This window comes from Notolepis coatsorum (assembly GCF_963971535.1).
Source record: "Notolepis coatsorum genome assembly, chromosome: 13".
Taxonomy (NCBI): Eukaryota; Metazoa; Chordata; class Actinopteri; order Aulopiformes; family Paralepididae; genus Notolepis; species Notolepis coatsorum.
In genome coordinates, this window is record NC_140177.1 from 47824670 (window position 1) to 47896758 (window position 72089).

Genomic DNA, 72089 nt, shown 5'->3' on the forward strand with positions numbered 1-72089 from the left:
AAAATTTTCGGTTATCCTCACACAACCCAGATCACCAACAGATTCACCTACATTTTATTCACAGGACTTATTTAACCCCTAGACGATTGAATTCAATGGGTCTCAGACCTGACTCTTTATGTACCTTGTGTCCAAACGGCACCACAGGTACATTTATGCATATGTACTGGGAATGCCCTCCTGTTGTGAGTTTTTGGGAAAATGTTACATATCAGCTCTCAGACATTTTCTCTTTAACCATACCTGTATCTCCTTCTGTATTATTATTGAATGATCTCTCTCAATTACCGACCTCTATACAGGTGAAAAGACTCATTTTGGCCGGCCTCACAGCCACAAAAAAATGTATTGCCTCACGTTGGTTTCACCCAGACAAACTCTGCCTGAAGGTATGGTTTCTCACCTACCTTGATGTGATCTATTTGGAGATATCCACGGCACGTGTTGTAGGGGTTAAGGAATCTAATATCGCAATGTGGTTGGCTGCAGTGGCAAAGTTAAAAGAACGCATATAAGTTTGGGAATTGTTTTGATTTAAAAAACAATTTACTGAATAATGTATTGTGAGTGTGACTCATGTTGAGGTCCTTGGGTGAGCGGGGGGGAAGAGAACGAGCGAGTGTCCATGTAGGATGATCACTGTACAGTCTGTATCAGTTATTGTCTTGTCATGTGGTGTTAAGTTATTGTCTTGGGAAGTCTTTTTATGTATTATTATTATTGTATTGTGATATATGTTTTGTTTCATGTTGGAAAAAAAAGAAAGAAAAAGAAAAATATTTGATAAAAAAAAAAAAACATATATGAAAGTGCTTGACTTAAACTTAAAAGTCTATTGTAACATACAAAATAACTCAAGTCAGAATCGTCAGAATTTAAAAAAGTTTACTTAACTTTTTTTTTATCTTTTTTAATACAAAATATCTTCATAATTTAGAAATGAGATTGCATAGGTATATGAATCGAGATCGCGATTTTATTTCAATTAATTGCCCAGCCCTAGTGAATGGCGTGACACTTTTATGCCACACGCTTAATAGTGATTTAAAAAAAAAATTAAATATGGATTATTGTAACGTGAGTCAAAGATGTGATACTGAGATACTTTCCTGACATATACATAAAATATAGCCATCGCTATCCACAAACACACATGAAAAAAAGGCTATTTGCAGAGAATTGCGACAAGGGTGACTGGAGGGTTAAGTTTTAGGGCGTTTTCACACCTGTAGTTCGTTTGCTTTGTTCCGATTCAGGGAGACACAGGGACTATAATGATACAATGTTGCACTTGTCCCTTAGTTCGTTTGTGTTCACACGGCTGTGTTAACAACGGACCAAAACAAACGCATGCGCGAGCAAACTGTCACTCATTGGTCAGATTTTGGGGTGCCCCCCCCCCCCCCCTAACCCTGAATCTCCGCGTTATATTGAAATCGGGGAGGGGAGAGCGGGGGGAGCAAATTAATGAATGTGGATGAGAGCCGTGATGTAAGTGGTTGCAGATACGGCTGTGGGGGTGCTAGAGACATGATCGAATAGACTTGTATGCGCCAGAATCTCCTGAACACGGCACGAGCCATTCCTAATCAATCAGAACTAATTCGGCAGCGAAAAAGCCCGTTTTTAAGCAGAGCATCCCCCATGCACATGCACAGATTGCCCACGGATTGTGATGCAACGCACACCCACCCTGGACTGTTCCATCAGGGGGGGGGGGGGCTTCGGTGGCCAGTGTCCTTTCAGCCGAACAGGATAATGAAACAATGATCCCACTAAATGACCAGACGCATCATATGGCGACAACTACAATTACCTCATTGAGTCTCCAGGTAGACTAATGTTTATATTTAAGTGCAGTGGTCTGTAGCCACTCACACTGGCCACCGAAGCTCCCCCTCTGATGGAACAGTCCAGGGCGCGTATGCGTTGCGTCATCATGCAGCGCGTATACAGTACGGCAAGTGAGTTGTGTCGGTTTGTTAAATCGATTGCATTCTCACAGCGTACGAGTCGCGTCGGGTTCGTTTGGAAGTGCGCCGAGACCACCCTCTCTAGGTGGTCTTGGCCCGCTTGTTTTGTTCCGCAACAGAATGTGATTGCTGTGTTCATATATGCCCAACTGAACCGAAATAGGGGGTAAACGCTCCAGGTTTCGGAACAACAGCTCCAAACGAGCTAGGTGTGAAAACGCCCTTAGACACACCCCCTCTTAAATGTTCAGAGTTTCAAGTTCAAGTTCAAGTTTCTTTAATAGTTGTCATACAGAAGTACTGAATACTTTTATACAAAATGCTTCTTACTGTTACGCTCCAGAGACTGTGCAAGACAAGATAAGTATGAAATAAAATAACATGGCATGTGAATTAGAAGTAAAAAAAAATGAGGTCACAGTGTTCAGTATAGACATATGTACAATGTTCGATGCAGAATAGACGTAACTGAGTTACCATATAATATACAATACTATGCAGTGTATTAATATACAATACTATATAGTGCAAGGCAGAAATGGGATGAGGTGCAATTTAGGTACAATTTACAGTAGGTGTACGAGTTGTAGTGCAAATCCTTTATCAATAAATATAAAGTGTGTTTGTGTGATCTAAAGTGTGGAGAGTGGGTGCTGCAGTGTGTTGTTTGTTTAAGTGAGTGTGTGCGTGTGGGTGTGTGTGCTGTGTGCATTTGATGGTTGCAGGGTGTCCGCGGATCCTTAAAAAGTCTTAAAAAGTCTTAAATTGGTTTATCAATAATTAAGGCCTTAGTTTGTCTTAAAATGTCTTAAATCCATTTTCAGAGGTCTTAAAAATGCCATAGAAAGGAAAGATAAAATGCCATGTCATGTTTTATTATGAAATCTGGGGAAGTACGGTTAACGGGAGATAAAGTCGGGAGTTTTTATTGACCGCGTTGTAGCATCACGCAGACCGGAATGGGGCGGAACCAACACGGGTCCTTATGTTGGCCGGGAACAATTTCAGTGGAGTCTAGCTAACGTTAGCAAGGCGAAGCGGAAGCGATAACGTTACGTTTAGTTTAGCATTTGCACTCGTTAATATGGGAAAGTGCCAATTTAACGAGAACTGGCTCGACAATCCACTGTTTGCGCGATGGTTGGTCCCAGTCAAAGTCAAAGACCATTACGAGGCCCGCTGCAACAACAAAAAAAGAGCAGTCGAGTCGCACATGCTGAGCAGCGCTAAGCGTACCTCTGCAAAAACGGCGCCTGCAAACTACTATTTCGAATTTCTTTTCGGCCCCGCCATCTCAGGTAGGACTATAACATCTGCACCAACAGAAGTCTGGATAACATGCGGCTCCACGCCAACACTTGAAGCTGAGGTCTTAACTTGAAAATAATCTATTCACGGATGTAAACAAGGACACGTTTGTGTTTATGTTCGATGAGAGTCACCCACTATGTATTTTTTCCTCCCACCCACCCCCTCCTAATGTACAGTATCCTCCCATCATATGTATGTTAGGATCTATGGGTAACAGTACTGTATATTTGCATATCTTATATGTCACAAATGTAACAGTACTATATACCTGTATGTCCCTATGCCATAAATGTCATGTATGTTGAGTGTCATAAATGTCACTATGAATTGAAAATGGGGGACCCTGATGGAAACAAGACAAACGTCTTTCTCTGGTCTGCATCCCCTTAACAATTGTGTGTATTGAGCCGTACTGTATTGTACCCATTCTGCAATCTGTTAAACAAAGTTTTCATTCATTCAACCAAACCACAAAAACAAAACGACTGGATGAATAAATGAAAAACTGTATTAACAGATAACAGATCAATACACACAATTGTTAAGGGGATGCAGACCAGAGAGACTTTCGTCTTGTTTACATCAGGGTCCCCCATTTTCAATTCATAGTAACTGTACTGTTACATTTGTGACATATGCAAATATACAGTACTGTTACCCAGAGATCCTAACAGAAAATATATACATATGATGGGGAGGAGACTGTACATTAGGAGGGGGGGGGGGGGGGGCGTTGGACATTTACGGTGCCCAGTTTCTAATTGCAGCCTCCCGTAGGTGCTCTTTAAGAGCGGTTTTGAATGTGGGCAGGGGTAAAATGGGTTTTAGGAGTGAGGTTAAGCAGTAGTCTGACCAGTTTGTTTTGTGATGTTTGTAATCTTGTTTTTTGTGCCTTTGAGGTGCTTTGGTACCATGAGGTGCAAGCATAGTCGTAGTACCCCTGAATGAGTGCTCCTGCCAGAGTCTTCAGGGTATTCTTGTTTACCAGAGAGCAGATCCGGTACAAGAATCTAGTTTGTTGGTTGACTTTTTTGATACCCTGGGGAGGGTGGTAATAGTTATGTGTTCTGACAGGTATCAGTCCTATGGTGATAATCATGTGTTCTTACAGGTATCAGTCCTATGGTAGTATGTGTTCTGACGGAAATGTGGCTGTTGCACTTGCTGCTTGGCCCCTGGTATATTTTGTATAGCTATATTTGCTATTTATGTTTGGTCACCCCTTTGTTGAAATTCATCCAATCCAGTTACTCCTTTAAGTTCAAGATTTTTAAGTTTCCAAGTTATTTTTTAATAAACATCTTTGGACCAACGTGTCCCTAAACTTAAACTAATTGGTGTCGTTGCATGATTTTTGCCATTTTGTTATTGTGAAATTGGTATTAAATTTAATTCTGAGTGGCATTAAAAAGTCTTAAAAAGCCTTAAATCTGACTGGGCTAAACCTGCAGATACCCTGGGTTGTTGCATAGTGTTTATTGTTCGTTTAGCAGCCTGATGGCCTGGGGATAGAAGCTTCTTCTGAGTCTTTCTGTGCTCGCCTTAAGATTCCGGTATCGCTTGCCTGACCGCAGCAGTTCAAAGAGGCAGTTGTTCGGGTGGGAAGCCCCCCTCCAATTGTGCGTTCGGCTCAACGTGTCACTCTTTGTAGTCTGCTACGGTCTTGTGCAGTGCTATTCCCAAACCAGGAGGTGATGTTGCCAGTCAGGATGCTCTCTATTGTACATAAGTAGAAGTTCCTAAGGATCTTCTGACTGACTTGGAACTTCCTTAGGCACCTGAGGAAGTAGAGGCGTTGTCGTGCCTTCTTCACAACACTGTCAATGTGTGTGGTCCATGTCAAGTCCTCGGATATGTGGGCTCCGAGGTACTTGAAACTGTTCACTCTCTCAACCGGTGCCCCGTCGATGCTGAGGGGGCTGTAGTCTTTGACCCCCGACCTCCTGAAGTCCACAATCATCTCTTTTGTGTTGTTGTTCCGCTGTGCCACGCAGTCATGTCAGATGCCAGATGGCTGTAACCCTGCATCCTACTGCTGTGTGAGGTAGGTAATACAGCAAGCTTTCTTTGAAGTTGCAAAGATTGAGTTTGTTTTACCAATTATGCATTACTAAATACTAATGTATGTACAGTGCAAGTGTTTTTATTGATGGCAGTATGTTTTAGCCTAGGCTAGTGTATGCTAGCTTTATTACTACTGTAGCTAGCTAACTAAACAGGTACCTTGCTTAGCTGATTATATGCTATAATGCTAACCTGTGTTCTCAATTTAGAAATAAAGTGTACACATTACTTTAGGATAGTTTGCACAAAATATACCCATAGCACTTTAAAGTTCAGTGTGGATTGCTTTTTAAGTTAATTTAAGAATGGTAGTAAACTTAAAAGTGGGTTTAGCATTGGCCTATATTCTATGATTACAGAATGCCAAGGAGAGAGAGAAATCGGAAGAATGTTAAAAAGCATCTGAGAAATGCTGCGAGAGGCAGCTTCTCTTTGAATAATTGGGTCCAAAGCAATAATAGTAAGGGAGGAGATAAGGATACAGGTATGTATTTGTAAGTCCTCACTACTAGCTACAATATGTACAAGCTGCTTGTCTCACAGAGCCATAGTTTGGATTATAACTGAGAATCTGGTGCTAACATGGTCAATAATGCTTATTTTGGACAGAAAAATGTGTCTTAAACATTTAAAAATTACCAACCATAGACCGTTTTTATTCCAATCAAGGCAAGAAGGCTAGTGGTAGTGCTATATGACATATTATTTTATAATACAATTATAAGATTGTGCTACAGTACAAATATTATATACAGTACAATTATATTACTATTATAAAACTAATATTATTTGCTCCACCTTAGATAAAGACAGTACAGACAATGAAGATGGAGATATTCACAAGGGAAATGGTGAAGAAGTGGAGGAAGGAGAAAATGCAGATGATTGTATGGAGAGAAACGATGAAGAAGTGGAGGAAAGAGAGAATGCAGATAATGCTATGGAGAGAAATGATGGTGACACAACAACAAATAACTTGAATGCTCTCCTGTTGCCATTAAAATATCCCACTGATCCAGCCCATGTTCAGAAGCACAGCATAGACCACCACTCTGATAGATTTGTTGAGTTTTGTTGCTCTATTCTGAAGATAGGGAGGGGGAGGGAGAGAAAGAGAGGGAGAGAAGGAGAGGACAGGAGGAGAGGACAGGATGAGAGAAGGAGAGTAAAGGACAGGAGGAGAGAAGGAGAGGAGAGGACAGGAGGAGAGAAGGAGTGGACAGGAGGAGAGAAGGGGAGTATATGAGGAGAGAAGGGGAGTATAGGAGGAGAGAAGGGGAGTACAAGAGGAGAGAAGGGGAGTATAGGAGGAGAGAAGGGGAGTACAGGAGGAGAGTAGGGGAGTATAGGAGGATAGAAGGGGAGGAGAGGACAGGAGGAGAGAATGAGAGGAGAGGGGGAGTACAGGAGGAGAGGACATGAGGAGAGAAGGGGAGGAGAGAGAAAGGAAGAAGCTTGACGGCACTCAAATTAACTTTAACTGTTAAACTGTTTTATGAAATAAAAATGTTAAAGGTGTATTGTTCCCTGTGTGTTTTTATCATAGAGGTGTGGTTATACTAGTAATCTGGATTGTCTATGTTATTCTAATGTTAATCTTAATCAAGGATGAAGACTATTTCATCATACATGACGCATCATAGCTTTTTGCTTACTGATAGGGTCCCATGTTGTGCAGTAGGTGCCCTTTTTTATTTTCGCCCCTGCCCTTCAAACAGCCGGAGTCCGCACTGCTCTGGATACCATGTAAATTATAACGAATGTCTTCAGTGTTTATGCTTGTATGTAAAAAGATTTTTGGTATCAAACTCTTGACATTTTGTGTTGTTATTTTGTAGCACAAGTTTAATCAAATGTTAGTCAGGTTCTTTATATTCATACAGTATGTCAGTCAAATAGAAAATGAATGGGTGAGACTATAATAAATCATATACAGTAGTACTACATGGTATTGCATGGTACTACATGGCAGTATAGCATACTACATGATACAACAGAATATGACCATGGTAGTACAGGGTACAACATGGTATTGCAGGTTAATACAGAGTACTGCAGTGTATTACATGGTACTGGTAGTGGTAGTTCATATTAACTTTTTACTTCTAGGTTCTCTTGATATACATTCTAGTAATTCGCATGTATATGTAAAGAGAATACAAATCCACTGCAAATATTAACAATTGTAGAAAATACATTTTAATAAATAAATGTACCCCCCCCCCCCCCAATACAGTACCCACACTATTGTTCTGGCATTTTGTCAACCATGCGTTGAAACAGGGCCAAGAAGCGATCTGTTTTCCTCCCCCTCAAATGTATACTCTCTTTTAGAAACTCTGTCTCTTAAACAGTAGGCCTACTGTAAATTTGTATATCTTGTATGTCATAAATATCTGGATGTAACAGTACTGTTTATCTGTATGTCATAAATGTTATGATTAATTGAAAATGGGGGACCCTGATGTAAACAAGACGAAAGTCTTTCTCTGGTCTGCATCCAGAGAGTGGTGCGCTCAGCCGAGCGTACCACGGGTATTGCACTACCACCCCTGCAGGTTCTATACAACAAGAGGTGCAAATCCAGAGCCTGCAGAATAATGAAAGACCCTCACCACCCCACAACAGCCTGTTCATGCTGCTGAGGTCAGGCAGACGCCTGCGAACACCAGCTACTAGGACAGAGAGACTTCGGCTCAGCTTCTTCCCCCAGGCCATCAGAGCCTTGAACACTGAACTCTCCACACACAAGCACACATGAGCACATACACGACACACACACTGTACAGTGTACACGCTCACACACTAGCAGCCACTTTAACATGAGCAAGCACACACTCATGCTGCACACGCTCACACTTATGGAGAGGCAGTTAAATCATTTTGTGTCCTGTACTGTGCAGGACAGTGATGCAACAGTAGCAGGACAGTGGATCACAGTGATGTAGCAGGACAGTGATGTAGCAGGACAGTGATGTAGCATCACAGTGATGTAGCAGGACAGTGCATCACAGTGATGTAGCATCACAGTGATGTAGCAGGACAGTGATGTAGCAGGACAGTGATGTAGCAGGACAGTACATCACAGTGATGTAGCAGGACAGTGATGTAGCAGGACAGTACATCACAGTGATGTAGCAGGACAGTGATGTAGCATCACAGTGATGTAGCAGGACAGTGATGTAGCAGGACAGTACATCACAGTGATGTAGCAGGACAGTGGTGTAGCATCACAGTGATGTAGCAGGACAGTGATGTAGCAGGACAGTGATGTAGCAGGACAGTACATCACAGTGATGTAGCAGGACAGTGATGTAGCAGGACAGTACATTACAGTGATGTAGCAGGACAGTGATGTAGCATCACAGTGATGTAGCAGGACAGTGATGTAGCAGGACAGTACATCACAGTGATGTAGCAGGACAGTGATGTAGCAGGACAGTGATGTAGCAGGACAGTGATGTAGCAGGACAGTACATCACAGTGATGTAGCAGGACAGTGATGTAGCAGGACAGTACATTACAGTGATGTAGCAGGACAGTGATGTAGCATCACAGTGATGTAGCAGGACAGTGATGTAGCAGGACAGTACATCACAGTGATGTAGCAGGACAGTGATGTAGCAGGACAGTACATTACAGTGATGTAGCAGGACAGTGATGTAGCATCACAGTGATGTAGCAGGACAGTGATGTAGCAGGACAGTACATCACAGTGATGTAGCAGGACAGTGATGTAGCAGGACAGTACATTACAGTGATGTAGCAGGACAGTACATCACAGTGATGTAGCAGGACAGTTAAAGGTGTATTCCACCCAAATGGTTAGCAGGACAGTGATGTAGCAGGACTGTACAGTACAGTAGACAGTGGTAAAATGGCAGCAGGACAGTTAAAGGTGTATTCCACCCAAATAGTGTTAAAGGTTATAACCCAAATCAAATGATTTTAAAGGTGTATTCCACCCAAATTGTTTTAAAGGTTATAATACAGTAGCAGTACAGTGGATCACAGTGATGCAACAGTAGCAGGACAGTTAAAGGTGTATTCCACCCAAATGGTTAGCAGGACAGTGATGTAGCAGGACTGTACAGTACAGTGGACAGTGGTAAAATGGCTGCAGGACAGTTAAAAGTGTATTCCACCCAAATAGTGTTAAAGGTTATAACCCAAATCGAATGATTTTAAAGGTGTATTCCACCCAAATTGTTTTAAAGGTTATAATACAGTAGCAGTACAGTGGATCACAGTGATGCAACAGTAGCAGGATAGTTAAAGGTGTATTCCACCCAAATGGTTAGCAGGACAGTGATGTAGCAGGACTGTACAGTACAGTGGACAGTGGTAAAATGGCTGCAGGACAGTTAAAAGTGTATTCCACCCAAATAGTGTTAAAGGTTATAACCCAAATCGAATGATTTTAAAGGTGTATTCCACCCAAATTGTTTTAAAGGTTATAATACAGTAGCAGTACAGTGGATCACAGTGATGCAACAGTAGCAGGACAGTTAAAGGTGTATTCCACCCAAATGGTTAGCAGGACAGCCCCATCACAATGTGCAGGAGGTGTGTACATTAGCAGTACAGTAGCAGTACAGTAGGTGTACAGTAGCAGTACAGTAGGTGTACAGTCGCAGGACAGTTAAAGGTGTATTCCACCCAAATGGTTAGCAGGACAGTACATCACAGTGATGCAACAGTAGCAGGACAGTTAAAGGTGTATTCCACCCAAATGGTTTTAAAGGTTCTAATACCCAAATGTGTCTTCCCCGAATCATTTTAAAGGTGTATTCCACCCAAATGGTCTTAAAGGTTCTAATACCGAAATGTGTCTCCCCCGAATCATTTTAAAGGTGTATTCCACCCAAATGGTTTTAAACGTTCTAATACCAAAATGTGTCTCCCCCGAATCATTTTAAAGGTGTATTCCACCCAAATGGTTTTAAAGGTTCTAATACCCAAATGTGTCTTCTCCGAATCATTTTAAAGGTGTATTCCACCCAAATGGTCTTAAAGGTTCTAATACCCAAATGTGTCTTCCCCGAATCATTTTAAAGGTGTATTCCACCCAAATGGTTTTAAAGGTTCTAATACACAAATGGGTCTTCCACAAATCATTTTAAAGGTGTATTCCACCCAAATGGTTTTAAAGGTTCGAATACCCAATTGTGTTATGGTGTCTTCCCCAAATCCTTTTAAAGCTTATAACCCCAAATAGTTTGAATGAATAAATGAATGAAATGGGACTATGAAGTCTTTATTTGTAACACATGTGAGATGGGCAGCACACACGCATTCCTTTGGGGGGGTTGCCATTGAAATGTCATCTGCGCTTGACCCATCCTGTCATCCTTCATCCTGTCGTGGGTCCGCACCAATACAATACCTTGCCAATCCAAGTGCTCCTGTTCATCTTCATCAGGGACGTGACAGCATTAGCGATCAGTTCTGCATGTTTTTCCATTCTTTCATTTTTATTTTTGTATGTGTATTCCCACAAATAGCTTTAAAGGTGTATTCATCCCAAATGTTTCTAAAACTTTATTCCACCCAAAGTTAAAATACTACTTCATGTTCAACTCCTAAAGGTATATATGCTTGAATTACATTCAAGTAATCTCATGACTTCCAGCTTGCTAGCCCATACAATTCCTTCAGGAAAATGTTTGCTGTTTTAAGGAATGCCAGGTGACAACTTAATAGTAAAAAACTTGTATTTAAGGAATGACAGGTGACAACTTAATAGTAAAAAACTTTAATTTAACATGAAACATCATAAACACCTCCCAAAAAATCCTCGGTCTCCCCCTGCCCACACTGGATGACATATTAAGAACATGCTGCCTCCGCAGAGCTAGCAGCATCCTGAAGGATGAAACGCACGAAATCGTTCTAAATGTGTATGTGTCCGGGACATCTACTACTGTTCAATACAACAGAGAATTACTTCTCCAGATCCGCGACGATGTTCGGGAAGTTTCCCACGTTAATCCCGAGCTCAGATGCAAGGACTTCGCTGCATGTCCCTCGGCAGGTGACGGGAGCCGTCAAAGACGCAGACACCGGGGCAGGCGAGGCGGGGTGCTTGTCAAACTCTGCGAGCGCCCTTTCAAGCCTCCACTGCCTTCCATCTACCTGGCGAACATGCAGTCCTGCCGCCGGGATTCGCTGTGTTTCGCTCAGACCGACTGAAGGAATGTACCGGCAAAACCAAAGGAGGAGGGATCTGTCTTCTTGTGAATGAAAAGTGGTGTACCGATACTACGGTCATGAACAAGACCTGCAATATTAATCTTGAATGCCTAGTCATTAAATGTCGCCCCTTTTATCTCCCTAAAGAATTCCCAGCCATCTTTCTTATTGCTGTTTATATACACCCTCAGTGTATTTTTAGCATTTGTCCTTTTTATACTGTGTGTTTTTACATATTTTTCCTGTACTGTTTACACAGTGTTTGCTCATGTACCCGTATTCCAATGTGGATTCGTCCATACTTTTTTTTACTTTGACTTGACCCCTCTCACCACCTCTTCTCCCTGTAGGCCGATAGGCGATAGGCCTACAGGGCCTTCAATGCCAGCACCTCGAGGATGCAGAACAGCTTCTTCCCAAGAACCATCACTGAACTGAACAATCACCCCCCCCCCCCCCCTATTGCGACCACATCTACATCTACCATGTAGCAGCTTTCTACTTCTACCTCCTGAACCACTGTCGCCCACCATCTATCTATCTATCTATCTATCTATCTATCTATCTATCTATCTATCTATCTATCTATCTATCTATCTATCTATCTATCTATCTATCTATCTATCTATCTATCTATCTATCTATATATTATCTTTTTGTATTTTCTAGCCGCTACTGGTGTTCCGATGAGTTCTTCTCCTTGGTATCGGTTCATGCCTTCATATTTATTCAATATATAAAGACATGCCTAAGGGAAGGAGGGACAGACATTAGTAATACAAAATAATATCATAACAATTCATAAATGATGGGCAAACAAACTATTATTATACAAACAAATTATTTGGGATGGGTATCAAATCTCTGCACATTCCAGTAACATAATGCTGCTTGCTAAATCACAGCAAAAATGTGGCAACTGATTTTGGTTCCAAGGAGAGCACATAATAAATTCCACAATTCCATGTGTGCCTACAAGTAATTAGTAGGTGTTTTTGTTACCAAATAATAAGGTATATTAACCTATAGCTTTTTAATTATAATTGTTAAAATTATAACAATTTTCCTCCAATTGCAATGATGATATTCAGTCTGTATATACGTCCGTTTGTGAAGCAGCACCCAAAGACAAGACAGTAATTATGCAGAATGTGACCAGAACATCCCAAAGTGACAGTTTATTTTTCACCACCGTATTAACAGGAGACAAGGTTGAGTTACAGGGGATGTTAGATAGCGGATCCATGGCTACTTCTCTGCGCGCTGATGTGGTTCCTCGGCTGAGGGAGGCAGGAGTAGTGACGGGTGATTTGATATCGACTACCAATGTTGTTCTTGTGGGGTGTGGTGGGAAACAGACTAGTCCGGTGGGAACGTGTGAGCTGAAACTTAAGCTTTACGGTTTTGAATACATAGTACCAGTCTTGATAGTGGAGGGTCAGGTTGATGAGCTCATTATAGGCACCAATGTGATGAAGCCCTTAATCAGACAGTTCAAATCCACGGGGGCCTACTGGCGCATATTGGGAAAAGCTGAGTCACCATGTCAGGACGAAAACAGTCAGTTTATCAGGTTCATGGCCAATCTTGAGAGATGGAGGGGGGAGGAAATTCCTGACAAAGTGGGAACAGTCAAGTTGAAACAGGCCGTAACACTTGAACCGATGAGTGAGCATGTAGTGTGGGGTCGTCTCCCACCCAGGACAAAACTTTCTATGGGAAGTACTGTTATTGTTGAGCCCAGCGCCTCTCGTTGTGTGCACCGTGACATACTAGTTGGCAGGGTAGTTACACCTCTCTGGGGGGATGGGTGGCTTCCTGTCAAGATTATAAATCCGACTACCAAAGCTATCACCTTGAGAAGGAATGCGAAAGTGGCTGACGTGTATCCATGCATTGCATTAGAAGATTTTGACAGTGATACGAACACGTCAGTCCACCAGAATGCCGGTAGAGTAAGTAGTGGCAGCTCTCATGGCAGTCTTACAGCTAAGAGTTGTGCTAGCAACAATGTAGCTAGGGGGAATGATAGACTGGCTAGTCTAGGGCTCAGTTGATGACTGTCAGGTCTCACCAGTCTGGAAAGATAGACTGACTGACCTAATTGAGAACTATGAGGATGTGTTTTCTAGACACCGGTTGGATTGTGGTGAGGCTAGTGGCTTCTGTCACCGTATCCGACTGACTGACGATCGGCCCTTTCGGTTACCTTACCGGAGGCTCTCCCCCGCCCATTACCAAAAGTTGAGAGAGACTCTGAACGAGATGGAGGACAGGGAGATAATTAGGAAGTCGAGTAGCGAGTATGCATCCCCCCTTGTTCTTTGTTGGAAAAAGAATGGGGACTTGAGACTGTGCACAGATTTCAGGTGGTTAAACGCTCGCACGGTGAAAGATGCACATCCATTACCTCATCAAGCAGATGTACTTGCAGCGTTGGGAGGCAATGCCTTTTTCAGTTCTATGGATTTGACATCCGGATATTACAATGTCCCACTGCATGAGGATGATAAGAAATACACTGCGTTCTCCTCTCCTCTCGGTTTACATGAATATAACCGTATGCCCCAGGGGCTTTGTAACAGTCCAGCCACGTTCATGAGAATGATGCTCACAATCTTTGGTGATCAGAACTCACTGAGTCTTCTCTGTTATTTAGATGACCTTCTGGTCTTTGGCAAGTCTGAAGAAGAGAGCTTGCAGAGGCTGGAGATGGTATTTTAGCGTTTACGAGAACACAACCTGAAGTTGTCTCCATCTAAGTGTCAGTTTCTGAGAAAGTCACTGAAGTTTTTGGGACACATTGTTTCTCGGGAAGGGATAGCCACAGACCCCGATAAGGTGCAGGCTATAGTGGGTGTGACGGAGAGCGATATTATGGAGTCGGATGGGGTCACCCCGTCTGCCAATAAGATCCGGTCATTTTTAGGAATGGTGGTGTATTATCAACATTACATTGAGAACTGCTCTGTAGTTGCAAGACCACTGTTTCAGTTGACCACGGGTGTGAAAAAGCCACGGAGAGGCAAAGTAAAAGGGAAGAGAGCTGCCCCCCTTTGTAGGCTTAGTGCAGCAGACTGGACTGTGGAGTGTAGGGAGGCCTTTGAGGCGTTAAAAGCCGCATTGGTGGGACAAGCTCTGTTGGCTCACCCTGACTTTTCTCAGCCATTTTTATTGTCTGTAGATGCATCCACTAGCGGACTGGGAGCTGTGCTTTCACAAGTGCAGGAAGGGTGTAACACAGCCAGGCCCATAGCTTTTGCTAGTAAATCTTTGAATCATGCTCAGTCTAAATATCCAGCTCATAGGCTTGAGTTTCTCGCCATGAAATGGGCTATACACGACAAGTTTAGCCATTGGCTGCGAGGACATAAATTTACAGTGTGGACAGATAATAATCCACTTAAGTACATCCTCACAAAGCCAAAACTCGATGCGTGCGAGCAGAGATGGGTGGCTAAGCTGGCACCTTTTGATTTTGACATTCAGTACATTCCTGGGCCTAAAAATACAGTAGCTGATGCACTGAGCAGGGAGCCTTTTACAAAGCCTAGGGTGATGCACCGGCTGACAAGGACCTCGTATGATGTCTTGTTGCGGGAGGCTAAGGGTTTGGAGGTGGATGACGTACAGAACATGTTCCGTCTTACCTGTGAGGAACCAGAGGTGAGAAGGGAGGGCCTAGGGTTGTCCACTCAGAGTTCCCTTAAGGCCAGTGGTGAGGTGGGTAGTGACAGTGGGAGCATATCCCGTGACGAGGTATCTGCTGTACTCCACACACATCGCTGTTGGGAGGATGGCGCATTGGCGCAGCTATGAGAGCAGTCTCTCATGTGCAGCAGTTAGAAAGGCTGGTGTCCATGGGACAGAGCCCATTGCCGGTCATCACTCATGAGGAATTGTACGACAAGCAGTGCCAGGACCCTGTTACTAGTAGAGTTAAATTCTTTGTAGATAGAGGCCGCCGCCCATCTCGAAGAGAGAGAGTTCATGAGTCAAAAGAAACAAACCGCACACTGAGACAGTGGGGAAAACTCACAACCAAATTAGGAGTGTTGTACCGTGTTTCAAAACACGTTGTGAGTAAGAAGAAGGTCTTTCAATATGTTGTACCGAGCGCTCTGAGAGGACAGGTGCTGAAAGGGGTACATGATGAGGCTGGTCACCAGGGCCAGCAGCGCACATTGTGGCTCACTAGACAACGTTTCTATTGGGACTCCATGGAAAAGGATGTCAAAGAATATGTGAGTCATTGTAAGAGATGTGTACTGAGCAAAGCACCTGAGCCTGAGGCTAGGGCTCCGCTGGTATCTATAGTCACCACTGCACCACTGGAGTTGGTGTGTATTGACTTTTGGTCGGCTGAGGATGCCAATAATAAGTCCATTGATGTGCTTGTTATAACTGACCATTTTACCAAACAAGCATGTGCTTACCCGTGTCCCAATCAATCTGCCAAGACAGTGGCTAGGGTGCTCTGGAATAATTTTTTTTCTGTTTATGGTTTTGCAGCCTGCATTCATAGCAACAGAGGGGCTAATTTTGAGAGTGCACTCATAGCAGAAATGCTTCAGATGGCAGGGGTTGAAAAATCCCATACCACGCCATACCATCCTATGGGAAATGGACAGGCAGAACGTCTAAACCGCACGTTAGGTAATATGATCCGTGCTTTGCCACCTCGTTCCAAGGTGAAATGGCCTCAGATGTTGAACACATTGACGTTTGCTTATAACTGCACGGTGCATGAGACTACAGGGCTCCCACCCTTCTTTTTGATGTTTGGTCGCACTCCAAGATTACCTGTCGATGTCATGTTTCAGAGTGTCCTTTTGGATGGAGATACGGTGGATGTGGATAAGTATGTCCAGTCACTGGGAAAGGATCTGAGGGAAGCAATGGCACTTGCTCAAAAGCATGCTGAGAAGCAACAGACCAGGCAAGCTGAGGTGTATAACAGACAGTTAAAGGGACATTCGGTGGAGAAGGGGGATCGGGTTTTACTGGCAAATAAGGGGGAGCGAGGCAAGAAAAAGCTAGCTGACCGCTGGGAGAGTGCTGTCTATACTGTTGTGTGTAAAAACAGTGTGCTGAACATATACAGTATCCGTCATCCTGTCACGGGGAGGATTAAGACTGTTCATAGGAATTTGATTATGCCCGTCAATTTCCTGCCTCTGCCGTCATGGGATGAGCCAGAGATTGAGGTGTCTATTCCTGGCACTGTTCTGAGTGAGGAAATGACAGATGATTCTGTTCAGGATGAGCTGAGAACTGCCCGGTGGGTTGCTCATCTTCCTGAGTCCAGTTTGGAGGGGGTAGTAGATACCATGACAGGGAAGGGTGTATCAGAGCCAGCAGAGGGGCAGGTGGGAAATATGGGTGGTGATCAACATCATAGAATTACACTTGGGACACATAATGGTGGGGAGCAGGAGTGTAAACTGAAGAAACCACGCCACTTTTGGATGGAGGGACCAGATGCAGATGTTGAATCAGAGGAGTCATACTCTGTAATTGTTTATCAGGACAGTGATCAGTCGTCAGACACGACGACTGCGGAATCAGGCACTGAGGACATGATGGCTTCGGGGAAGGCCCCCTGTAGTTCATCCTTACTTGTTCCAGTGTGTGAACCTGAGTCGGCCATGTCAGGCACTGAGGACATGATGGCTTCGGGGAAGGCCCCCTGTAGTTCATCCTTACTTGTTCCAGTGTGTGAACCTGAGTCGGCCATGTCAGGCACTGAGGACATGATGGCTCAGGGGAGGGCCCCCTGTAGTTCATCCTTACTTGTTCCAGTGTGTGAACCTGAGTCGGCCATGTCAGGCACTGAGGACATGATGGCTCCGGGGAAGGCCCCCTGTAGTTCATCCTTACTTGTTCCAGTGTGTGAACCTGGGTCGGCCGTTGTCACTGTCAAACCGAGTGTAGTTGGGGTACCTCTAGGGGTTTACACTAGGCTGGGGAGGTTCATCAGGCCAGTTAACAGGCTCATTCAGACGATGGCTGTACAGAGAGTCAGGACGCTGCTGTCATCTTAAAAGATGTCTCGATTTTTTTTTAGTGATTCTTTTTATTTAAAATTATTTTTTTCTTTTCTTTCTTTGATTTTGCTGTGTGATTTTCTTTGGGTCATACTGGTAGTTATGGTTGTCTATTGCATTAGACATGATTTGGTAATTTTGGTGTATTCCATGGTATAAATATGTACATGGCATGTTTTTTTTTCTATGGTTAGATGGGGGATTAGCTACCCTTTATTTTTCCTGATCCTTCACCGGATAGCTTTTGAGCTGGTCAACCTATTTTCTAGGTTTGGAATTAAGGGAATACACCGAGTTACATGTGACGCGTTGACTCATTGTAATTTTTTTTTATTTTCTATTTCTTTGGTTTATACTTACGCTGTTGAGTTGATTGAAGGGAACACTGTCCATGATCTGGCATAAAACAGTAGGGGAGAATGTAGCAGAGTGAAGTTGTTATGCTAGAATCATGGACAGAAACTGTTATCTTTCATCTTAAATAAGTAGGCCAAGACGGAAACACTCTTACTTTGAAGGAACAAAGTGGACCGAGCTCACTCTAGTGTTTTTGGAGGGGTGCCTTGGTTACTAGTTTATATTAATTTCCTCATATTGAGTTATTGATTCTCCAAACGAAATCCCTTTTGGTCTTTTATAATGGGTTTAGAGAGGATAGGTCATCTTTCTAGTTGAGTAATTGTTGTATAGTAAATACTTTCAACCAATGTACAAAATGGTTTAGCCGGTTTGTCGACGAGAGACACGCCGGCGGAAGTGATCGCTCTCTTTGAGTTTGTCATGAACGAGAGCAGAGGTACGCCCTTTCGGTTATCTAATATCTGGTTTAATTGCTATGTATAACTTGTAAAATTGATTTATGTTTTGGTTTTGGTACTGAAATACCCTGTTGTGTGATGACATTAATTCACCCTGTGTAAAACAGCCACAGTACCGTTGTGTGCTAACTAGTATTCTGTTTGGCAATCACAGGTGGACTACACGGTGATGATGGTAGCTCACGCCATGTTTTGTGTGTGCTGTGTTGGTTCAATAACAGGTATGAACCGTCATTTCATATTATTTCATATGTTTTTGCTGAAGTTGACTTGTACTGAGCTACATGTATTTAATAGTAGCTAACAATTGTTGTAACTGTGGATGGCGCGCTGTTTTGAATGTGCGCGCGCGCTCTCTCTTTGAGTTTGTCATGAACGAGAGCAGAGGTGGACTACACGGTGATGATGGTAGCTCACGCCATGTTTTGTGTGTGCTGTGTTGGTTCAATAACAGGAGATCACCAATAAAACAACCATCAATTGAGTACCGTTGTCGGAGTCTACTTCCACCTCACACCAGACACAACGCAGATTGGATCACGCTACAAACTGGTGCCGTGACCCGGATGCCTTGGGTGGTGTGAGTTTAGGGGGGGTGAGTGTAACGGGTGTAAAACTCACTCCCCAGAGGCATCCAAACTGAGCTCTTAGAAGGGAATTCCTTTCTTGGCGCAGCGGTTTGTGATGTCGCCCGCAGTGCGGACGCCTGGGGTTCGACTCCCACTCAAGGCATGGTCGAATTCGTGGCAGGGGCGAGTTGCCTCTGTTACATGTAGTTAGAGACCATTGACCGGAGGTAGGCGGGAGCGGTTCCCTTTGCTGCACGGTATGCTAGGTCGAGGGCCTTGAAGCGGATACGTGCAGCAATGGGGAGCCAGTGCAGGTCCCTAAGAAGTGGGGTGACATGGGCCGACTTCGGTATAGGTTTGAGAATTGAGATCAGGCGGGCCGCTGCGTTTTGAATGAGTTGAAGAGGCTTGGTGGCGGTGGCCGGGAGGCCAGTGAGCAGTGCGTTGCGGTTGCAGTAGTCGAGGCGGGAGATGACTGTTGGGGCTTCAACAGTCATGGGGCTTCACATCGGACCAAGCAACGCCCCTTGCCCCCTTAGCTGTGATATAATCACGATATACAACCTGTCATGACCTATAGCTTAAATATATATGGTAACTGTGTGACCAAAGCTATTTGGTGTGTCTTTTTTCAGTTTGAGCACAAGCTTCTCTCACGCTCCGAGGGGGATATAAGTGGCATCTAAATGCAAAACTCTCATATTGAGATTGAAAGGCTCCCATCAGGATGCTCAATGACTATGTAACATTAACCGATCCAGCTATATTCATTGCACACACTCCCTTTAAACAAACACTCACCCTACACTCACTTTAGACACTACACCATATTGTATCTATTACAAACCTGATTTGCACTACATCCATACCAAATTTGTGCATTTTTACCTCATTGTTTGCTATTTTATTTTATTTTTTTACTGTATGAAGCACATTCCCAGGGGGCTCATACAGTAACCACTTTATACGTGACAAATACAAAAAACATGACTTGGTTATTCTTCATTATTCAGTTAGCTAGCTAGTATCCCCCCCCCCCACACACACACCCTTAATGATATAACTCTTATAATATAATGTTGCCTAGATAAGATGGCCAACTCAAAGCCAACTACACACACTGCAAGCTGGATGTATTGATTGATTGATTGAAAAGTTTATTAACAGATTGCAGAATGGGTACAGTACAGTACAGCTCAATACATACAATTGTTAAGAGGATGCAGACCTGAGAAAGACTTTCGTCTTGTTTCCATCAGGGTCCCCCATTTTCAATTCATCATATGACACACACGACATACAGATAGACAGTACTGCTACATCTATACATTTATGACATACCAGATGAGCCAATTACTTAAACATGTTCTTCACAAACATAGCCACAACACTGGTAAACAAACTACCCTCCCACTCAGGGCATTATGGGGTAGAACACATAGTAAATGTCCTAACCCAACCCCCTCAAATGTACAGTACTGTCTATCTGTATCATGTATGTCATAATATGTCATAGTATATTATGTTATGATGAATTGAAAATGGGGGACCCTGATGTAAACAAGACGAAAGTCTTTCTCTGGTCTGCATCCCCTTAACAATTTTATGTATTGAGCTGTACTGTACCCATTCTGCAATCTGTTAATAAAGTTTTCAATCAATCAATCAAACACAACTACTGTACATTATAACGTTAGCCAATAATGCGCGACGTACCCCCCCCCCCCCCCCCCCCCCCCCCCCCACACACATATACACAAGTTAACACAACCTATAACTTTTATATCAGTATAATAAAACTCTCAAAGCCAATGTAGAGTTTGTGCACTCTACCCTCGGGTTTAGGAGAGACATTGTGAATATGATTAGATTTATTGTATAGCCTTAATAAGTAACTTACCAGTCTCGGGAGTTGTACAGTGTTCGACAGGTAACTCCGGTAGAAAAGATGGCTGCCATTCTGAAAATTGAGGAGAAAAGCCAGCCCCGCCCCCAGCCTAGTGAATGAGAAAAGCCTGCCCCTAGTGGAGCAGGACAGTCCCTACACAGTACAGTACACAACATGATCACTGTGATCCACTCTCTTGCTACATCACTGTGATCCATTGCTACATCACTGTGATCCACTCTCTTGCTACATCACTGTGATCCACTCTCTTGCTACATCACTGTGATCCACTCTCTTGCTACATCACTGTGATCCACTCTCTTGCTACATCACTGTGATCCACTCTCTTGCTACATCACTGTGATCCACTCTCTTGCTACATCACTGTGATCCACTCTCTTGCTACATCACTGTGATCCACTCTCTTGCTACATCACTGTGATCCACTCTCTTGCTACATCACTGTGATCCACTCTCTTGCTACATCACTGTGATCCACTCTCTTGCTACATCACTGTGATGATTGATTGATTGAATTGATTGATTGATTGATTGAAAACTTTATTAACAGATTTCAGAATGGGTACAATACAGTACGGCTCAATACATACAATAGTTAAGGGGATGCAGACCAGAGAAAGACTTTCGTCTTGTTTACATCAGGGTCCCCCATTTTCAATTCATCAGGACATACACGACATACAGATAGACAGTACTGCTACATCTATACATTTATGACATACCAGATTTGCAAATACAGTACTGTTTGTGATACAAAAAGAGTCCAGAAAAAAGAGTATATACATTTGACGTAGAAACTGTACATTGGATTGGGTAGGTGGGGGGGGGGGGACTGTACATTGGAGGTGGTTGGGTGGGGGGGTTGGGTAGGAGTGGGGGGAGGTTGGGTAGGAGGGGTGGGTGGGGGACACTGTACAACTGTACAAACAAAACTGTACATTGGAATATTGACAAGACCATACTTGGTAATTTACTGTACATTGGAGGGGGTTGTGTTAGGACATTTACAGTGGCCAGTTTCGAATTGCAGTCTCCCTTAGGTGTTTTTTGAGAGTGTTTTTGAAAGTGGGTAGTGAAAACTTTATTAACAGATTGCAGAATGGGTACAATACAGTACAGCTCAATACACACAATTGTTAAGGGGATGCAGACCAGAGAAAGACTTTCGTCTTGTTTACATCAGGGTCCCCCATTTTCAATTCATCAGGACATATATGACATACATGAAATACAGATAGACAGTACTGCTACATCTATGTACTGTACTGTACCCATTCTGCAATCTGTTAATACAGTTTTCAATCAATCAAACAACTCTCAAAGCCAACGTGCACTGTGGTAGAAAAGATCGCTCCTGTGAATTAGAAAAGCCAGCCCCGCCCCCAGCCTAGTGAATGAGAAAAGCCTGCCCCTAGTGGAGCAGGACAGTCCCTACACAGTACAGTACATAAAATGATCTAACTCCTACTGCACTTATGGCCACTTTACAAAAAGGAAAGGTCACTTTAAGAATAGTATAGTATAACTTGAGATTGTATAATATAGCATGTACATAAAAACCCAGTGCCTCATCCGTAGCTAACAGTGTATTGCACTACCACAGGACCTAGCATGTCCTACCATGCTCTGTAAATAATTCATGTACATATACCGACATGCCCTACTCTGTTTACTGTTTTATTGCACAATGTCGTTCTATTGGATTCTATTATATATTACTATTGTATTATGCACATCGTTGCGGGCAAGACCACCCGCATTTCATTGTATACTCGTATGCCGTGACAAATAAAACTCTTGACTTGACTTGACTTGATCCCAATTGTGTGTATTGAGCCGTACTGTATTGTACCCATTCTGCAATCTGTTAATACAATTTCCAATCAATCAATCCCATAGTAATCATATAGTAATCATATAACTAGGGTTATAGGATAATAACCACCGGTTAATTCGCGATTTTTTATTGGTTTGTCATGACAAACCAATTACATAATCCAACATATGTGTAGAAAACTAACATATTCCAGTTGACAGTATATATTTTTTAATGATTCGTTACGAAGAAATCAATACTTCCATTTGTCTAGATTACTGGTACCACTCCGCCATTTTCTTTTTCTTTAGAATTGCGAACGGTTTGCAGTGCATTCTGGGAAATACCATCTCTCCCTTGAAATCGAGCCTGCATCTTGGCAGACTCCATTTGCAGGGCCATTTGGAGGGCTGGAACGTCACTACCCCTTGATCCAAAGTGAAATGGGACACCTCTACACTTCGCGGGAACACGCAAAACGGAGCCGTAGGGCCAAGGGGAGGAATGGGATGCAGCCCAAGTGTCTCCTAATGCCAAGTGAATTAACAAGGCATTGGCCACACCTGGGGCGCCTCATCAAAGAGTAAGTGTCCCAGGTGTGCTCCATTGGCTCTGGATTATTTTAAGATTTGTTTTGTGTGATGTAATGGTTGGCAGAAGACCCGTGTTCTGTTTGTAAGTGCTTTGTGTTGGATCTAATAAAATACCACTTGGTTATTAAGCCCTTTTCTGCTTCTACCTCTCTTATTGTAACCAGTCACCAGGGTATTTTATAAAAAGGAACAGACTCTGATGCCCAGAGCAAAGACCATATGGGCCCCTCTCTCATACCCCCATGCCCCTCTCCCATACCCCCATGCCCCTCTCCCATACCCCATGCCCCTCTTCCATTCCCCTATGCCCCTCTACCATTCCCCATGCCCCTCTTCCATACCCTCATTCCCCTCTCCCATACCAACATGCACCTCCACCATACCCTCATTCCCCTCTTCCATATCCCATGCCCCTCTTCCATTCCCCTATGCCCCACTTCCATACCCTCATGCCCCTCTTCCATACCCTCATGGCCCTCTTCCATACCCCTATGCCCCTCTCCCATACCCCTATGCCCCTCTCCCATACCCCTATGCCCCTCTTCCATACCTCTATGCCCCTCTTCCATACCCTCATGCCCCTCTTCCATACCCCTATGCCCCTCTTCCATACCCTCATGCCCCTCTTCCATACCCTCATGCCCCTTTTCCATACCCTCATGCCCCACTTCCATACCCCTATGCCCCTCTTCCATACCCTCATGCCCCTTTTCCATACCCTCATGCCCCACTTCCATACCCTCATGCCCCTCTTCCATACCCTCATGACCCTCTTCCATACCTGCATGCCCCTCTTCCCCTCATGCCCCTCTTCCATACCCTCATTACCCTCTTCCATACCCTCATGCCCCACTTCCATACCCTCATGTCCCTCTTCCATACCCTCATGCCCCTCTTCCATACCCTCATGTCCCTCTTCCCCTCATGCCCCTCTTCCATACCCTCATGTCCCTCTTCCATACCCCCATGCCGCTTAGCAAGGCTGATATGAAGCAAGCAAAGCATAGCGTACATACTGTATACAGCTCTGATATGAAGCAAGCAAAGCATAGCGCACATTAGATAATTTCAACAACTTCGGGGTAAGTGTTTGACAAATAAGTGGGCCAGATTTTATGTTTAGGTAATATAACATGCTTCTACATTCAATTACATCGGAGATCAAAAGTTAGCAGTCCCGGGGGCAGTCCCGGCGCCATGGGCGGGCATTAGGGGGCCGGGCCCGCCCACTGAGTCAGCTGTGCCCACCCTGGTAATTTTTTTTTATTTTTTTTCTCAATCAAAGTCAACTATCCAAATCCTTAGTCGGGGACAGCCCTAGTGGGCACTGATGTCAACAACAACACTACTGAAGCTAGCACGGCACTCTGTGAGATTTCGTTTTCTACCCTCAAGAACGTCTTTACAGAACATCGCCTTAGTATGCTTCATCGACGCAACTAAGGCCAATTTAATTCAGTTGGCATTTGAGAAGGACTTAACAAAAAAGTTCAGGAATGAGTGGAGGGGCAGTGTTTTAAGAAGATTTCACTCTGTCCCCAAACGTCGCTTGCCTCTCTACTTATGATGGTGAGTAGCCTGTGGAGAAATGTTGTTTGCTTTTTTATGCACCTTATTTTTGTCAGTTCAGTTTAGTTTGTCAGTGAATTCAGAAGTGTTGAATAAATGGAGACTTTTCAAAGATATAGAATAGAATAGAATAGAAATGTATTATCCTGAGGGAAATTTGAAACTGCAAATCACTCAACATTAAACATTTAGACAGAACAAGTCACAAATAAGAATAACAAAACAAATGGCCTAAGAATAGAATAAAATTAAATAGAATAAAAATAGAATAAAAGATACAGTAAATAAATACAGTAAAAATATACTGAAGTCTACAGTAGGTGTAATAATGCACAGTGCTGTTTAAAAAGTAAGAGTCCAGGAAGATGGTAATTGTCACTCTGTGCTCGGTGATGCAGTGAGGCACAGTGATGCATTGTATAGTCTGATGGCTGTCGGAATGAAGGACTTCCTGTGCCGTTCAGTGCTGCATTTAGGTAGTGTGAGCCTATAACATGCTCCTCCTGTCAGCCAAGTCTGTGTATAGTGGGTGGGAGGGGTTTTCCCTGATGGCCTGGAGCTTAGCAAGGTTCCTCCTCTCCGCCACCCTCGCTAGAGTCCAGCTCCACCCCAACCTCGCTACTGGCCTTCTTGACCATCTTATCCAGCCTGTTTGTGTCCCCTGCTCTCAGTCCGCTGCCCCAGCAGGTCTGTTATATATATCCGTTCAGTCTGTTTTTGTATAAGTGAAAGTTCTTAAGATAGAGAGAAATTAGATTTTTTAATTGCCTCTCTGCTGTTTAGTTCAGCACCGTGGGCAGCGCCAAGCAAGCCACAGCGCCGCTGTCCCAGCTGAAACGTATAAAATGGAACCTGTGTTGAAAAACCATTGTGCCCCACCGAGAACATTTTATGCCCCCCCACTAATTTGTTTCTGCAGCCTGGTCTGCCCGGGGGCGGTCTCATTACAGAGTTACAATAGAATAAACTTTATTGTCCTGCCGACTATTTTCATCCAGGAAAATATAAACACAAACATGTCCACAAGATAAAAACATTACATTGATAGAAGAAAAATCTCTCAATTGTAATGCAATCGCTGCATTCCCAGTCGTGGCGTACAGCTTACACTCTCCTATTTAAGTTTGCTGTAGTTTGTTGACCACATTGATTGCATTTGGGGTCAAATAACCCTTGGAGGCAGGCACGTGCACACATAGGGGTGAAGGGGTGCCCGGGCACCTGCCTTTTTCATTTTTCATTAGAAAGTGCCCTTTTTATGCCACCCTCTTTTTTTTTTATTTTTTTTTTTTTTTTTTACTGTTGCACATATAGATATACTGCCCTGCCCTTCCAAATGAAAGATGTCACGATAGAATCTAAATATTAGGTAAAGAAAGAGAGAGAAATGCCACCCCTCCTCCTGGAAGGACCTATTATTTACGCATAGCACGTGGGTGGGTGATGATGAGATGATGTAAACCGCGCGCCGGGCCAGCAGTGCACTGAACACGAAATTGATATCCAGCTGTTGTTGAGCTCACACTCGAGTCGAGACCTCTTTTTTTACAGTTACTATTTCAACTAAAACAAAGCAAGAGTACACTTCATCAGGTAAGGTATTTGCCCAACAAAATAAAATGTCGGGTTTGCAGTGCACTGTATATTTCGGGCATGCATTGCCTTGTGAAGTTGTGATTGTCCATGCTTTTCTCTCATGCAATCAGGCGGCAGGCAGGCTAGAAGTGGCAACACTGCACTTCCCCCATATACTACATTTCTTATTATTCATACCGCGGTGGGCGGTGGCATTGCATTATCTCTTTACTTCATGCTTTAACACATTCTCATCTCACCGCCTCACTTGCAAGATGCGCGGCTCTCGTGAAACACGTCGCCAGATCACCCCTCCCCAGCCCCTCCCTGTCTGCTGCTAGTGCTAGGAAAATCACACAGCATACTCTCTCTCTCTCGCTCTCTCTCTCTCTCTCTCTCTCTCTCTCTCTCTCTCTCTCTCTCTCTCTCTCTCTCTCTCTCTCTCTCTCTCTCTCTCTCTCTCTCTCTCGCTCTCTCTCTCTCTCTCTCTCTCTCTCTCTCTCTCTCTCTCTCTCTCTCTCTCTCTCTCTCTCTCTCGCTCTCTCTCTTGCTCTCTCAACACAGCGTGTTAATTTCGGCATGCCGCCCGCAGCTGTTGGTCTGGAGCGCATATTGTGTTATTAAAGGGACACTATGTAGTTTTGGTGACATCTATTGGTGAAACTGAATGTACCATAGACTTGTATTAACCCCAAAAATCGGGCTTGCGCGCTGTGCGCGCTCGCATTGCATTTAATAATTGATGCCCCTTTCTCCTTTTGGGCACCTGCCTTTCTAAAGTCCTGTGCACGTCCCTGCTTGGAGGGGATATGTTTTGTCATTGGTGATTGACAGGGACATTTACCAACACACTTCTCTCTCTCTTTCTAACACACACACATGCACAAACACACTATCTCTTCCTCTCTCTGTCTATCCACACGCACACACACACCCATACACACACACACACATGCACAATAGTATACACATTGCCTTCACCAGACATATCCATCTACACACACTACCCGCCTCTTGCTCTCTCTCCACATACACTTCAACTTGTACACACATTATGCACACACAGCCTTCAAGTATGTCATTATCCAGATATCTCTGTAATTCATATTATGTACGTTAATGCTCCACTTGTTTTGTCTACACTGTATAAATACCTTGTTAGCGCGACATTATTCTGGGCTATAGGGCCATTGCTGTAACCTAGGTCTGTCTCTCCATGTTGCAACATGTCATTATGTCAGTAAACTCTATCCTTAAACAAAGACTCAGCCTCCATGAATAGTATCTGGTCAAATTATTCCACATCAGTGATTGACAGGGCTTTCCTGTGTCCAGCTGTGCTGTAAAGGTCACCTATTGGCTTGTATTGGCAGCCTACTATTCCCTGCTGTCTTAGCAATTGAGTTGCTTCTTTCAATTTCACAGACAATCTCGAATTGCTTTCTGCTCTCCAGGTCAGAGATACAAATATTTATTTAGTATTTCTGTAAACAGTGGGGTGGGCAAGTGTTTAAGGAAGATGATGATACTCTTGCCCTTTTCAGAGAGAGAAGTCATTATCTCCACAGCCACTCCTGTGTCTAACTTGATACTTGATAGCTTTTTTAAATTAACTTTAGGCAAGTTGTATTTCATCTGATTTTTTATCTCTACCGAGCGCCAGTGCACTAGGTTAGACTCGATGACTCACGTGCATCTCCGGGGGGAGATGACGGAGTAGATCATTACATTGGCGGAGGGGTCTCACGCCCATGAGGTGGACCGCCAGGAGCAGCGCATTCACGTTCTGTCCATCTTGGTGGCGCCCTCTGTGATGTTTTAGATCGACATGCGTACCTACCCCCCTCTTAGGACTGGGGATGGCGGTGTGACTAGGACGCGGGACTGGTTCTGGTCACACCGGACCAGATCGGTTAACCCGTTGTCCGCCGGGGCGCAGATCTGCTGTTCTGGTACCCCGAAGGACTTTGTGCTTTTCCGGGGGGAAAATGCCGGGTCGGTCCGGGCTTCGCAGGGATGGATGTCGTGGATATGTGTGTCATGTGTATGCCACTACGGCTTGCCCATAACAGTGACGTGCTTGGTCCATACTGTGTTGTACCTTGCACTGTGTTAGGGGGCCTGGTCCTTCCCCATTGTTTCACTCCTCCCGGGAGTGCTGGGCAAGGATGGGAGGGGGCTGTCGAGGTGGTTGCTGTCAACCCCTCTAGGCATCCCTGTGTAGGTTCTGGTCCGCCAGGCCCAGGTCCGGACTCGTTCCCGTCGACCTGTTGGCCTGGGTTAACTGAAACACTTTGTTTCTAGGTTTTTCTTGGTGGGTTAAGAGAACAACCGCCTCCTGTTAAACTAAACATAGGGAGGTGGTTGGTTCTCCGGTGTATTGGTAGCAGAGTCGACTCTCGGGTTGAGGCCGGGCTTGACCCCGTCTGCCCGAGAGTGTGCCCCCACATTTTTCATGACGTCTGCCAATTGTGTCGGCCTCTCCTTTGAACCTCGACCCCGCTGGAGGGGTCGGGTTTGTTGAGGTCATGACATGGTCCACAGCATACCGAACACCCCTTCCGCCGGGTACTGTTCTTACAGTAGACCCTTTAGGTGCCTGTCTAGTCCGCAGTGCTCCAGGCCTGGATTGAGGGATCAACCCCCTTGGGGATTGTCTCCCCAGTGTGCCGTCTGGCCCCACAGTATTGTGGGGGGGTGGCCTCTTGGGGCTTATGGCCATGCCAACCTGGACACGCCCGATCTCGTCAGATCTCGGAAACTAAGCAGGTTCGGCCCTGGTATTTCTTGGATGGGGGACCCCGTGGGAATACCAGGTGCAGTAAGCTAGAGTGCTTCAGGGCGGCGTGCCAAAGGGAGGAAGGGCCTACTCTTGATTTGGGCCCTGTCCGATACGCTGGCGATGTGGGGGGTGGTGTCATCAGTGACCATCTGGTGGGGTCCCGATGCTACGGCATCGTTGACCTCACCGGGCCCCCTTTTTCGGGGGGTCCTGGCCCTCAGGCTGTTCCTGGGGCTGGGTCCTCCTCCGCGCTCCGCTGCTACGGCCTTGACACGGGTTAGGTTCTTGACCTTTGACCCTGTGATGTTGGGGGCTGTAACAGGGGTTTTTCTTCCCGTTCGTTCCCTAGTGGTATGTGGGATGCGCGCCTGAGTGGTTGCGGGTCCTTCTGTGAAGGTAAGTACCACGATCTGCTCACCCTGTGCGTTGAGGTGCTAAACCCTCTTCGCACAGTCGGATCCGATTCCCTCCCGTCCCCCTCTAGGGGGGTCCGGGGACTCGGGTCCTCCCCGGTTCTGATGGTTGTGGGGGGCCTCAGCGGGTACATTTGTCGAGCTTCCGCTCTTCTCAGCTCCTGTGTTCCACTAGAGTGCAGAGCGTAAGCTATACGATAATATAACATACGGTTATCCTATAACCATAGTTACATGAGTATAACGAGCGCTCTGCACTGACTCACTGAGGAACCCGTGGTCTTCGCCTTCGGTGGTGAAAGACTTGGGAAGGAGCTGTTAGTGTGGCCACGACCCCGCTTATGTAGAGGAGCGGATGTGGGTGTGGCCAGGCGGATGGGTGTGTACATGTGGAAACAAATTATTCAGTGTTAGATTGGATAAAGGGATAGTTCCACTAGAGTGCAGAGCGCTCGCTATACTCATATAACTATGGTTATAGGATAACCGTATGTTCTGGTTATAGGATAACCGTATGTTCTGTCCTTGCCCCCCTCATTCTGGACTCCACACTCTCATTTATCCCCCATATCAAATCTGTCACTAAATCAGCCTTTTTCACCTCAAGAACATTTCAAGACTCCGGCCCTCACTTACAGACTCTGTGGCTGAGACCCTCATCCATGCCTTCATCACCTCCCGTTTGGACTATTGTAATGGAGTCCTATCTGGGGTGACCCTCAAAGCCCTGGATAGGCTCCAGTATGTTCAGAACTCTGCCACCATGGTTCTCACCCACACTAAACCCTGGCAGAACACTAAATGTTTTGTCACATTCAAGATCCTCCTGCTCACATAATATCTGACCTTCAACCACACCTACACCCCCTCCCGGAACCTCCGCTCCCCACAAGCCAGGTTGCAGACCATCGGGGACAGGGCTTTTAGTGTCGCTGCCCCCACCCTTTGGAACTCCCTCCCCATGGACATCCGAAATGCGAACACTCTCGCCCACTTTAAAAACCTACTGAAAACCCACCTCTTCACCCAGGCATATGTGGTATATTCTAAGCACATACCTAATGTTATTTACATTACAATGAGGTTTGTTATCTGGAAGGAGGAGAGATCATAAGTGATAGAATGGTCTCCTCATCTGACTTCAAATATAGCCAGCAAGGAATAAACGTGCAGTCAAGACCACAGAGTTCTAATTCAAACTCATGTATTTATTGCCGAGAGGCCCAAAGGTGAGAATGCATCAGTTACATACAGGGATTATTCATCATTTTTCATAAGACATGATTGTACAAAAGGATTGATGAGGTTTACATAATTATAGCCCATTCACGGTGGCTCTCACATCAACACAAGTCTGCACATAAAATTTGTCATGTTTATTAGGGATGCCCCGATCACATTTTTTGCCACCGATACCGATCACCGATCGTCGTGAGCCATATCTGCCGATACCGATCCGATACCGATCGTCTTTGATACATTTTTTTTTTAAATTATTTTATATACTTTTTTTTTTTTTTTTTTTTTTTTATAAAATATATATATTATATAATTAGACTTGTACTTGTATTATCTGCGAGACATCGCCACCACGCAACAAGCTCCACTGTCTGTGTGTACTCGAGTAGCCTCCAGCTACTGCCAGGATTCTCCGGAGCTGCACCTGGACCCTATACTCGAGTAGCCTCGAGCTATGGCAAGGATTCTCCTGCGCTGCAGATGGACCCTATTGATATAACGTTACTGTGCTTTGGTCATATCACATTCAACATGCCCTCAGCTCGAATACGCGTCGAATCAGTGTTATAAGACATTGATATCAGGAGCTATCTGTAGCTACTGCTAGCCGGATATATAACGTTAATATTTAGTATATTTTAGTTCAATGGGACATTTCGTTTTGAACAGTGAACTAACTTGCGCTAACGAGAGCTAACAGGTATCATACACGTCTCTACTAGACTATTGCTGGAGCATTTGTTGATATCAGGAGCTATCGGTAGCTAGCCGGCTAGATACCGTTCGGTTAGACAATGCCTCATCATGTATTAAACTAAAAGTGAATAGTTGACTGGGTCATTTTGTAACGTTAGCTCAGGGAGACGCCGTCCTCCCGTCCCACTAGACTAGACTAGACCCGTGTTTACATGCGTGCAGGAGGGGCTGGAGGGATGAGCAGACGCTGCACCACCCGGTGTCTGAGACAGAACTGAGAGCGAGTGAGATCGGTTTTGACGATCGGCGAAAATAAAGCATTATCACCGATCACCGATCGCATATTTATACTGATTATCGGCCGATAACGATCGGTGGCCGATCGATCGGGGCATCCCTAATGTTTATCAATGGAATAGACTACTACTTTTGCCACCACCTAGTTAAACCTGGTCTAAGATAGGCATCTTACTTTATGTCACAACAAACAGTGATTATTCCATACAGTTTACTTACGTCGTGGCAATAGCAGTACAGTCTGTGGAACCGGTGGAGGCCAGAAAACCCTGGGGGTGGTAATATCTGTCTGGCCTCCCTCTCTCATCAATACATTCTTATTTATACTCTGATATTTACCAATCCTAGCACATTCTAATAATACGGTTGGTCCAATTAGGTTTCTTGATTCTATATATAGAGTCTCCTCTGTTCCTTGGGTCCCAATCAGATGATCTTCTGGGGGGGGGGGGGGGGGGGGGGGGGGGTCCGCCCCTGTCCCTCCTCGGGGTATATGGGCTGGTTCCTGCAGCCCCCGTCGCTGTGGCTTCTTGATAACTTGGCATCTTCTTCCCCCCAGAGAGAATGGATTTGCAGTTCTCTTTTTCTTTGGTTTTGCCAGTTGAACACTAGAACCTTTTCTAATTTATAGCTTTAATGTAATGAGTTACATATTTATTCAGCATTAAACCAATGTGGCATTGTCTATATTTTAATACCAGATTCCCTATATAAAGTATACTGAATTAATAGTTCCTTGAATGTGTCACAAACAGTTTTAGCATGAGGGGGCTTTTATGACCTGCCCCCTGTGTCTCTAACTGTTCTTCTAAATACAGTTGAGTAATCTGTTTGTGTGGTGGTTTGCCTGAAGACTCCCCAGAATGTCACACAACACTGAAGCCTGACACCGTTTATTCCAAACTAGTTTATACATACATGGATTTGTTATGAAATACCAGTCAAAGATACCACACATATGGTCTCTGGTCCAAGCCACTATTATTATTATTATTATTATTATTATTATTATTATTATTATTATTATTATTATTATTATTATTATTATTATTATTATTATTATTATTATTATTATTATTATTATTATTATTATTATTATTATTATTATTATTATTATTATTATTATTGTTGTGAAGGGCCAGATTAAACCGAATATATATATTTATTTATATATATATTTAATTGTATTTGTATATTCTCTAATATTCCCTGATATCCCTTGTATATTCCTTGTACAATATGCATTGAATATCCATTCTAGCCTACTGAACATCCCGTAATAGTCTCCATTCTACTATTGGTCGAGACCTTGGTGCCAGGCTGCCATACCCCCCAGACCCAGTTCAAACGTACCGCTCAACATGTACGAACAAGTCCTAGTTCCGCGTAGGAATCTGGCTACCGCACCACTAACGGTACTATTTGTTCATAGTGCGTATATATACTGCGCTACTAAAGTAGGACTTCCTTTTTAGTCCAGTTTCTTACCCTCCAATAGAGTGACAGACGTAAAGCCTCTCCGCGACGCCACGTGTGGGAGTAAGGCCAAGTTCGGCCTACCATCGGTATTGAGACATCGTGTATATTAATATTTGAATAGTCATATTTGGCACTATATCGTCGAGTTGGACGTAGTCTATTAAGCTAATAATAGTCTATTCATATGTAGTGCTTCGTGCGGTGAGAATACTATCGTAGTCAGTACCCCATCGTTTCGGGCAGAGAACTGGCTGCTTATCCAGGGTGGCCGACCCCATGTGAGGCTGCACCCGAGGAGCCCCAGAGCCGACGAGCGAGTGGACCTGCATACCGGATTATTCTACCGACGACAGCCCGCCTTCCCAGGCACGGATTATGCTTTGTATACAGTGATTATTCTATGGATAAAGACCAACACTGCCGTGTGTTGGAAACCCCCCCCCCGGAGAGGACGACAGGTGAGGAGACGCTCTACACGACGAGGTCGCTTCACGTCTCTCCATCGTGGACCGAAGGAAGCCGGCCCACAGAGAGTCCAACTGCTTTCATCTGTGGATCGAGGATCGCTGAGGCACCGAGCCGCACAACCGTGGGTTCTCCCAGGATACCCTCAGCCAGACGGATACAGCCAGACTCTACCCCCCCCCCCCCTTCTCCAGTTGTCTTACAAGCGACCGGAATTCCCCCCTAGTGTATCCAGTTCTATAATCATTAAAGTATCATTGCTATTATTCCTTAACTATTCCAGGTCGTATATGTACCGCCTGCGCCATCAGAGATTGGACATTCTCTATTGATATACCGACGAATACTCTTTGCCATAAAAGTGCATACTATTTCAATTCATAAATGTAATTAAGTGATTAAGTGCTTGCTCTACACACCATTGCTGTGTAGGAATAAATACATACTTCGACTTCGTACATTTGTGTTGGATCCGTTTCATCTACGTGAGAGTGTTTATCATAATATATTTATGCCGAGTACTGGGTGGCCGAATATAAAGTACAAAGGTAGTGGTAGTAAGTATCATATCTAGTAATACAGTCAGGGAATTGTACCCCTCAGTTACAATTGGTCCTTCGAGCCGGAGGGTAATTAGTGTAATATTAATATAGTGTTATTAATATTGAAATGGCCTATGATGAACACTCCACGAAACGATCCTCCTAACCAACGCCCGCAGCGCGAACGACGGCTCCCTCAGTACTTAGAGGCTTACGCTGTCAGTCAACAACCTAGTCTTCTACTAACAGTAAACGCGGTAAAACTAGAAAGTAAAAGTATGTCTAACCCCAACGCCCAGACTACCCCGACCATAGAGGCCCCTACGGGTTCTAATGTAACTGACCAAGTTCACGGTGGGGACCAGTGGGAACCAGACATGACTTCACACCCCGCCAGTACTGAAGAAGTAGTCCCCGATGAGTCCCGGGAGGAATACAACGCTACCGAGAGAGAACTCGGCACGGAAGAAGACGGGGAGAGCACCGTGGAGATAGAGCTCCAAGGCTCCGCAAGGAGTACCCCGAGGGAAGGCTCCCCTATACAACCGCCTTCTCCCAGCGAGGCAGAGAGGACCCTACAGCAGGCCTTCCTCATCAGCCTGAACGCCGCTGCTGAACGCGACCGACTGCAGATCCAGCAGCGGAGCGAAGAAGAGCATATACGTCTAGAAATAAGACGCATTCAGAGGGAAGAGAATGTGGCCCGAGACCGAGCAGACAGCCAGCGAGCAGCTGCTGGTGCTCTACGGGACGCAGAGCGCGACAGACAGCAAGCGCAACTAATAGAACAGCTGATCAGACGGACAACACCCTCTCCCTCCGCCAGAGGCTCCAGGAACTCGTCTAGACACACCTCCAGGGCGGCATCCCCTAGCCGAGTAAACAACCCTGAACTTGACCAACAGACGAGGTCTATACCCCCCACAGACCACCTCCCCCCACCGGTCCAAGCGAGACCTAGCAACCGGGAAGGAGCAGCATATCCTGTGGAGAGGCTAAACCAGAGACTACAAGCACTGGATGACCTAACTGAAGACGAAGAGGAAGAGGAGGAGAACCACGCCCGACGACAGCACAGTACTCTACCGGACCAGGAGGTCCGGTACAGCCCAGGCTATACTCCCGCGGAGCTGCGCTACAGACCCCCGACTCTATACACGGGTGAGCACGACGCACGACCCGCACCGAGGAACAGCACCTGGACAAGCGGGCCATGGTACACTGCCGGTACCAGCCCATACCAAGGAGCGGGAGGAGACTCGCCTAGGAGGCCTCTCCCCCAACGCTCGCCGATGTATCCACAGTCAGCGTCATACATTGGCACGCCTATGGTACCCGACTTCACCCAAGAGAACCGGGCCCAGTATACAGAACTCCGCATGTGTCTGGAGACCATGTTGGTGGATGTATTGGATGAACGCCATAAATACGCCATCCTACTGAAGCACTTAAAGGTACCCCGCGCACATAATATAGCGCTCGCCTACGCGACTTCCACCACCCCATACACAGCAGCGCTGGTAGCATTGGACCAGAGGTATGGGCGCATATGGGATTACGTGATCCAGGAGATCCGACACATCGACCGCTTACCCCCAGCAATAGACAATCGAGCACTGGACGACCTGTCCATCAGAGTGCAGTCCCTGGTAGGGATGTTGGGAGCGCAGAGAGAGAAGGGGAGGCATGAACTTTACGCCAACTCAAATGTGGAAAGGATCTTGGAGAAGCTGCCGCCCGCTCGACAGGAGCGTTTTAGGCGGCAGAGAGACCACCGAGACCCGAATGGCCCCGAACCGAACCTCCTCGATCTAGCAGACTTCCTGGCGAGAGAAGTCAGCAGCCTACGGCTAGATACATTCGGACGGAGCACCCCTGGCTCCAGAGAAGGAACCAGACGACTAAATGATGGAAGAAGATCGGTGACTGTGATGCACCAATCGGAGTCAGTACCGAGCAGCAGGAGCCACAGTACCCCCTCCAGAACGGAGAAGTGGAAGATAGTGTGCCCCTACTGTGAGAAAGAACACTGGCTAGCGCAATGTGACTCCTTCCCCAAGCTGAACGCGGAGGAAGCAAGTCAATGGATAAAGTCCAACAAGCGCTGTTTTCGCTGTGCGCGCTCACACATGGCAGCCGAATGCCGCTTAAAGAAAAGGTGCACCAAGTGCGATGGAGCCCATCTGGACATACTTCACGACAGTAACAGACGGCGCCCTTCACCCGCACCATCCAGCAGCAAAGCGAGCGTCATGTACATCGATCCCGCCAGCAGCAGTGGAGCCCGAGTACTCCTAAAAGTAGTGCGTGTGACACTAAGCTACCAGAATAAAGTCCTGGACACTTACGCCGTCCTCGATGACGGGTCAGAGAAGACCCTTCTGCTCGCCTCCGCTGCGGCCCAGCTAGGGCTGCGGGGAAGCGAAACCCAAATGACAATTCGGACAATAAGACGAGATTTGAAGACGATAAAGGGCGAGAATGTCTCATTCTCTATCGCAGCAAGCGGCCAGCCTGAGCAACGGTACCAGATTACAGACGCTTTCACCAGCCAAGAAATAGGACTGTCGCGGTACACATACCCCGTCGCCAAGCTGATGGAGAAATATGCACATCTGCGCAAGTTACCGATCCCGCTCATAGACAATGCTATGCCGACCCTGTTGATAGGCTCCGACCATGCAGACCTCATTGTCCCGATAGACCGGGTTCATACCGGACCCCGAGGCTGTCCTGCAGCAGTCGAGACCCGTTTGGGATGGACTCTCCAAGGCCCGCTCGCCAAATCTCTCAACCGAAGTACAGCCACTAGATGTCTCCACTCCCGAGTCACAGAGGGAGAAACCGCACTCCTGCAACACGTAGAGCGGTTATGGACCTTGGAACAAATGCCCTTTAAGAACGGAAAGAAAGACATTCGCTCTAAAGATGACATTTACGCCATTCACCTCCTCGAGACAGGGACCAAGAGAGTCCCGGTCAACGGCGTGTTGAGATACGCCACGCCACTCCTGCGGCGAGAAGGAATGCCTACTTTCCACGCCAAGACAGACGCCACAGAACGGTACCTGCTGAACACGGAGCGGCGCTTAGCCAAGAACCCCGCCCAAGAGAGTGTATACAGCGCTGAGATTGAGAAGCTCATCACAGCGGGACACGTCACAAAGATGGACATTAAAGAGGCTGACCAGACCACTGAATCGTGGTACGTGCCTCACCACAAGGTCCATCACAACGGTAAAGACCGCATAGTATTTAACTGCAGCTACCAGATCGGATCCCAAAATCTGAATAAAGAGTTACTGCCCGGTCCCACACTCGGCCCCTCCCTACTCGGCGTTCTACTCCGCTTCCGCCAGGAAAAGGTGGCCATCAGCGGGGACATTAAAGGAATGTTCCTGCAGGTGAGATTAGTAGAGGAGGACAAGCCCCTGTTACGGTTCCTATGGAGAGAGAAGCCAGGAGATGAGCACCCAGCCATCTACCAATGGGAAGTCCTCCCCTTCGGAACGACGTGCAGCCCCTGCTGTGCTACATTTGCACTACAGAAACATGTAGCAGAGGACCCAGCAGCGGATGAAGAGGTCCGACACAGCGTAAAGAACAGCTTCTACGTAGACAACTGTCTACAAAGCCTTTCAACCCAGGAAGAAGCCGAGGCTCACCTGATTAAACTCCGCGCCTCATTGATCAAAGGCGGCTTTGATCTCAGGCAGTGGGCCAGCAGCGATCCGCAAGTACTGCGCAGCCTCTCCTCCGAGGACAAGGCAGCCAGCAGCGAGACCTGGATGGCTACAATCCCGGGAGAAGCCCAGGAGATGACCCTGGGATTGGTGTGGCGATTCAAAACAGATTCGCTTCACTACAGACACAAGCCCCTGACTACGGAGCAGGGAAGGCCGGCGGCGGCGCCGACCACCAGACGGAGTGTGTACACAACACTCGCCCGACAATATGACCCGCTAGGATGTATTCTACCGTACACCACCAGGGCAAAAATGATTGTACGAGCATTGTGGGACAAGGACCAGGGCTGGGACGACCCCATTCCCGCACACCTTGCATCCACCTGGAGAGAGTGGGAGATGGAGCTCCACTCACTCCCAGTCGTTAATATGCGCCGAAGCTACTTCCCACCCACGGTGAGGCCAGAGACATGTAAAATGGACTTACACGTCTTCAGTGACGCCTCAGAGGTCGCATACGGATCAGTAGCCTACTTGCGGGCCCAAGAAGAGGGGGGAGAGATCTACACAGCATTTGTCCTCGCCCGCTCGAGAATAGCCCCACGCAAGCAACAATCTATCCCACGCCTAGAGCTCTGCGCAGCCCTAGCCGGAGCGCACCTAGCCACGCTCATCCAACGTGAGCTCACCATACCGGTGTCTAGAACAATCCTGTGGTCAGATTCCACGACAATACTCGCCTGGATCAAATCGGACTCATGCAAGTACAAAGTCTTCGTGGGAGTCAGAGTCACCGAGATTCAAGACTTAACCGAAGAGTTAACCGGAGAAACAGAGTGGCGCTACGTTGATACAAAACAGAACCCAGCTGACGTCATCACCCGGGGAATGCCCCTAGATGACCTCACCCGTCGCAATGTCTACAGTGACGGCCCAGCATTCCTAAAGCTCCCGGAAGGAGAGTGGCCCACGCCTATCCCGAGGGAAGCCAGTCAGGAGGAGGCTGAGAATAAGAAGCCTGTGTTCTGTGGATTGAGCACTGTTATCTCCGCAGACCCCAACATAGATGATTGCACTACCATAGAGAGTGCACAACAAAGGACATTCCTACTGCACTACCTACCGTCTCTACAGACCCGCCAGAAGTGGGTAAAGGAGAGAGACAATTTGACAGAAGGAACAGTCGTCATGATTATTGATCAATCACTGCCCAGAGCTATGTGGCCGGCCGGCCGCGTAAGCAAAGTGATCACCGGTGCCGACGGCAAGGTCCGAGCAGCTGAAGTGCTTGTCCAGGGTCGCACTTACACCCGTCCCGTGGCGAGGCTCATAGAACTGCCCCGACTCCCAGACACAATCGATGATGACCATGACCCTATAACCCTATGACTTTGTGAAGTTGACTGACCCCTACAGCAAACCCTTATGTGTAAATAGACAACGCGATTAATCTGTCTCTGCTTAACTGATTAGGTCTGGGACCAATCAGGGGGTGGCTGTTGTGAAGGGCCAGATTAAACCGAATATATATATTTATTTATATATATATATTTAATTGTATTTGTATATTCTCTAATATTCCCTGATATCCCTTGTATATTCCTTGTACAATATGCATTGAATATCCATTCTAGCCTACTGAACATCCCGTAATAGTCTCCATTCTACTATTGGTCGAGACCTTGGTGCCAGGCTGCCATACCCCCCAGACCCAGTTCAAACGTACCGCTCAACATGTACGAACAAGTCCTAGTTCCGCGTAGGAATCTGGCTACCGCACCACTAACGGTACTATTTGTTCATAGTGCGTATATATACTGCGCTACTAAAGTAGGACTTCCTTTTTAGTCCAGTTTCTTACCCTCCAATAGAGTGACAGACGTAAAGCCTCCCCGCGACGCCACGTGTGGGAGTAAGGCCAAGTTCGGCCTACCATCGGTATTGAGACATCGTGTATATTAATATTTGAATAGTCATATTTGGCACTATATCGTCGAGTTGGACGTAGTCTATTAAGCTAATAATAGTCTATTCATATGTAGTGCTTCATGAGAATACTATCGTAGTCAGTACCCCATCGTTTCGGGCAGAGAACTGGCTGCTTATCCAGGGTGGCCGACCCCATGTGAGGCTGCACCCGAGGAGCCCCAGAGCCGACGAGCGAGTGGACCTGCATACCGGATTATTCTACCGACGACAGCCCGCCTTCCCAGGCACGGATTATGCTTTGTATACAGTGATTATTCTATGGATAAAGACCAACACTGCCGTGTGTTGGAAACCCCCCCCCCGGAGAGGACGACAGGTGAGGAGACGCTCTACACGACGAGGTCGCTTCACGTCTCTCCATCGTGGACCGAAGGAAGCCGGCCCACAGAGAGTCCAACTGCTTTCATCTGTGGATCGAGGATCGCTGAGGCACCGAGCCGCACAACCGTGGGTTCTCCCAGGATACCCTCGGCCAGACGGATACAGCCAGACTCTACCCCCCCCCCCCTTCTCCAGTTGTCTTACAAGCGACCGGAATTCCCCCCTAGTGTATCCAGTTCTATAATCATTAAAGTATCATTGCTATTATTCCTTAACTATTCCAGGTCGTATATGTACCGCCTGCGCCATCAGAGATTGGACATTCTCTATTGATATACCGACGAATACTCTTTGCCATAAAAGTGCATACTATTTCAATTCATAAATGTAATTAAGTGATTAAGTGCTTGCTCTACACACCATTGCTGTGTAGGAATAAATACATACTTCGACTTCGTACATTTGTGTTGGATCCGTTTCATCTACGTGAGAGTGTTTATCATAATATATTTATGCCGAGTACTGGGTGGCCGAATATAAAGTACAAAGGTAGTGGTAGTAAGTATCATATCTAGTAATACAGTCAGGGAATTGTACCCCTCAGTTACAATTATTATTATTATTATTATTATTATTATTATTATTATTATTATTATTATTATTATTATTATTATTATTATTATTATTATTATTATTATTATTATTATTATTATTATTATTATTATTATTAGTGTGGGTGACCTGGCGAAGCCAGGTTGCCACCCACACTATAGTTCTTGTCACTCTTCTTATTCTTTATTCCACCGATTTTGCAAACACCGCTCGTGCCAGAGCGTTCGCGCCCCATACACGTGAAAGATATCAAAACGAGCGGCTTGCCTATGGCAACAGCGGTCTCCGAACTCGTAAAGTTTCACCGCACCGTCTGGCTACGAATCGACTTTAAACGGTAAAATTTCAGAAATGCATTGCAATTTAGAGTGCGAGATCCACCGATATTGCAAACACCGCTCGCGCCAGAGCGTTCGCGCCCCATACACGTGAAAGGTATCAAAACGAGCGGCTTGCCTATGGCAACAGCGGTCTCCGAACTCGTAAAGTTTCACCGCACCGTCTGGCTACGAATCGACTTTAAACGGTAAAATTTCTGAAATGCATTGCAATTTAGAGTGCGAGATCCACCGAATTTTTCAAACACCGCTCGTGCCAGAGCGTTCGCACACCATACACGTGAAAGGTATCAAAACGAGCGGCTTGCCTATGGCAACAGCGGTCTCTGAACTCGTAAAGTTTCACCGCACCGTCTGGCTACGAATCGACTTTAAACGGTAAAATGTCGGTCCCATTGGAAATGCATTGCAATTTAGAGTGTAGCAGCTGAAATAATCTTTTTTCCCCTACCTTGGGTGAATTGCGAGTGTGATCTCAATTTTGGACGTAGAAATAAAACAAACACATCAAAACGATGACACGGCTGTCAGCCCGCTCACAAAAGAAAAATAAATGGAATTGGACATTTCTATCTCAACTGACGACCATTTGTTTGAAGGTTCTCCTCCCCATTGACCGCCATGCAATCGCACACTAGAAATCACATTTTTCACACTATTTTTTAGCCTTCTGTTCCGATCGCCGAAGGAGTGCCACAATATCGCACGAATGCCACAATACCGCACACAACCCTTCGCCTACTCATTGTAGTGCTTCTGTGCGCGTCACAACGCTTCATCTCTTATAGTTTTCTTTTAATCAACGTGACAATGCAGTCATGTAAAGAAAATTCAGAATATGCAAGTCATTGTGCTCATGGCTGATTGGTTCAGGCTTAACAGCTGTGAGGCTCAGGGCTCATGGCTCAGCTGACCTGCCAATGACATCATCCACTTAACCCATCATTGCCCATCACTGTGTTGCAGTACTGAATTGCTGGACAGCGCCCTCTGTCTTGCGGGTTGTGTCTTGCGGGTTGTGTCATTGTACTCAGTAGGGATATCCTCTTTCATTTTTCATTGGTTGATGTTGACCACCTTTCATTGGTCGATGTTGACCACTCCCCCGATCCTTAGACCACGCCCCCTTAGGCCACACCCCCTCAGTGTATCTCTTGAACCGTTTGTCGTAGAGACTTGCGGATTGTGCCATTGGTCGATGTTGACCACCTTTCATTGGTCGATGTTGACCACTCCCCCGATCCTTAGACCACGCCCCCTTAGGCCACACCCCCTCAGTGTATCTCTTGAACCGTTTGTCGTAGAGACTTGCGGATTGTGCCATTGTACTCGGTGTAATAGTGTAATAGTGTGTAATAGTGTAATAGTGTAATAGTGTGTAATAGTGTAATAGTGTAATAGTGTGTAATAGTGTAATAGTGTAATATTGTGTAATAGTGTAATAGTGTGTAATAGTGTAATAGTGTAATAGTGTGTAATAGTGTAATCGTTTAATAGTGTAATAGTGTAATAGTGTGTAATAGTGTAATAGTGTGTAATAGTGTAATAGTGTAATAGTGTAATAGTGTGTAATAGTGTGTAATAGTGTAATAGTGTGTAATAGTGTGTAATAGTGTAATAGTGTAATATTGTAATAGTGTAATAGTGTAATAGTGTGTAATAGTGTAATATTGTGTAATAGTGTGTAATAGTGTAATAGTGTGTAATAGTGTAATAGTGTGTAATAGTGTAATAGTGTAATAGTGTGTAATAGTGTAATAGTGTAATAGTGTAATAGTGTGTAATAGTGTAATAGTGTAATAGTGTGTAATAGTGTAATAGTGTGTAATAGTGTGTAATAGTGTGTAATAGTGTAATAGTGTGTAATAGTGTAATAGTGTAATAGTGTGTAATAGTGCAATAGTGTAATAGTGTAATAGTGTGTAATAGTGTGTAATAGTGTAATAGTGTGTAATAGTGTAATAGTGTGTAATAGTGTAATAGTGTAATAGTGTGTAATAGTGTATTAGTGTGTAATAGTGTGTAATAGTGTGTAATAGTGTAATAGTGTAATAGTGTGTAATAGTGTAATAGTGTAATAGTGTGTAATAGTGTAATAGTGTGTAATAGTGTAATAGTGTGTAATAGTGTGTAATAGTGTAATAGTGTGTAATAGTGTAATAGTGTGTAATAGTGTAATAGTGTAATAGTGTCTAATAGTGTAATAGTGTAATAGTGTGTAATAGTGTGTAATAGTGTAATAGTGTGTAATAGTGTAATAGTGTGTAATAGTGTAATAGTGTAATAGTGTGTAATTGTGTAATAGTGTGTAATAGTGTGTAATAGTGTAATAGTGTGTAATAGTGTAATAGTGTGTAATAGTGTAATAGTGTTATAGTGTGTAATAGTGTTATAGTGTGTAATAGTGTAATAGTGTAATAGTGTGTAATAGTATGTAATAGTGTAATAGTGTGTAATAGTGTAATAGTGTGTAATAGTGTAATAGTGTGTAATAGTGTAATAGTGTGTAATAGTGTGTACTAGTGTAATAGTGTGTAATAGTGTAATAGTGTAATAGTGTGTAATAGTGTATTAGTGTGTAATAGTGTGTAATAGTGTAATAGTGTGTAATAGTGTAATAGTGTGTAATAGTGTAATAGTGTAATAGTGTGTAATAGTGTAATAGTGTAATAGTGTGTAATAGTGTAATAGTGCTATGCGACTTGCGGGTTGTGTCATTGCACTCAGTAGGGATATCCTCTTTCATTGGTCTATGTTGACCACTCCCCCGATCCTTAGGCCACGCCCCCTTTTTGTATCCTTTGAACCGTTTGTCATAGAGACTCGCGAGAGACCCTCTCCCCCGTTGGCCGGCGGTGCACAGGCGTCACCCACACTTTCACAATTTCCCCCGCGCGGAATTGTCTAGTTATTATTATTATTATAGCTGTGGAGCAGCAGAACAAGACATTTGGCTGCATCCAAATTCATTGTATGTATACTGCACACCCAGGTGGAAATGGCCATTCGTAACACAAGGAGAAGTATGTACATTTTCTTTTTAATGTAAGAAATTACCTGCTGCAAGAATTGTGGGATTGAAATTATCTTAACCATCTGCTCCATACTTCAAATGTTGGTGCTTTTGGTATGCATACAAATCTTTCACATTTGTCACATGCGTTTTTTACATACTAACAGATCACATACTGAAAATGGCATACAACATACATTAGTAGATAGCATGGAGAAAAATATATTCATTTGAACATGTTGGAGTGCTATGTGCATAGATAGAACCGGAGGACCATTAAGAAACCTGATAGAAGGGAAGGGGTAGTGGGGTATTGGCATATTTTTCTGTCAACTACAGTACATGACTATAAAAAAAGGACTTGTTTGAGTCTCTCAAAACACTGGCCAATAAAAAAAAAACTGGCCATATATCATAGCATTATTGTGGCAATTAAAGGTGGTAAACACAAAAGGTGATATACTGGAGGGTAAGATAACAGTGAGCTTTCTGATTATTGCTTACCTTCATGTGCACCCAGTGGCGGCTGGCCACCGAGGGCGCTAGGGCGCCGACCCACCTGTTAAATGAGAGAAGAAGAAAAAAAAACGTTTTTGTTTTTAGTTTTATAGCCCTACAAATAATATAAACATGTTTAAAATGAATAATATTTACTCATTTTAAGTATGTTTGTGTTTCCAATGCACAATATAACGTTAATATATAAAATAAAAAAGACTCGTTTTCCTGAACAGGAAGTGACTCACTCCTGCCGCATTTCTCCTGCCGCATTTCTCCTAGCCGTATTTCTCGGCCCGGGCTAGACGCAATAGCGCTCTGAGTGCGCGTCACTGTTTGATCGCTGTATCCGTCGCAGCCAATCAGTGCGTAACTCGCTGTGCGTTGAAATATGATGTATTATGTTGGAAACCGGACGCGATTTGAAGCGGTCTAAGCAGCAGCGTCAAGAATTTCCGTAGCCGCATTTCACGGAGACGCTCTCTGATTGGCCGACGTCAGTTATTTTTTCCGTAGCAGCATTTCGCGGAGACGCTCTCCGATTGGCCGACGCCACTTTTCTATGTTCCAATTTTAGGTTTTCTAGCTTGGTAGAGATAGTTGTGTTGTTGTGAGATGCAGCTATTTGTCTTAGAGCGTGACTGCAAGTTATTTCGACGGTTAAGCTTAGGCACTCTTTCAAAGTTGGTTAAGGTTAGAGTTTGTCTTAGAGCATGGCGATAGAACGCCAGGTAGTTTGCAGTCTGTTCGACGCGGAAATGGACAAAGAAATCAAGTACTTGTTGTTGTTGTGTGGTGCTAACAGCTAACGGCTAACAAGCTATATGGCGGATGCAGTCTGGACAGTGGACAGTGGTCTGGATATACATCATCAACAGCGGATTATACACTTTATCAAGCCCACCACGTTTCAATTAAACAAAGTGAGTTTATGCTGTTGTGTTGTGATGCAGCTATTTGTTGTTAGCTCACACAGTACTTGTTAAGCTATATATGGATGCAGTGTGGAGGGACATGCATGGACAATGGACATCAACACAGTCTGGACAATGGACTAATGGAATGGATATACTTTATCAAGCCCTTCTGCCTGCTGTCAACTTAACAACAACAAGGTAGATTTGCGATATCGCTCTCTCTCTCTCTCTCTCTCTCTCTCTCTCTCTCTCTCTCTCTCTCTCTCTCTCTCTCTCTCTCTCTCTCTCTCTCTCTCTCTCTCTCTTGCTCTCTCTCTCTCTCTCTCTCTCTCTCTCTCTCCTCTCTCCCTCTCTCTCTCCCTCTCTCTCTCCCTCTCTCTCTCTCGCTCTCTCTCTCTCTCTCGCTCTCTCTCTCTCTCTCCCTCTCTCTCCCTCTCTCTCTCTCTCTCTCTCTCTCTCTCTCTCTCTCTCTCTCTCTCTCTCTCTCTCTCTCTCTCTCTCTCTCTCTCTCTCTCACAATCCTGTGTCTCCGAGAAATGCGGCTATGAAATGCTGAGATGATAATAGCACTTCAAAACGCGCTGCTGTGTTGTGAACTATAACATTAATTTTGCTGCTGCTGATGCATAATGTATGAATGAATGAATGGTGAGTTGTTTAAAATGACAACATATACATGTGTTAATTATTTATTGGATTGATCCGAGAGACAGAGAGAGATTGCTCCAGAGCATTTATTAACGTTACGTTACATTTTCAACTCGACCTAACGTCGAGTTGCGAACCACCAATGGAAGATAGTACCAGCCGCCACTGTGTGCACGTCTCAAAATATCAAGCAATAAATGCCTGTGACATAATTCTACACAACCTTCTCTTGTTGTTTTTTCCTCTCATACCCCAACCAGGCCTGGCCACCTTGCCCACACACTGCACTCAAACAATCTATGTATCAAAATGTAGTATTCGGGCCGACGTGCCTGGGCGGAACGCACAAAGTCACGGCACTTTACGAGTGTCTAGCGGCTCTGGGCTGCATTTTCCGCAGAACATATAAATTACCGTTCGAAGGGTCTATTTGTTGCCGGTCGAAGGCCACCTCACTCGGCTGAATCCGTGCCTCGCTTCTCGAGTTACATGACGATTTGTCAGGCGAGCGTCTTTTTACACACACGGGTTAGATGACCACCCCGGACTCCAGATGCTCCAGAACCGCCAATCATCTGCTGATGGCAAAAATGATTGGTCAGCGTTGTAGCCAATGAGAGTACCTTTCCAATGATACCCCACATGGGGAGGTGCAAATAAGGGATCTAGGTGAAAGTTGACGAGCGAAAACCAGAAGTGAATCACACTTGAGAATGAATGGCCGTGGATGAGGAAATGGATTTTGGAGACCTTCTTTTTTGGTGCACAGTTTACCCGGATCTCTCTCAAAGACCCATTTCTGAACGGATTTAAAAAAAAAATTGGACCTGTACTACATAAGACTTCAGGCTATGGATCCGCTGTGTTTTCCAGCTTATACCTATTTTTTTTATATATATGTTTTATATATTGCATCCACTACAGAAAAATGTGAGTACACAAGTTCAAGTTTAACTTTAAGTTCAGACCTCTGTTACTCTATTTCATTAGCACTAAAAGTGAGTTTCTCGCATTAGTAACTTCAGAATGTTATATTTCAAAAGAGACCAGGCTCATGCATGTGCTATAAGTATAAAGTATAGAGCTAAGCTTTGCAAAAAAAGTATGCAGTCCTCAAGTTCAAGTCAAATAATTGCCACTTTTCTGGGTGCCTGTTAAGAGGTTAAATGTAAATGTAATGTAATGTACAATGTGATGTAGGTTTTCTTTTTGTTTTTTTTTATACATTTATTTATTAGTCATCAAAGGTACAGTGGAATACAGTACACATTGAATGGCACATTTTATATTTTCGCCCTTCCCCCCCTCCCTCCAGGGTTCCCACAGACATTGCAAAATAAAATGCAAGGACTTTCTCAACAAAAAAAAAGGATACAGTTCACTTTTAACACTTCCTGCACCAAAAACATTGTACGACGGGTTTCAAGTTCATGCGAATTCTGCCAGATCACGGCGTACAACGTTATTTTGATCATATTTCATATTTTCGCCATGGTATTCATATTTCCCTCACGGAGGCTGGTCTGATGCTGTGGGACTCGGCACAACTCTGCAACGCTTCAATACTGCCACCTGGTGGATGATCGGCGAGTTGCCAAACCGGAAATGCCGGTTGGATATCGGTGTGTGTCCTAAATACGTCCGGCCACTCACTTATCGTTGCGGGACTCAAGACACACGTCCATGTGTAGCGATCGCTGCCATAACTCAATAATCGACATGATTTGGGCTGTTATTATTATTATACAAACCGGAAATGGATCGCCTCGCTCCCCATCAAATAACTGGGATCTTTTTGCTCCAGTGTCATTGCCCAATGGTAAGAGGAGGCTGCCGTGACTTTCAGCATTTTTGTTTATTATTATCCATGCAAACTGCTCTGATCTATATATCACCCATACTACATAAATCATTTAACGACGATCACGGAATTATAAACGACCCCCCCCCCCCCCGTTCACCCGCGCATGATCAGTCATAACGTTTAGGACCATGTACAGTTGACATTTTTAATATAACGTGGATCGGTATCAAACGGCATTTGATAATCTATATATGCATTTATGTTACGTTCTGGACACCGACTGAGGTCGGTGACCACCCACATTCCTGGCATATGTCACTGGGCTTGTCACCTGTCCTTTCCCTGTCAATTAGTGCTGTCACTTAGGGGTGGTTCCTGATTGGCTGTCACGGGGTGTGTGTGGAATGTTGGTATTTGGTGTCTATGTAACCTACCTGTCTTCTGCTTGTTCATTGTCAGGTCTTCACTAATTGCGTTCGGGGAAAACGCGGACGGTTCAACTCTGGACCTCCAATAAGCTCCTATTTACCTTATTTCCTGCCTGTGCTATTTAGCATTTATCTCTCTTAGAAATTACTCTTGTGTTCTTACTATTAAAGTCGAACCTGTTCAAGAGTAAACACTCTCCGTCTCTGTGATTGCCTTCACCCATTGGAACTCACCTACCTCCATTCCTGACAGAAGACCTGACCATCAGAGTTCCATGGAGGCAATCATGGAGATGCTCCAGGCGCAGAGGGCGGCCCAGGAGCGGATGGAAGAACATCAACAGCTGGTCAGCGCCGAGTTAGTCCGACTCAACGGGATCGTCGGCTCATCCCAAGCGGTGGCGCAGTCGGCGTTGGCCACAGCCCGACAAGCCCAAGAAGGAGTTGCTGGAGTTCAGTCGGCGACGGGAGAAGCAGCGGTCCACGCAGAGGAGGTCCAGGAACGGTCCCACGAGCCACGACTGCAGGCGCCCGCTCGCTATGATGGATCACCGGATGGATGTCGGGAATTCATCACCCAGTGTCTACTCGTTTTCCGGCTGCAACCACGATCATTTCCATCGGAGATAGCACAGGTAGCGTATATTATCACGCTACTCACCGGTCAAGCTCTCTCCTGGGCTACGGCGGAATTAGAGGCGGGAGCGATAATCTGCGACAGTCTGGACGCCTTTACCCGGGAGTTGAGAAGAGTATTCGATACTTCCCGGGTACTCTCGATCTTCGAGGCTGGCGGTCGTCTTCACGGTCGCAGCTTACGCTATCAATTTTCGGATCTTGGCTCGGGAGACAGCTTGGTCGGACAACGTCTGCATGGTTCTGTTCATCAGGGGACTCTCAGCGTGGATGCGAGATGCGCTCTCCGCGCGTGAGATCCCCGAGCAGCTGGAAGTGCTGATCAACACCGCCATCAAGATGGACAATCGGCACCAGGAGAGGGAGAAGGAGCGTGTCAACAACACCCAGGTATGTTTTCCTTCTTCTCCTGGTGTTGATACATCCATGCATTATACGAGTGGGCCACTGGGTGATGAATCCATGCAGCTTGGAGCGCTGTCGTTCTCGGATGACGAGAGGCAGCGCTTCATCAATGAGCGACGCTGTTTCCGGTGCGGTCGCACCGGTCACCGCTTCGGCAGCTGTCGGGTCCAGGCTGTATCAGCTCGGCGCCAGTCGGGAATAGAAGGTGCGCCGTCAGGCTTCGAGAAAGCGCCAGCAGGTGGGCTCATTCCTGCCAAGCCCACTGATTCACGTAAATTTTTTGAGGTGGCGATCAACTGTGGGGATGACATTAGGGGAACTAAGGCTCTCATTGACTCAGGGGCGGCGGGCAATTTTATTCACGTGGGATTGGTGAAGGAGTGGGGAACCCCAGTGGAGGATTTAGGGGTTCCCTTACCGGTTTACGCCCTGGACGGTCGGCCCCTGGGCAGTGGGAGCGTCACCCAGCGCACGGTTCCATTACACATCCGAGTGGCGGGTGGGGAGTGGGAATGGGTTAAATTTTTTGTCATCTTTTCCCCCTATTCTGTCATGGTGTTGGGTCATCCCTGGTTGTCGTCACGTGTTCATATTATTAATTGGAGCACGGGCGAACTCTCAACGGCGGCCGACGTCAAGTCGATCGTCAGCGGGAGTTTGCCCAAACCCTTGTCTTCCCCCCCCTCTTCCCTTTTGTCTCCTCCCTCTTTCTCCAGGATAGTGGGGAGCATGGCAGATTCTGATCTACCCTCTAATCCCGATTTGATAGGGGTGCCTGAGATCTATTGGGACCTGGCGGACGTTTTTAGCAAAAACGCGTGCTAAAGCACTTCCGCCTCATAGATCATACGACTGTCCCATTAATCTTCTACCCGGTACCTCCCCGCCTCGCGGTCGAATGTTCTCTCTCTCACGCCCCGAAACCTTGGCCATGAACACCTACATAGAGGAGGCATTGCTTGCGGGGCACATACGCCCGTCCACTTACCCTGCCGGTGCTGGCTTCTTCTTTGTTGATAAGAAAGATGGGGATCAGCGCCCGTGCATTGATTATAGGGGATTGAATGACGTTTCCATCAAGAACCGATATCCTTTACCTCTCATGGACACGGCCTTTGAGTGCTTACAGGGGGCACAGGTCTTTTCTAAACTTGACTTACGTAATGCATACAATCTGGTCAGGATTAGAGAAGGAGACGAGTGGAAGACTGCATTTAACACACCCAATGGGCACTATGAGTATTTGGTCATGCTCTTTGGTTTGGCTAATGCTCCGGCAGTCTTCCAAGCCCTAGTTAACGACGTGCTGCGAGACTTGATTGGGGTGTCGGTGTTTGTTTACTTAGATGATATTCTGATTTTTTCTCGCGATATGGTGCAACACCAACTGCACGTTCGGGAGGTGCTAGACCGTCTCCTCAAGCATCAACTATTCGTTAAGGCTGAGAAGTGTGTGTTTGACACCGTGTCCTTCCTGGGCTTTGTGTTGACAAAGGGCGATCTGCGCATGGATCCAGCCAAGGTGAGTGCAGTTTTGGACTGGCCACGGCCTTCGTCGCTCAAGGGGTTACAATGGTTTTTGGGCTTTGCAAATTTTTACAGGCGCTTTATTCGCAACTTTAGCGCCTTAGCCAATCTGTTACAAAGGGTCAGATTAAACCGAATATATATATTTATTGCTTGAGATCCCATGTATAATATTTGTATATCGTCTGATATCCCTTGTATATTCTTTGTACATATACACGGAATATCCCTTTACCTAGGTACAGGCCAGACCATAATATTCGTTCTCCTATTGGACAGCGACCCCCTAGGCGTCACGGCCATACCCCCAATGCCGAGTTCAAAGCCACCGCCAAGGCTTGTCTCAACATGCCCAGGTTTGCGCAGTAATACGAGACAGAACTGAGGTTGGCACTAGATTATTCACCTTACGTATAAATACGTCGCAGGTGGATACAGCAGTTAGTTAACCCAACAAGTTGAAGCCTTCACCACGATACAACGTGCTGTGAAGTGGACCATTTTGCGTCTAAATAGAGCGCTTAGAACCGCGTGCGAATAGGATAGTAAAAGTGTCAGAGCTTGGTGAAATAACGTCAAGTTCGACCTAGTTAAATGTGAAGTACCGTGCACAGGAGAATCTACACCGATGAATGCAGAGCCTTTTCCGGCTGGATTATTATTGCTTTGGTACCGTGGCTGCTGGAGCAGAGAACCGTCTACCCCGCTGCTGTGTGGGATTTACCCGTGAGGAGCATCACTCGAGCCCGTCTCTAGGAAGAGGCTGGCTGGCTTTCATCCATGCTGCCGAGCATACTTGGATTATAGCTGCTGCTTTTGTCTGCCGATCGAGGGGAGTATATGTACCGCCTCCCGTAGCTGGAGCTTATTGATTCCTCGTTGATCCAGACTTTTGCTCCCGAACATTCCTCTCCCCTGCTGGCTTACAACCGGAGGGAACCCCCTTAGTATCTCCAGCTGACCTACGAGTGTGCCTTATATAATTCTTATGCTACAGGTGGTATTAATTATCCCCATCGTAATATGCTCATGGACTTACGCTCTTGACCTATTCATGCACATTCTTCGCCTTACAAGCGCAACTCTAATTCTCAATAATGTAAGATAATATTGATGCTCTTCTAATAAATATTACAAACAGGACTTTCTTTGTTAAGCCGTGTTATTGTGTGGGTGTTCATCTCATATACATGTGTACTGTATGGCCAGTAGTAATGTACATAACTCAGTAGTGGTTTAATGATACCATACTTATTCAATACAGTCAGGGAATTGTACCCCTCAGTTACAATTGGTCCTTCGAGCCGGAGAGTATCAGTGTAATATTTAATATAATATTAATATTGACATGGCCAGCGGTGAACACTCCACAAACGGCTCTCCTAAGCTAGAACGCCCGCAGCGCAGACGGCAGCCACCTCCTTACCTAGAGGACTACGCTGCCAGTCTACTACCTAGCTTTATACAGACGTTAAATACGGATAAAATAAATAAAGCGGATAGTCAAAGCATGTCAAAACCTACCGACCAGGCGACCCTGCCAGTAGAGAACCCAGTGGGTTCTAACGTAACTGACCAAGCCCACGGGGGGGACCAGGGGGGACATGACATGACTATACCCCCAGACAACGTCAACGGGACGGTCCCCGGAGAGCTCCAGGATAAAGAAAGCGCTCCAGGGACAGAACCCAACCCACTACCAGAAGAGAATCGTGCCCAGGAGACGGATCTCGAGGCGCGCCCAGAGAACAAATCCCCAACGAGCACTGCCGGAAGCCGATCACCTCCATCAGTGTCTTCCCCCAGTGAAGCGGACAAGATGCTGGCGCAGGCATTCATCGCCACCCTGGCAGCCTCCACCGAACGCGATCGACTTCAAGCGCAACAACTAAGTGAGCGCGAACATTCTACCATGGAAAGAGAACGCCTCCAGGCTCAACAGACGAGCGAGCGCGAACACGCTGCAATCGAGCGAGAGCGCTTCCAGGCGCAACAAAGGAGTGAAGACGACCGCATAAGACTGGAGACCAGATGCCTTCAGACGGAAGAGAACATTGAAAGAAGCCGTGCCGATGCGCAGCACGCCGCCGCCAATGCACAGCGCGACGCCGCCAATGCACAGCTCCACGCCGCCCATGCCAGCGCCAATGCACAGCGCGACGCCGCCTATGCCCACCGCGAAGCACAGCGCGACGCCGCCCATGCCCAGCGCGAAGCAGAGCGCGACCGGCTGCAGGCGCAGATGGTAGAACAATTGATCGCCATGGCGACACCCCCTCTCTCCGCACGGAGCTCCCGGAGATCATCCCGACAAGGGTCTAGGGCACATTCCCCTACCCGACCAAGCGACCCGGGACCCCGCCAACAGGAGGATCCTGTCTGCGTCTCCGAACCCCCTCCCCGGCCGGTCCATACGAGACCCAGCAACCGGGAAGAACCGGCCTACGTCGCCGAGAGACTGAACAGAAGACTCCAGGACCTAGCAGAGGAAGAGGAAGAGGAAGAGGAGGAATGTCAAGCCGACCAGCAGCAACGTACTCTGGACCAGGAGGCCCAGTACAGCCCTGACCAGCAGCAACATACTCTGGACCAGGAGGCCCAGTACAGCCCAGACGTCAGCCCCGAGTCACTGCGCTACAAACCCCCGACTCAACTCACGGGTGAGTTTGACGCACCGTCAGCACCGAGGAACAGCACCTGGGTACCCGGCCCCCGGTACCCACCAAGTACCAACCCACGACAACACGTACGGGGAGACTCGCCCAGGAGGCCTCTTCCCCAACGCTCACCGATGTGCCAGCCATCCATGGCATCGTACCTTGGCACACCGACGTTCCCGGATTTTACACACGAGGACAGAGCACAGTACACGGAACTACGGATGTGCTTAGAGACTATGATGTCCGACGTCCCCGATGAGACGTACAAATATGCTATCCTCCTCAAGCACCTGAAGGTGCCCAGAGCGCACAATATAGCGCCGGCATATTCCAACTCAAGTACCCCATACACCGCGGCTCAAGTAGCCCTCGACCAGTGTTATGGACGCATATGGGACTACGTGATACAGGAAATAAGAGATATCGACCGCCTCCCCCCAGCCAGAGACAATAGAGCATTGGACGACCTCTCTATCAAGGTACAGTCCCTGGTAGGGATGCTGGGGTCCCAAAAAGAGAAAGGGATATATGAACTGTATGCTAACTCTAATGTAGAAGGGATATTAGAGAAGCTCCCTCCCGCCCGACAAGAGCGCTTCAGGCGGCAGAGAGACCACCGCGACCCCAACGGCCCAGAGGCATCCCTCCTAGACCTATCTGAGTTCCTCGCCAGGGAGGTCAGTAGCCTACGACTGGACACGTTCGTGTGGAGTGGACCAAGCCCAAGACCAGAACCTCGGGGATCAAATGATAACCGCCGGTCGGTGACCGTTATGCACCAAGCCGAATCAGTACCGCAGCACAAGAACCACAACACCCCCTCGACGAAAGAGGAGTGGAAGATTGAATGCCAGTACTGTGAAGGGGAACATCGGCTGTATCAATGCGACACTTTCAAGAAGCTGACCACGGACGAGGTGAGTCAGTGGATCAAAGACCACCGCCGCTGCGCGCGCAGCCATATGGCAGCTGAGTGCCGTTTGAAGAAGAAGTGCAGCAGGTGCGGCGGCGCCCACTTGGAGGTCCTGCATGACATCAACAGGTGTCCGCCAGGACAACAAAGTGGGCCCGTCGCAGTAATGTACCAGGCCGAGGCGGTGGCACCAGTACCGAAGATCCACCAGACCGCCCCCTACTGTACCTACTGCGACGGCGGACACTGGCTGGCACAGTGCGCCGAATATAAGACACTGAACCCCGTCCAAGTTGACCAGTGGCGTGAGGCGGCCCAGGCGGGCGCCGCTTACCGCGCAGCACTGTGCGGGGCCCACCAGAAGATCCAAGGCAACCGACCAACAGGAGTGCTCCATATAGACCAGCATGGCGGGACCCCCCGAGTGCTCATCAAAGTGGTCAGAGTGCTCCTGAGCTACGAGGACAAGGTCCTGGACACTTACGCCGTCCTAGACGATGGGTCTGAAAAGACTCTCCTCCTCGCTTCCGCCGCAGCCCAGCTGGGTCTGCGGGGTGCCAAAGGAACAATGACCATACGTACCATCAGAAGAGACCAGAAGACCATAAAGGGTAAAAATTTCTCCTTCAAGATAGCAGCGGTGGACCAGCCAGAGAAGCAGTATAGTATTACCAACGTCTTCACCAGCCATGACATAGGCCTATCACAGTACACCTACCCCATCCCACAGCTGATGGCGAAGTATGTGCACATACGTCAACTACCTATACCGCTTATCGACGGCGCCACACCGACCCTGCTCATTGGCTCCGACCACGCGGACCTCATTCTCCCAATTGAGGCGGCCCACATCGGACCCAAAGGATGCCCAGTCGCGGTTCAGACCCGACTGGGGTGGACGCTCTAGGGCCCCCTCTACGGACTTGACAGTCAACCCACGTCTACACGCTGCCTACACACAAAGGTGAGCGACACCGGCCACTCTCCCGTACAGCCCGTTGAGAGGCTATTGACATTAGGCGAGAGGCCTGTGAGAGAACCGTGGGCACAAGAGGGAGTTCCGAACTCCACCCCCCTCAGCTGCGCTCCAGACGTAGCTGACCTCGAACCCAGCACCCCAAGCGACTCCTTGATGGGGCGGCCGGAACCGGCCCCTCCTCAGACGGGGTACAGACCAAACAAGAGAAACAGACGGAGGAGGTGGAGGCACAGCCAAGCACAGATCAAAGCAGTCTCAGGCCCGCTTCCTCCTAACCCCCCCTCCATCCCTTCCAGCCCGTCAGAAGTGGGTCAAGGACGGGGACAACTTAAAAGTGGACACAGTCGTCGTGATCATAGACCAGTCACTACCCCGAGCTGCGTGGCCGGCCGGCCACGTAAGCAAAGTGATCACTGGTGCTGACGGAAAGGTCAGAGCGGCAGAAGTGCTCGTCCAGGGACGGACATACACCCGACCCGTGGCGAGGCTGATAGAGTTGCCAAGGCTACCTGATTCCCTTGCTGACGACCATGACCCACTGACTTTGTGAATTGCCCTACTCCTCACAACGGACATTGAGTAGTGGACAAGACGGTTAATCTGTCTCTGCTTATCTAATTAGGTGCGGACTAATTAGGAGGCGGCTGTTACAAAGGGTCAGATTAAACCGAATATATATATTTATTGCTTGAGATCCCATGTATAATATTTGTATATCGTCTGATATCCCTTGTATATTCTTTGTACATATACACGGAATATCCCTTTACCTAGGTACAGGCCAGACCATAATATTCGTTCTCCTATTGGACAGCGACCCCCTAGGCGCCACGGACATACCCCCAATGCCGAGTTCAAAGCCACCGCCAAGGCTTGTCTCAACATGCCCAGGTTTGCGCAGTAATACGAGACAGAACTGAGGTTGGCACTAGATTATTCACCTTACGTATAAATACGTTGCAGGTGGATACAGCAGTTAGTTAACCCAACAAGTTGAAGCCTTCACCACGATACAACGTGCTGTGAAGTGGACCATTTTGCGTCTAAATAGAGCGCTTAGAACCGCGTGCGAATAGGATAGTAAAAGTGTCAGAGCTTAGTGAAATAACGTCAAGTTCGACCTAGTTAAATGTGAAGTACCGTGCACAGGAGAATCTACACCGATGAATGCAGAGCCTTTTCCGGCTGGATTATTATTGCTTTGGTACCGTGGCTGCTGGAGCAGAGAACCGTCTACCCCGCTGCTGTGTGGGATTTACCCGTGAGGAGCATCACTAGAGCCCGTCTCTAGGAAGAGGCTGGCTGGCTTTCATCCATGCTGCCGAGCATACTTGGATTATAGCTGCTGCTTTTGTCTGCCGATCGAGGGGAGTATATGTACCGCCTCCCGTAGCTGGAGCTTATTGATTCCTCGTTGATCCAGACTTTTGCTCCCGAACATTCCTCTCCCCTGCTGGCTTACAACCGGAGGGAACCCCCTTAGTATCTCCAGCTGACCTACGAGTGTGCCTTATATAATTCTTATGCTACAGGTGGTATTAATTATCCCCATCGTAATATGCTCATGGACTTACGCTCTTGACCTATTCATGCACATTCTTCGCCTTACAAGCGCAACTCTAATTCTCAATAATGTAAGATAATATTGATGCTCTTCTAATAAATATTACAAACAGGACTTTCTTTGTTAAGCCGTGTTATTGTGTGGGTGTTCATCTCATATACATGTGTACTGTATGGCCAGTAGTAATGTACATAACTCAGTAGTGGTTTAATGATACCATACTTATTCAATACAGTCAGGGAATTGTACCCCTCAGTTACACAATCCATTAACAGCTCTCACTAAGTCCTCTCTCCCTGGCTTTGAATGGTCGCCTAGGGCAGAGTCGGCCTTCTGCGATCTTAAACGTCGATTTACATCCGCTCCTGTATTGATCTGCCATGACGCAGAGGTTCCGTTCATTGTGGAGGTGGATGCCTCTGACATCGCGGTGGGGGGGGTGCTCTCTCAGAGATGCTTAAAGGATGGGAAAGTGCACCCGTGTGCTTTTTTCTCTCGCCGTCTGTCACCAGCTGAGCGTAATTACGACGTGGGTAATCGGGAGTTATTGGCGATCAAATTGGCACTGGAGGAGTGGAGACATTGGTTAGAGGGGGCGACACATCCTTTCATTGTTTGGACTGATCATAAGAACTTGGCTTACATCCAAGGGGCTAAACGCCTTAACGCTCGCCAGGCCAGGTGGACGTTGTTCTTCACACGATTTCGATTTACCATCTCCTATAGACCCGGCTCCAAGAATATCAAACCTGACGCTTTGTCGCGCCAGTTTGATCTTCCTGGTCGGGAGGAGCAGCCCCATCCCATTATTCCAACGGCCTTGATTTTGGCACCCGTGTCTTGGGGCATAGAGAGGGTGGTAAGGTCGGCGCTAACGCGGGAGCCCGATCCGGGTGAGGGTCCTCCGGGACGGTCGTATGTTCCCAAGGCGGCGCGCTCAGGCTTGCTACAGTGGGCACATGCGTCATCCCTCACCAGCCACCCAGGGGCAACCAGGACCCTGGAATTTATCCGTAGGAGGTTCTGGTGGCCGACAGTGGAGGGGGATATGCATTCCTTTGTGGCGGCCTGTCCGGTGTGCGCACGTAGTAAGACCTCTCGATGGACATCTCCATAGACTTACAGTGCTGGCAGAGAATGGTATAAGATGATCAAACTCTGTGGCAGTTAATGTGTTAAGTGCTGTTTTCTATAGCAACAAATAATAATAATAATAAATAAAGAGGAAAAATATAAATGTTATCGGATCCAATACTCATGGCTCAAAGCCAATCTCCAACAATTAGCAATACCTTAATTCAGAAAAAATGTATAAATTAAATTTCTTGATTCAGTACAATTCTATCATGGATGGACAAAAACCCTTAATGTGGTTGGTCGATTTGAATTTCAAGGACTTAACCAAGCACCTTGTCCAGGCCTTGATCTCTTTTTGTGTGTCAAAAACAAGCTTTGTGCGGGCCCTCCCCCCCTCCCACCCATTCTCCCTCCCCTGTCCTACCCAATCCTACAAATACACAACAGAAAACATAGAACATACAAACACATATCTCTCTCACTCATCCTTCCTTCTCATTGTCCTAGTGTCTTTAGCTTGGCTATGTAACCAATAAAAGGGCCCCATACTATTTTAAACTTTTCACTAGACCCCCTTAGGTTGTATTTAATGTTCTCCAGATTTAAAAAGAGCATGAGATCTTTGAGCCATAGGGATGCTTTTGGGGCTGCTTGTGATTTCCACTCTAGCAAGATCCTTCTGCGTGCTAGTAGGGATGCAAAGGCAATTCTATCTATTGTTCTTCTCCTAACGACCCTTTGATGATCCAGTCTTGGTAAGACTCCAAAGATGGCTATTTCTGCACTGGGAGTTAGCTCCATGTCGAAGGCCTCTGCGAGGTGTTTGAAAGTAGCTGTCATATTTGGTGGGGACATGTGACATCTATTACATATATTGGGATATATTTTGGAGAGTTTAGAGTTTGTGAAGTAGATGCGATGGATCACCTTAAATTGCATCAGATTGAGCCTGGAACAAGATGTACTATAATTTACTCTGGCCAATACTCCATTCCAAATATCCTCATCTATAGCATCGCCCCATTCCTTTTCCCAATCCTCTTTGATTTGATCAAGAAATGTTTCTGTGTTACGGGAGATCCGGGTGTAAATCCTTGATATAAGACATTTTTGATTTGTGGAGATGTCCAGAATTGTGTCAATTACTGAGTTGGAGATATTAGGGAAGGAGGTATTATGTTGTTTAATTAACCCAGTTTCAAACTTGAAAGTATCGGAATAAATGAGATCTCGGGAGGCCACATTTTTCACACAGATCGAACCACAGAAAACCTTATTGGTGTATAGGTCCCTCACTCTAACTAGGCCTGACCTTTGTCAGGTCAAAAAGGCTGCGTCAGTGTGGGGAGGGATAAAGAGGTGGTTGTTGCAAATGGGTCTGTGGCTGGAGAACCCAAGGAGTCCAGAGGCTCGCCTGAATTGAAGCCATATTTTCAAAGTGGATACAACAATTGGGTTTCTTGAAAATTTGGTCGGCCGGATTGGCAATTCAGATGAGAGCAGACCCAATAGTGAGGTAGAATGACAGGATCCAGCTTCAGATTCACACCAACTCAGTGTCGGTTCTTGGGTCCATAAAATCATCTTGTGAATATTGGCTGCCAAATAATAGTTTCTTATATCAGGGAGTGCCAATCCCTCACCCTCTCTAGGCCTCTGTAAGAACTCTCTTTTGATTCTGGGGGGCTTGCCTCCCCATATAAAATGGGAAATCAGTGCGTTTACTTTAGTAAAAAAGGATTTGGGTAAGAAGACTGGAAGGGATTGAAAAAGGAATAAAAAACGTAGAAACACATTCATTTTTATGCAGTTTACCCTCCCCGCAATAGTTATATGTAAGCTATTCCATCTCTCCAGGTCTAATTTAAGTTTGGCTATTAGGGGTGAGAAATTATTCTCAATAAGGTCTGAAAATGAACAACATATGTTCACTCCCAAATACTTAAAACTGTCTTTAGATATCTTAAAGGGGAATTGCTTTTCAGGGATCTGTAAGGCTAGATTATTAACTGGGAAGCATTCACTCTTTGAAAAGTTAAGTTTGTAACCTGAAAAAGTTCCAAATCTATTTAGCAGTCCGATAGTCTGGGGGATGGTAGACAGTAGATCAGAAATGAATAATAATAAGTCATCTGCAAGTATATGTTCCGAACCATATCTAAAAATTCCTTGATTGGAGTTGGCGGATTTGAGCGCAATAGATAAAGGTTCAATTGCTATGGCAAATAGCAAAGGACTCAGAGGACATCCCTGGCGGGTACCTCTACCAAGAGTAAAATATTGGGATATCATACCATTAGTACTCACAGATGCTTTAGGTGCAGAGTATAGAAGTGTTATCCAATAAAAAAAAATTGGACCCATACAAAACCTATTAACCCATTCCCTGCCACCACTTTGATTATCTTATACCATTCTCTGCCAGTACTGTAAGTCTATGGAGATGTTCACCTTCTTTGCAGGGCTATAACTTTTTTAATTGTATTGCTAAATTGACATTACTATGGCCCATTCAACATCGATTATCTATCGTTCAGGATGTAGGAACGTTTAACTTTTTCATTCACACATTCATACGAAAATACCGTCTAGAGTATAAATATTTTTTTATCGTTTTCTGCAGTATTTCCTAGAATGTGAGATATAGACATAAATGCATATATTAGATGATCAAATGCCGTTTGATACCGATCAACGCTATATTAAAAATTTCAACTGTACATGGTCCTAAACGTTATGACTGGTCATCTGCTGGTTGGTGAACGGGGGGGGGGGGGGGGGGGGGGGGGGGCGGTCGTTTATAATTCAATGACCGACGTTAAATGATTCATGTAGTATGGGTGATATATTGATCAGAGCAGTTTGTATCGAAAATGGTAAAGAAAAACGCTGAAACTCACCCCAGTCTCCTCGTAGCATTGGGTGATGAGAGTGGAGCAAAAATATCGCTATTATGGGATGTTGATCGATGCGATCCATTTCCAGGTTGTATATTACTAATACACATCCAAATCATATTGATTATTGAGTTATGGCAAAGATCAATATCCAAGGTGTCTGTATTGAGCCCCGGGACGATAAGCGAGTGGCCGGACGAAAATAGGGGACAGACCAAGCACTTCCGGCCACTTCCGGTTTGGCAACTCGTCGATCGGCCATGAGGTGGCAGTATTGAAGCGTTGCAGAGTTGTGATGGCCCAGACAGCATCACCCAAGACTCCGTGAGTGAAATATGAATACCATGACGAAAATATGAAATATTGATCTCAAAAACGCCTTACGGAGTTATTGGCAGACAACGCATGGTGGAGAAACCCACCTTAACACGAATGGCGGAGAATGGGTTAATCTAGATTAACTCCAGAATTGCAGATAGATTAATCTAGATTAAAAAAATAATATATGCCCACCTCTAATATATATATATATATATATATATATATACTAAGGCTGTCAAATATATCGCGTTAATATCGCGTTAACTCCCGATTCTATTAATGCCACAAATTTTTTTAACTCAAGATTAACTAAAATTTTTTTTTTTTTTTTTTTTTTTTTTTTTTACTAGACTTCACTCAGGTGTATTATTGATGCTCTCATTGATACTATGTTTGTTTCTGAAGTGTGTGTGTGTGTGTGTGTGTGTGTGTGTGTGTGTGTGTGTGTGTGTGTGTGTGTGTGTGTGTGTGTGTGTGTGTGTGTGTGTGTGTGTGTGTGTGTGTGTGTGTGTGTGTGAGATATAGAGAGAGGGGGGTGAGAGAGATGAGGAAGGGGCAAAAGAGAAAAAGGGCTGGGAGAGTGTGTGTGTGAGGGAGAGAGGGGGGTGTGTGATTAATCAGCCCTTGTGTGTGTGAATGTAACAAGTTCCTAACGTTTTCTTTCCCCTATTATTTCATGCACACTTTATTCATTGTTTTAAATTATTATTTTCTTTTAAGTTATTTTGTGCATCACTCTGTTTTGAATTTGATGCAAATTTGCAATGCATGAGGGTCATCCTTTTGTGTTAAATGGCTGCACAAAGCAAGCATTTGTTGACTCGCATGTTGATAAGAGTATTAAAACTTGGAACTTGAAAAAGATCTGTTTAAGGTAAATAAAAATTTTAAATAAAAATGCGATTAATTTGCGATTAATCGCGAGTTAACTATGGACAATCATGCGATTAATCGAGTTAAATATTTTAATCGTTTGACAGCACTAATATATACATATATTATCTTTCAAATGCCCAAGTTCAATTTGGATTTAGTATCACCAGGCGTGCATAAGAACAGATAATGTAATTTACTGTACTTTTCTTTTTCACCACAGTGCAACCATTTTGAAACTAATTTCAGATCTAATTGTTGCTACATTACGAACCCCTTCAAAATGGCTTCCGCCCTGCTCACAGCACTGAAACTGCACTGGTCAAATTAATCAACAACCTCCTCATCTCCGCTGATGCTGGTGCCCTCAACATCCTGATCCTACTAGATCTTAGTGCAGCCTTTGACACAGTGGGTCACTCCATCCTCCTTCAAAGGCTGCACCAACTGGGTGTTGAGGGCACAGCACTTGACTGGTTTTCTTCCTATCTCACTGACAGACATCAATTTATCTCCCTCTCCGGCCACACCTCTTCTCCCTCCCCAGTCACACAGAGTGTTACGACCCCTGTGAGTCTAAGGGTAAAGGGCTGTAACATAACAGTTGGTTGACAGAAAAGATGGACCACGTTTGTAAACAACAATGATATTTATTGATAGATGCAAAGGAAGCACATGTAGCTCAAGGGTGAGCCCAGGCCAAAACAACAAACAAACACCACTATACTCCAAATAAACCCAATCTAATCTATGGTAAAAGAAATTACATTACCTAAACTACTCTTACCTAACCAAAACAAGAGAAAACAATATCCAAAGGAAATGGCAGCTCACCCCATCTGTGCTTCCTGAGAAAGAGAGAAAAACACATTAATGATACATAAAACAAAGGCAGAATATATACAAAAACAAACTATAACTAGCAATGCTCTCTCTGTGGCCATACACACACAAGGCAATTTCCACTAAGCACAAAGGCCAATAAACAAAATGCAATATTGTCAAAGTCAAGGTTACAAAATCACACTAGGCCTAGCCTCATGCCAGAGAGAGAGAGTGACTGAAGTGAGAAGCCATGTTTTAACAGGTGTGTGGTGATCCATGATTGGGTGGTGTTGATTGAGTGTTGGAGTCTGGAAAACCATCCACCAATCGGTGCTGTGCTGGGTAATGGAAGGGCAGGCCTGGCAGGGACCAATGGTGGAGGGAACAATGGCTGGAGGGAGGAAAGAAAAATGGAGAACACACACACATGGAGACACACACTGGGGAATATATACATTGGGATGTAACACCCCCATACATAAGACAAAAACATGTTTGACACCAACTAAACATGTTTGTCTTTAACAACGAGATCCTCATCTCCGAGATAACTGGTACTCCAAAGTAAAGAGCTATGAAAAAAACAAAAATAAGCCGTCGGTACAACAATGAACCAGTCAACAAACAAGTCGACCGCACAAGAGATTTAACTCCGAGATAGAGCATCCGCCAACACATTCTCAGACCCCTTCTTATGCTTTATGCTGAGGTTATAATTTTGCACTATGAGCGCCCAACGCATGAGGCGCTGATTGTGGTTGTACATCCGCGACAGAAAAACCAATGGGTTGTGGTCGGTGTATACTACCACTGGTAATACGCTCGAACCGACATACACCTCAAAATGTTGCAACGCATACAACATAGCCAAAGTCTCCTTTTCAATAGTGGAATAGTTTAGTTGATGTTTGTTAAATTTCCGGGAAAAATAACAAACCGGGTGACTGACACCATCGTGATCTTCCTGTAATAACACCCCTCCAGCTCCCACCCCGCTGGCATCCACCTCCAGCTGGAACGGCAGGGAGAAATCTGGAGCAGAGAGAACAGGGGAACTGCATAAGAGAGCTTTAACACCATCAAATGCATTTTGACAATCAGCTGTCCAAATGAATGGTTTGGACGGGCTACACAGGCTAGTGAGAGAAGTGACGACAGAAGAAAAGTTTCGGCAAAAACCACGGTAATACCCAGCCATCCCAAGGAATCTACGCAATTCCCGCCTAGTAGTAGGCACTGGAAAAGTTGTGATTGCAGATATTTTTGCATCCACCGGACGCACTTGTCCTTGTCCTACCTGCTTACCAAGATAGGTAACCGTAGCCTTGCCGAACTCACACTTGGCAAGGTTAAGGGTCAGGGAGGCTCCAGCTAAGCGGTCAAAGACAGTTTGTAAGGTTGTCATGTGGTCACGCCAGTTGGTCGAATAGACAACCAGGTCATCGAGATAGGCATTACAATTTGGAACACCAGCCAGGACTAGGGTCACCAGTCGCTGGAAAGTGGCCGGGGCATTACGCATTCCAAAAGGCATTACAGTATATTGCAAAAAATTGTCAGGAGTAACAAACGCCGAGATTTCCGAGGCATGGGGGGTCAAAGGGACCTGCCAGTAACCCTTTAACAAATCTAGTTTGCTAACATAGGTGGCAGATCCAAGGTTGTCAATACAATCTTCCATGCGGGGCAGTGGGAAGGAATCAGGCACGGTGACAGCATTTACCTTTCGGAAATCAGTACAAAATCTAGGAGTTCCATCCGATTTGGGAGCTAACAAGCAAGGTGAACTCCAGGGACTGCAACTTGGCTTGGCTAAACCATGTTTTAACAAATAGTCAACCTCTTGTTGCATCATGGCTCTCTTGGTGATGTTAACACGGTATGCATGTTGCTTGATAGGCACAGCATTGTTAACATTAATATCATGGGCCAATACAGAAGTACAGGAGGGAACATCACCAAACAGAGCCATGTAGGCCTGAATCAAATTTGTGATGTCCTCTCACTGCTCCTCAGGTAAGTGTGCTAAGTGAGTGGGCAGGTTCAATAACATCTCAGTGTTGGACAATCTAGCACCCTGATGGGCTGCATTGCGCAACTCTAAGCCATCTACATCCTCACCACTAACGTCAGGAGAGTCCGGAACTATTGGAGTTGAGGCAACAGCAGAGACGGCCAGTCCGGCTGTCTGGTCTGAGGTCTTCACCTGCACACTATCTCTGGAAAAATATGGTTTAAGCATATTGATGTGGCAAACACGAGAGTGACGTTTACGATCAGGGGTGCGAACTACATAGTCTGTATCACTTATTTTCTTGTCTTATTTTCTTCTTTCTGCGAAGAGGGATAGCCTCAGGGAAACGGGTGGCGGTACACATTATTGTCAACAAAAACTGATTGCCGGCTTTGGTCTTTGGCAACGGACCAACACAGTCAACTATGACATGTTCAAATGGTTCACCGACCGCTGGTATAGGACAGAGGGGAGCAGGTGGAATTACCTGGTTTGGCTTTCCGGTGATCTGACAAGTACTACAGGTACGACAGTACTGTGCTACATCAGACTTCAAACCGGGCCAAAAGAAATGTTGAAGTATTCTGTTGTATGTTTTAGTGACTCCCAAGTGTCCAGACCAAGGGTGGTCATGGGCCAAGAACAGTACATGCTGACGATAAACTGCAGGGACAACAATCTGATAAACAGTGCTCCAGTCTGGTACCTGATCTGGTAGCCCTATCTCCGATTGTGCATGCTCTGCCAGTCTAGTACCATGGGACCTCCATGTACGCATCAAAACTCCTTCACCCACAAAATAAGAATGCAACTCTCTCCTCTGTTCTGTTTCAAGAGAAGAGAAACATTTTGCAAGAGAAGGGTCAGCCTTCTGGGCAGTAATTAGCATTTCACGAGTAACAGGTAACTTCAATGCGTCGGAACTAGTTACAGTTGTCTGTGGGGGTACCTTACTATGAGTCGGTGGTTTGTCAGCGGTATCAGAAGTTGGAGCCAGCAACTCCTCCCTGACAAAGGCTGAAGCTAAAACAGAGTCAGACAAATTTATTTCATCACCTCTCTTTTTCAATTGAGCCCGAGTGACAACACTTGCAGAAAAAACTTCAGGGAAGTTCTGTGACAAGTCATCAGGCAGAGAATCTGTGTCTGGGTGATCCAACACTTCCAGCACAGCGTTCACCTGTCCTCCAGCTAAATCATTTCCCATGATAAAGGAAATGCCTTTAACTGGCAAGGAAGGTCTCACCCCTATTTTAAAGAAACCAGTGACCAAATCAGATTGTACATGAATACAGTGTAACGGGGCTGGCACGAAACCCATCTCAATACCTTGAACTAGGACACTAGAACCACAGGAAGATTTCTCAGACAGAGGTAGTACATCAGAGAGGATAAAGGATTGTGAGGCTCCAGTATCTCGTAAGATCTGAACTGTACACTGATCTTTTGGATCCCCTGTCAAGGAAACTAAACCCTTGGAAGTAAATGGCCTGAAACAAGGATCGAGAACATCCTGATCATTGTGCATCTGTTGATCGGAACCAGGTGCCATTTTAATCAGACCAACCCCTTTGGGTTGCCTAAAGTTCTGAGAGGACGGTTGCTGCTTACGTTTCAATGTTAAACAGTCAGAAATAACATGACCAGATTTATGACAGCAGTAACATGTCCGCTCCTCTTTTGAGCGTGGAGGTGACATTTTTGGTCGGGGGTGTGTGAATTCTGGATGGTTGGGGACAGAATGTCTCTGAGAGAAATCATGGGGGAGAAACGAGTCACGCCTATCTACAAACACAGTTTTATGGGTTAGCGCAAACTCATCAGCTAATACAGCAGCTTGCTGCAGAGTGGACACTTTCTGCTCACTCAGGTAAACGACAATACGCTCTGGCAAACGATTCTTAAACTCTTCTAATAGAATGAGTTCTCTGAGAGAGTTAAGATCTGAGGCCTTGCTTGCTGCACACCATTTATCAAAGAGAGTTCCCTTCTCTCTAGCAAACTCTACAAAGGTCTGGTTGACAGCTCTCTTGTGACTGCGAAACCTCTGCCTATAAGCTTCGGGCACAAGCTCATATGCACGAAGGATGGCAGCCTTCACAGTATCATACAGTAAACTATCTTCTAGGGAAAGTGTTGAACAAACCTCTTGGGCTTTACCAGTCAATTTACATTGAAGCAACAAAGGCCAGACCTCTCTTGGCCAGCGCAATGAAGCAGCAATACGCTCAAACACATTAAAATTGTGAGGTTTGGTCCGCTCCCCACCCACTCGCTCCGTTCCTTTAAGGTATTTTGTTAATTTATTGCATTCCCCGCCACACGCTTCTTTCCTGTAAGATGCCGTGTTGATTGGTGCTCTTCCCACCACACGCTTCTGGAGCAATGATCAATTTCATCCCGCAGCTGTCACAGCTTGTCATCAGCGCCCTGTGGCTTTATATACCCTGATTCCCCTAGTATCGATGTTGGATCGTTTTGAATATTCCCTGCATCTGCCTGTCTTTCCCGTCGCTGTTCCCTGTCTGTTGCTCCCCAGGACTTTCGTGAAGTATCCCTGTGGAGAACCTGATTCCCCGTACGAAGCTGCGCCTCGTTTATCTGCCCGCTTTACGCGTTGCGCTCTGGTGAGTTTTTGGAAACAGTTCTTTTGGATCACCCGTTTTTTGTGTGTTTGTGAAACACCGAAGAGATCCCCTTTTTGTTATACTGTTCTCACCAAATTTTTGTTGTTGGATTTACACTTTGGATTACCGTATTGTTTTTTCTCTGGACTCTGCTAACTGTGTGTATCACACCGAAGATCAAGTCACTTGGATATTTATTTGGATCAGTCACCTCTCAGTTTCTGTTGTGCGCTGGGCTAACTGGGATTTCTCTCTCTCCCTCCGTTTCCACCTGGAGTGTATGCTGGGAGGATCTGCAGAGCGGCTCAGACGTCACAAGCTAATTCCTCACCACCACCTACTGGGAGAATCTGCAGAGCCGCAACATTCTTCACATGCCAGATTCCCCGTTTGTTCTGTTGCTCAACCTAATTCTATCTTGTGACTCTGAGAATAAATACGCCCTTGCTTTGGCTAACTCTGAAACAACTCTCTCTGTGCCGTTGCGCTTGGGGTCGGTTACAAACCCTAACATTACGATCCAACCATGACAACCCCAGCCGACACAGAGAGAGTCAGAACAGCATTGGCAGGCCAGATAGAGTTGACCAAGGGCCACAGCCTACTGATAGATGCGGCTGCGGCTGCTGTACAGGAACTCCGAGAGCAGGTCCTGCCTATTCAGGGGTCCCTGGGCTCTCTGGCTAGCCAGCAGTCTAGTATTCTCCTCCACTTACACACGCTGAGTGAACCCGTTAACACCTTGCTTGTAACCCCACTTCCTTCAGGAGCCTTGGCCGGAGCATCACCCGCAGCCCTGGCAGGGCCCGCGCCTCCCGATCCCGCACCTCGGGAGCCCCGTCTCTCCAAACCACGGCTGTTCGACGGTAACTTCGAGGATTGTGCCACATTCATCATGCAATGTGAGTTGGTTTTTCGTCATCAACCCAGTCGTTTCACTTCAAGGGGAGCCCGAGTGGCCTACATGACTAACTTGCTCTCAGGCCGGGCAGCCCAGTGGGTCACTGCCTCCTGGGCAATGGAGGCAGACTTCTGTTTCTCCTACCCAGACTTCGTGGCTGAGCTCCGCAGGGTTTTCCACCATCCAGCCCGTGGTCAGGTCCCTGGAGCCCGGTTGGGTACCTTCCGGCAGGGCAGCGGCGGGGTTACCGACTACGTGCTGGAGTTCAGACTGGCGGCTACGGAGAGCGGTTGGAACGATCAAGCACTTCGTCTTACCTTCATGAGGGGGCTCAACGACGCAGTCAGGGACCAGCTCGCGACCCGTGAGGAACCTGAGTCCCTCGAGGACCTGTTCAGCCTCGCCATTCGCATCGACGGACGCCTCCAGGAGAGAAGACGTGAGAGAACCCGACAGGGACCTCCAGAGGTACTCCGGACCCCCCGTACTCGTGACGGTACTGCTGGTCGCCCTGCTCCCAACACGACTGGTGGCTTTTTTCCCTCCCGTTCGGTACCCGAGGAGGAACCCATGCAGCTGGGACGTTCTCATCTTAGCCAAGCTGAACGGGAGGCGAGGTTCAGGTCCGGCCTTTGCCTCTACTGCGGTCGGGAGGGACACCGTATCGCCAACTGCCCCACCCGGCCAAAAGACCAGGCTCGCCGGGACCCCGGGAGATCCTGGTGAGCCGTTTTTCTCGTTCCCTTAGCCGTGCACCACCTGGCCATCAGATGAGCGTCAACCTGGCCTGGGCGGACCAACGGGCCACGGTGGAGGCACTCATTGACTCGGGGGAAGACGAGAGTTTCCTAGACTTCGAGTTTGCTACCCGGGCCAACATTCCACTTGAGGACCTAGTGAGGCCATTGGAGGTATTCGCATTGGACCAACACCGCCTCGCTGACATCACTCAATGTACCTGCCCTGTCCTGCTCACCATTGCTGGTAACCACGTTGAGAGACTCCAGTTCCTTATCACCAGATCCCCTCTTGTCCCAGTAGTCCTGGGCCGGCCCTGGCTCGCACTGCACGAGCCCCACATCGCCTGGTCCTCCGGTACCATCAAGGGTTGGAGCTCCTCCTGTCATGCCCAGTGTCTACAGGCGGCGTCCCGTCCCCCGCCCCGGAGATCCGTTGGTGAGCCGCCTCCGGACCTCTCGACCATACCCCCCGAGTACCACGACCTCATGGAGGTTTTCAGTAAGTCCAGGGCTCAGGCCCTTCCGCCTCACCGGCCTTACGACTGTGCCATCGACCTCCGCTCAGGGGCTCCCCTTCCCGGCAGCCGTCTCTACAGTCTGACCGTCCCGGAGAAGGCAGCGATGGATCAATACATCTCTGAGTCCTTGGAAGCAGGACTCATTCGGCCTTCCTCCTCTCCTGTGGCGGCCGGTTTCTTCTTTGTTGGGAAGAAGGACGGAGACCTTCGACCCTGCATCGACTATCGCCAGCTCAACGAGATCACCATTAAGAACAAGTATCCTCTACCTCTCATGAACTCCACCTTCGAGCCTCTCACTCAGGCTACCGTCTTTACCAAGCTGGACCTCCGGAGTGCCTACCATCTAGTCCGTATCCGAGAGGGCGATGAATGGAAGACCGCCTTCAAGACTCCCAGGGGCCACTACGAGTACCTGGTGATGCCGTTCGGCCTCACCAACGCTCCGGCGGTATTCCAGGCGCTCATGAACGACGTCCTTCGTGACATGCTGGAGGAGTTTGTGGTAGTATACCTAGACGACATCCTCATCTTCTCCAAGACCCTCGAGGAACACATCCAGCATGTCCGCCGTGTGCTGGAGCGCCTCCTCCACAATCGGCTCTTCGTCAAGGCAGAGAAGTGCCGATTCCACTCCGACTCCGTCGATTACCTGGGCTTCATCGTGGAGAAGGGCTTGACCCGAGCTGATCCTCGCAAGATCCAGGCCGTGGAGGAATGGCCGGAACCCACCTCTCGGAAGGAGTTACAGAGCTTCCTCGGGTTTGCCAACTTCTACCGAAGGTTCATCCGGAACTACAGTCAAGTGGCGGAACCGCTTACCAGACTGACCTCTCCCGCCCTGCCGTTCGACTGGTCCCCAGCGGCGTGTGCTGCGTTCCGCTCCCTCAAGAAGAGGTTCACTTCCGCCCCGATCTTGCTCCATCCAGACCCCAAGAGACAGTTCATCGTTGAGGTGGACGCCTCGGATACTGGACTGGGAGCTATCTTATCCCAGCGGTCGGCAACGGACCAGAAGGTACATCCGTGCGCCTTCTACTCACGTCGGTTCCTCCCTGCCGAGAGGAACTATGACATCGGCAATCGAGAGCTGCTGGCGGTTCTGGCTGCCTTGGAGGAGTGGCGTCATTGGCTAGAGGGGGCCGAGGAGCCGTTTACCATTTGGACGGACCACAAGAACCTGACGTACATCCGTGCTTCCAAGCGCCTCAATGGCCGGCAGGCAAGATGGGCCAGCTTCCTCAGTCGGTTCGACTTCTCGCTGACGTTTCGCCCTGGTTCCCGCAACACGAAGGCCGACTCCCTGTCCCGGTTACACTCCAAGGGGGCTCCAACCACTGAGGACCTGACTCCCATCCTCCCAGAGGCCAGGGTGGTAGGAGTCGTCACCTTGGGCATCGAGGGGGTGGTAAGGCGTGCCCTACGCTTCCATCGCGCTCCAGGCAATGTACCGGTTCATCGTCTCTTCGTCCCCGACTCGGTCCGGTCCCGGGTCCTCCAGTGGGGCCATACCAGCCGGTTCGCCTGCCACCCGGGCGTTCATCGCACGTTCTCCTTCCTGGCTCGTCGATTCTGGTGGCCCACCATGAGGAACGACGTCAAGGAGTTCGTACTGGCCTGCGCAGTCTGCGCCCGCAGCAAGGCCTCCCACCAGGCACCCTCCGGGCTATTACAGCCGCTTCCCATTCCGAGCCGTCCTTGGTCACATGTGGCGCTGGACTTCGTCACGGGTCTTCCCTCCTCCCAGGGGAACACGTGCCTTCTGACCATGGTGGATCGGTTCAGCAAGGGGGTTCACCTCGTGGCCCTTCCCAAACTTCCCTCGGCGGCCGAGACGGCGAACCTCCTGACACACCGTGTTTCGCCTCCATGGTTTTCCCCAGGACGTCGTCTCGGACCGGGGGCCCCAGTTCACTTCCCAGGTATGGCGGGCTTTTTGCAAGGGATTGGGGGCAACGGTCTGTCTTTCCTCGGTTTTCATCCCCAGACTAACGGACAAACGGAGAGGA